Here is a 72,089-nt window from a genome sequence, read left to right on the forward strand (position 1 = left end):
GACTCCGATGGGATCGTGCCTTATGTACCTCAGCATCACTACCCTTCAGTTATCATACTTCAGGATGGAGTACAATCACCAAAGACTTTGCACTATTCAAATTGTATGCATGTATAATAAATTATTGTTAAATTCTAATAAAGTCGCTCCTGATTGAAATGCATGCCACCATACCCACCACAGCGTGTTTCTGCTCTGCTAAGCTAAAGGCAAGAGTTCGTCCTGGAGACTTTTAGCCGCACGCTGTAAGCAACATATGCTGAGGTTAGCACAACAAGCGGACTGGCCTCATCATATCAAGTGTTGACCGTAGGTTTTTGTGGTTCAGTCACACTGTGACGAGTGAAACGCAGGAACTGAAAGACCAGCCTGCCGGTTTCCTGTCAGCTTGAACAGCAACAGAGAGAGAGTTGAGTATTGATGTTAATTAAATAATTCCCTGTTAGAGTGAAAACAGCTCTAACAAAGTCATGATAATATAAATGTACTTGTTCATTTTTGTGCCATTACTGCTATGGTTGTAGAAAAGGAAGCGACATTACTGAAAGCAAAATACTAATGAGGTTTGGCATTTAATGTCAAATAAAAAATATATATTTGTAATTATTTGATCTAATGATCATGACCACCAAGTAACACAACCAGCTGTTTGTGTTACCATCAAAAATCCACTGCGCCGTCACTGGTCTGTTACATAGGCAGCAGTAGGAATCAGAACCGCAGCGCTTTGTGGGACAGTAAATGAAGCAGACGGACTGTCACTGTACCTGCTGTAAATGCCCCGAAGATACAGCCTGATTCTGAGTGCCAAACACAAAGACGAACGCTGGCACAAGATGAAAGCCCACTGCAAACACAAACCATCTGTGTGCTTCTGGTATGCAAACACAAAAATGACCTGATGAGTTAAAGAAATATACATATTTTGAATTTGCTATGAATGAATAAAATGGATCGCCCACAGCACGTTCAGCTTCACTTTTGCAACTTTGTGTGATTTCGTCCTAAAGGGCAAGTACAATACATGTTCTTTCTTCACATCAAATAGGCATTCAGGTAAGCAATATGTGTACCTTGTGTTAAAATTAAAAATAATTTAATAACTTTATAAAAAGTCAATTAGTTTAACAGTGACATTATAAGATCAAGAAATATTCATTCAAACCTTTATTTAAACTCAAAAAGTTGAGAGTGACGTCGAAGTGAAAAACAGACACAATAAGAAAATATGAAGATAAACCAGGGACCATAACACAAAACACAAGAAAATCAATAAAGCTTGAACAGCTCCACGTTGGTATACAGCGGGCTGTGATCAGGGTTTTGAACTGTGCATATGTTGGAAAGGTATCGACCTCTACGCTGTGTTGAAGGTCGCTCCATCAATCAGGAGCACTCAAGGAAAAGGCAGAAATTCTAAAATCAGAAGAAGGAATTTCTCGGCAATCTAGCCAGCCGTTGTAAGAAATCAGACCATAAGCATAGAATTTATTGAGTAGCTCTTATACTTTTTCTATTGTCAACAATATAAGCCTATAGAGATAGCAGCAGCTGTTTCTGTCAAACAACATGCTGCTCAGCGTCCCACCTGTCCTGCCAGCTCACATAATGGAAGGTCTCTGCATCCATTACCACCATTTACCTTGTGGCAGCTCTCACACTCACTGTACAATTACACCCTGTCCTGCCCAGGCTGGATATGGACCAAGACTAGTGGACACACACACACACACACTTTATAAGTAAACATTATATGGATTACTATGCATTTTAAAATCTATTTAAAGTAAACAATTGTAAAAATATGAATTATTTGAAGGGACAGCTGCACACGATGACATGATTCCATGATTTAAGGCTTCTTAAAGCCATTTCTCACCAGTGCAATATGAGAATGTTGTGGGGAAAATTATCCACATTGCTGTGTTCCATTTTAATCAATGAGGCCCAATAAGTTTCCTCCTAAAATGTGCCACTTTACACAAGCAAAACCTACCCAAACAAAGAATGTCTGAGGGGACAATGTTAACCACAAACTACATAAAGTAATCAGTAGTCGTAGTAGTCTTCACCGTGTTTGTTGTACATCAGTGGGGGATGAAATGGGGACTGCACAATGTTCCGAAACACCAATAGTTAGAAAAATGTCTCATTGGACCGAAAAAATGCCCATTTATCCGACAATCAGTCACCCCGAAAACAAACTGCCATTGTTCCTATGGTGCAGTAAACAGGAGCCCATGGCTAATCATTATGCAAAATGAAGGCAATATTTTGGAACAAAGGAATTCATTACTCAAACATGCACCAGTTCCACGGGGGCGTGCAAGCATTCACAGAAACCCACAAAATCAGTTTTTATAAACTTTCGTGCAAATGATTTGGATGAAAATCTGTCAGAGACGGTTAGGTTTAGGGTGTGGTGTGGTTGTGGTCAGTGTCTGATACAGAGGCAGCCCATATGAGACACACTGGGCTTTCAACTAACTCCAAAGTAAACCCACCTGTGTCATTATTAGACGCTCAGAGCATGGCGGCGTATAAAGTGTGCAATAGTCCACTTAGGGGAGGTGTATGGGTCAAACAAAAAGGACTTTAACCCAGGAGACCACTGTTCGTGTCGTGTTAAACTGAAAGTCACCATTGTTTTCTAATTTAGTTGTTGGTACTTCTACTTGAGTCAAAATATGGTGATGCTTACACCTGTACCACCTTTATTTTGGAGGAACGTTACAGTAGCAGCCTCACTTCCTGGCTAGGCCGCTATTCCACAGTGTAGTTTTGTGGATCAGTGTCACAAATTGCCCTTCCTCTTAGACTGTTTTCATCCTGCCTGCCTGTTTCTCTAACTCGCCTGTCGTTTCAGGTCCTACCACTCACACCCTCTCATCCCTCATTGCCCTCACCTGGTCTTCCACGCCCATCTCCCCTGCAGCCCATCCCCTCATTAGTCCCTCACTATTTAGGCCCGTTCACGTGCACTTAATCCCTGACAGATTGTCTGTGTGTTAGTGCTGAGCTCTTCAGCGTTATCCTTGTTTCTATATCTGTTTGTGACCTCGGATTCTCAGCCTGCCCCTTGTTGGATTTGTTTGCCTGAGTGACTGATCTCTACCAGTTTTGAATCTGCCTGAACACGAAGTAAATCCAACTATCCTTGTAAATCTGTCTCTGTGTCGTGCTTTTGGGTTCCAGTGCACAAGCACTCATTGCAATTAATGTCACTGGTTAAACAAAATAATCCAGATGATAAAATATTGTTTTAAATATGAACTCATAATAATATAGCATGCAGAATAAAGCTGTATCATTAATAAAGAGCATTGGAAATACTTGCAATGGAACAAGACTTTCCGTGTGTATTACAATATTTTCTTCACAATAATTAGCATTTGACTTTTAGGCATCCCATGTCAAGGTAAGGGGTGTAATCATGTTTACATTCTTTCCTTTTCTATAGTTGTTTTTTCACCATTCTTTCATCCAGCAGACATCAGCAGCGTTGTGTTCTTCCCCTCCGACAAAGCCGAGGCAGCTTTTCTCACATCCGTGCATGTGAACGAGTCGGCTGCCGGGCTGAATGAGATGTTGATTACTTACCGCCGTGTCAGTAATCTACCTCCTGAGACGTCCCGGCTCCCACCAGGTTTGCTACTTTCATCCCTTTTTTATAGGGAATTGGGGTTTAGAAGTGTGCGTTCCACATTACCATAGGCTAATCCCCTGCACTGTCAATTACACTGAAAGCACCGTCTGTGGGGGTTTGGGCTGAATGTAACAGGTGGAGATGACTGACAATCAGCCCTGAGGGAACACTTTTAATGAGGTAAATGTGTTTCTCTTGTCAGATTATGATGGCGAGAATTGTGATGCGATACATAGAGAATCAAGTACTCTTATCAAAAGCCCCTCTTCTCAGAGGACAAGTGTTGACAACACAGTCAGTGGCATTATCTGAAGACTGACACAGCTGGCTAAATCCATTTTATTTCTGTCATTGTTCACTTGTTGACTTAAATGAATGCAAGTTGAAGAAACGCAATTCGTGTGCAAGGGGAATTTTCTAAAAATACGATTTTCTTTGAAAGGATTCAGCCGTGGTTGCAGATGAACGTGGTTTATGACGGTTTAAGTGGGCTAACAACACAAAGTGTACACGGCCCTTTTTGTTTAAAAAAGAATGTGCCTAGTCCTTTTATCTATGATTATGGTTTAGTCATTGCCTAACCCAATAAAGGAATACTTAAATAGTTTGAGAAATACTTGAATGTCTTTATTTATTTCTGCTTTCTTTCAAAGAGTTGGATAGAAGATGGTTATTATTAGTCCCAGGTGAGCTGCCGGCAACCTCCGGTTCTGAAACGTGAAGCTGATGGGGAAGTGCCTCAAAGGATAGTTTGGGTGTTTTGAAGTGTTTTGTTGTTGGGTTGTTGGGAACCCCCTCAGTTTGGAGACACTGGCAGGAGTACGGACACGAGAGCACAGCAATACATGCTGTGGACAGGGCCAGGTAGGTAGGTAGGCCTTTCCGTTAGGTGGCTAAAATGTGTATTTCTGCGTATTGTGTTTCTGCCCCCCCCCCTTTTAGTAGCCTGACTATTCCACTGTGAACACGTCCATTCATTCAGTAGCAGGCTGTCACCGTGAGATACTGCTGCCACAAAAACCTATAAATCAGCTGAAGAAACATGGTTTGCACTGCATGTTTCTCACAGTGCTGGAACTCTTTTACACATTCACACCCATTCATATACTTATGCAAGGTGCAAGTCTAACATGCCCATCAAGAGTTTCTAATCATTCATTCATACACTGCAGGAACAGCCTATGGGAGCAATTGGGTGTTGAGTGTCTTGCCCAAGGACACATCGACATGGACTAGCAGAGCCAGGGATGGAACCGCCGATCCTCTGACTGAAGGACGACCCGCTCTACCACTGAGCCACATCTTGAGCTGGTGTGGTCACATGATCCTGCAGTGATCAATCTTGGTTCATACTCGCAGTGTTGAGACCAGCTTGAGGTGTGAGCTCGTTTTGATGTGCTTTAAAAACAGCACCTAAACACCCGTGAGCGAGGCCCCGCGTCTCACAGCCCAGTGCTGTTCACCACATGGAACCGAACTCATCTCAGTCACAGAAAGGAAGTAAATACATATATATATATATATATATATATATATATATATATACACAAACAAGGTTTACATCGACGATAAACATGGTGAAAGAAACCTAAAAACACAATGATATATTCTCCATGTTTTATGTAAATAACTTAGCTTTTCTTTATGGTTTTGCTATAGCGTTGTTTATTTGAGTCATCCTCTGAACCCAATTAAGGATAAGGGCTAGTTCTGTTTTAATAGAAGTGCTGCTACAGGGCCATAGCTTGTGCAATATAATTATGAGGCGGATTGATCTCTTTTCTGTCCGCTCATCCAGATTGTTAACGAGGCCCTTTGGCCCCCTGAGCTGTGTGGTTGATGAGCCGCTGCACATTAACACGACGGCTGCATATCGATCTCAATGAGCAGCTATTGCAATCATCTTCTACACACTCAAGGATTTCAGACTTGATGTCGTGCCGGGCGAAGAAAGACACAAAACTACAAAATGGAGGCAGGAGTCCTCTCAGTGCCCCCACAGTCCTGCTGGAGGGGACAGACTGCACACACCAATCACACTAACACATGAACTGCATTCATCTCAGGGTCAGGGTTAGGGCAGGCCGACCAAACGAAAACAGAAAGACAACACGGTGAAGCGGCGATGCCTGCGCAGCATCAGCAGTGGGCGGCGGCCATTAAGTCGTATTATGTCACGCTGACTGTGGGTCTGGATCTGCATCAGCCTCGGGGCTCACTGCGTGGGTCGCAGGGCTCGCATGATGGCAGAAATAGAAAAAGCAAGCTGGGCCATCAGCGTCCGGAGGATGAGATATTGCAGAAATATGTGGTGATTCATTTTTAAGAACACGTTGTGTGGTTCAGGGGAGGACAAGATGGCTGCTCACGGATTACACAATGTTCCCTCCATTCATTTCAGATGGCCTGGGGGCTCAGTGCCTATGCATAGTAACATATCGTATTATAATAATCATATCTAATTTGATTCAGCACCATAGCTCTAAAAAAAACTTTGAATAGCTAAAGATAGAGTTTTTCCTTTATCCAATGTGAGGATGTCGTATGTTAGAGAGATTGTAAAACCTTCTGAGGCAAATGAAGTGATTTGTGATATGGAACTATACAAATAGAATTTCACTGAATTATAAAATATGTATTGAAACAATGGTTATGAACAACACAATATGATAAAAACATGAACATGAAAAACAGTTTCTCACAGCTTGTTTTGTCATCAGTTATGATGTTATATGATGGAGACGCCGTGACGTTTGGACGAGACAGTCTGGTGAGTCAACAGGCAGCATGTCAGAGACGTTGTGTTTTGCTGGTCAAACTGAAAGTGGGCCTCTGTGGTCATGTTTCCGGTCACATTACTGCTCACTAAGAGCTCACGTAGAAATAACTGATAATTAGCATCATTAGTTGAAAAAATCTCTATAAGAGGTATAAATAGGTTAAATAGTATTTTATTGTAATATTTACAGGATGAAATGTGGGACATATTAGGATAAAAATCTCTGCATCCCAAGTACTGAGGAATACTAAATAATCTGCATAAATAAATCATGATGTGATGATTATGATTCCTGATGATTGAGTGATGTCACTTTGTAGCGTGACCTGATTGGTCCATGTGGGTCTATCAGCCTATTGAAGGTTGTCTTACTAAGTAACCTGATGACGGTCTATGAACCAAGGTTGTCACTAAATATCTCTGAATGCAGGTGAAGGAGTTGTTCTGTTCTCATTGTGTTGATAACGATGTTCTGTGGACAGCATACCTTTCTTCCCCAACAACACATTGCTCTTGCAGAAGAACATTAACATCATTTCAAGGCGACAGGATTGAACTGAAACATAAAAACCATATTGTCACAGTCTATGTGCCTTGCTCGACTTGGCCGCATAGAGAGAAGAAGTAGGGCATGCATGGTTAAATGCATTAATAATGTGTGTGTGTGGGTGTCAGGGACACATGCAGACACGTTCACATTCACACACATGGAGAACCTCAGGAGGCCCCTCAGCGCTGCCATACTTGGATTGACTCCATCACACTCAGCATGTCGTACAGTACCAGCATGCCTGTCTTCATCTAGGCTAATAGAACATTCATTCTCTGCCAGGTCCACGCTGTAGCCATGAAGATCTTTTTAACGACCCTTCTCTCCACCTGAGGCTCACTCCATTAGTCCATATGTGCTGCCCGAAGGCTCCGAGAAATGAGGCAAGAGAGGGAGGTACCAGCCGTGTGGTTTGTGGAGCAACCTGCTTTTTAATGGAGGTGATTGTACAGTGAGAGAGTTTCCTACAGAGTGCAGTTTAAAATGTGCAGGGTTCTGGTAATGTGTATCTTCTTCACTTTTGTTGTTTTATGTGCACAATTTCAGACCCGTGGAAATTACAAAATAACATTTTGTAGTAAAAGTAATATTGCAATGGAGGATTAAATGCTATTATTAGGTCCTAGGGCGCACCATCCGAAGAGAAATCAGTATTATTGTTACTATATTGTTTTTTTAACTAAGATTTATTGTTGTCATTATTGTTGTTATTGCATGTGCTTTATCCAAATATTTGTATTTGACTATCTTGCAACATTAGTGTGGGTGGAGCTTCAAATGAGCTGCAAATCCATGTGTCCACATGTGGGAAGGACTTCTGTAAATAGTGATGTGAGTGAGTTAGTTGAGGTTCTCTTAACATGAAGAACTGTGAAGCCAACGGAAACAGTGTGTTCCAACTCACACAGCACCGTAGCTTCCTCCTCATGGCTTCGACCGTATCTCGTTTGTTGAACAACACTGACTTCCTGCAAAGTTAAATTCAGTTCATTCAGAACAGAAAACATGTTAGCCACATATACCAGCTTCTGCAGAAAGTCCTCGTCATGACAATTGGCCAAATGAAATCAGTTGGCACAAAAGAAAAAGCTTTATTTTCGTGTCACAGTTTAAACAGCCTTGTCAACACTCAGCATGTAACAGTGTGAACAGCGTGGAGTTTAGCAAACATCACTGCATCATAGAGGACTGAAATAAGATCATCCGACATGTTTTGGGCCTCCTGGTAAACACTGCAATATACCAGAGAATAGAGCTGTCGCCCCACCAGGCTCAGTGACACGGAGCGCGGCCACTGGATTCCATTGGTCTTCATACATTCATCGTTGATTTGAGTCAGCAAGAACTTGATGACATTACGAATCATAGAAATCACAAGACCGCTTGTGCCTTTACATTTCAACTAATTACAAGCACAAGCCTCAACAGCCGGTACGCATGGAAACAACTCGTGCAAATAATTGAGCTCTGTACAAAGAAAATGATTCTCTCTCTACAGAGACCTCCATGCAGGGCACAGTGAATACAGAACCCAGCAGTCATCAACACACTTAACATCAGTGTAAACCTCTGCTGTATGTACATGTAGAAACACGTGTGTCCCCCCCCCCCCCCCCCCTCCATCTCTTTCTTTGTTGCTCGTATTCCCCGCTGCTTTAGGAACAAGCGCTTGTGGAGGGCCTAATTTTCAAGGCACTGCTTTATTCAGAGTACGCTCTTTAATATTTAATGTGATTAAGTGTGTAGGATAACCTACTTAGTGGTAGCACATGTACAGCTGCACAGTCCTCGCCAGTTATTACTTAATGCTAAAAGCTTTCTTGCCTCAATGTTTTTTTCTGAGGCAGCCAGGACTGTCACCTATTGTCAATTCAACCGATGCTTTCGGCTGCTTAACATACATGGTACATTAAGACCATGTATGTTAAGGAGCTGTACTGAGGCATTATGGTTGGAATATGATTTCACTGTTTTCTATAGGCAACTGTCACCGAAATGACATACTTTGGCTGTTATTATCCAAATGACCGATGGAATCTTGCTATTTGATTGGGGCACATGGTGGAATTGGGTCCTGATGCAAAACGAGTGGAGCGTTCATTCCATCCCAAAACCATATGATGAACGTGTTGGCCAGCGGAGATATGTCTGCAGTGGTGTAGCTGTCCATGAAGGATTGTAGGCTGAGGAGAGAAGCCAATCGGCAGGACCACACTGGCTCCTGTTGAGAAGGTCAGGATCTCCTTTAGATGATCCTTATGAATCTTTAAAAAAAAGTTGAATATTTCTGACACCTAACTGTTGAGTTTCCTCTTAGTGAAATGCTAAGAGTATTTAAGTTGTGCTTTCATGTGGAAAGGTAAAAACAAAAGGAGTGAAGCTGTAAAACTCTCAATGCTGTTGACGTAGTAAAGAGTTGTTGCCGTCTTGGTTCACGCTGGTTCAGACTACGGAGCGTCAGTGTTCTTATTGTATTATCTGCATAAGAATAAACGCACCAAGACCACACTATGTTTTGGCTAGGGGTCAGTAGCTTGCACGCAATGCATCCTGGTATGTGTAGGCGTAAATAAAGAAGGCACTGAGGAATTTATCTCTTCAATGGACTACATTTAGCATCAACACTGATTGGAATACAGCATTTGTTAAGCAGGTACGCTTGATTACACTTGAACTGAAGCTGATCCAAATCTCCATTACTCTCCTCAAATGGATGTGTTGTTAGTAATGCTTGGCTTCTCCACAATGACAAGTGTTTCACTTAACTGCTCTTCAATACGAGGAGCAACTGTTCTGCACCTGAAAAGGATAAACTACATTTTTGTGTGAAGCAAAACTCAAACCATTTTATTTATAAAAAGAAAAGGAAAAGCGAGCCTTTTCAGTTCAGCACTGGAGCGATAATCATATGTGCTCTAAAAACATTCTCCTAAAAAGACATTTCAATCCATACGCTGTCACGGAGGAGGAATAATGACGGGCAAAGTGCGGAACATAACTGCTGCCAACTGGCACAACTGTGTGCGACACTTTGACACTGGGGAAGAATATAGATAAACAACCTGCAAAAAAGCTAATGTTTTAAGCAGAGGTGTGAGTACCTTTGAGTTCGAAGAGACACTCAACAAAACACACATTACCACTGCTGCCCTTTACGCCTTTACAGTCTACAAACAGGAAGAAAACAGTTTACAGTGAGAGGCCTTGTCGGCACAAACAACCAAACATTCTGAGTTATTGTTTCATGAAGCTTTTGAGGCTCTTGTGCTCTAAGCTTTACAGGATGGAGATGTCCTCTATGTGTCACGTTCAAGGCATTTCTTCAGCAATTTTGTGAGTTTATGTTTTATTGTCCACTCTGCTGATTCCACTTCAGTACATTAATGAGAACATACAGACAAATTATCATTATTATAATTATTTTGAATAAGAGAGTTGGATCATTTACTTTGGCAAGAATCAGAATATTAGAGATGCTCACTGTGTCAGATCAGGCGATCAAAGGTTCCTGCTGTGACTTGGTTAAAACATGAACATCCGTGCGTGCAATGTAGAAAAAACAATGTGGTATAAAGACAACCATGTGAGCTCTGTGTCGGTGTTTGGACTTCATCCAGCCCTCCATGTTGCTAAATGTTATCAGGGTTTCACAATTACACCCATCCGTACGCCGACGGGAGCAATTTGGGGTTCAGTGACTTGGCGGAGGACACATGGACAGGAGGAGCGGTTTCAGGTTCACTCTTATTGGTCAACGTCACGGAACACATCGTAGAAGTTGTCAAATAAACGAGACGGTGTGCCCGAAAATCATTTCCATTCCCAACAGCCCACGTCTGTTGGATCGGACCATTGTCAGGCTGACCTCTTGTTAAAACCAATGCTGTGGTCTAACAATCTGTTCTGCTCAGGAGGTTTCCTAAATGAGTGAAATGACCCAGAAGAATCTACAGGGCAGCCGTGAGAAGAGCCGGTCCAACTCGCTAGACGCCAAGGAAAGGTGCTTTAATCCCTCCTCCCTTATCGCCTACAGTTTAGGGAACACTGGACCATCCTTCACCAAAGGAAAGGAAATGATGTCATCCCACAATTCCTTGAGGCAGCAACATTTAAAGCGACTCACCATTTGTCTGTCAATATTACCCAAGGTCAAGGAAAAGTTAAGAAAAGAGATAAGACCATTATTGGACTATCTGACTGCTGATCAAGTCTTAAAGCCGCACAGCATTCTGGTCTTTAGAGGAAAACAGTCACACAAAGGTCACTGACTAGCTTCTACCACAACTCACAGCCAGATGAAAGCGCTCGTTAGTGGAGCTCCACGGGAGATTGTTGTCAAACTATTGTTGACACTCCATTCACAGATAAGTACCTTGGAACCATCAACACCGTCTATAATGTGTTATTAACATACTTGTGTTATAATTAGCTTACAGCACTGTATGAATATACACGTAAAGGAGAATTGCTTTAGGAATTATATATCATTTGTCTCAATTAGGTCTTTAGAGAGCTTCTTGTTGAAACATTACATTCGTGAAGTGTAAATGTTCATCACTCAGTTGTTCATCACTCAGTTGTGTTAAAAGCACTTTTTTAGTCATCACAGATCTGACGATAAATTATCCTTGAATAGCATTTAAATAAACATGCTGTCACTGTCTGAATCTGTCTGAGTCTATTTTATAAGCAGGGAAACGGTGTCCCATCCCTGACTTCTCTCTATTCTTCCAATATGGTCTATAAAGTGCCGTCCTTTGGTTCCGCCCAAATCTATTTGCTACTTAGCAACTATTGCTACTATGACAAAACCAAAACAGAAGAGCATTCCTGTAGCGCATATTTGAATTTGCATCAGGAGGAATATAAATAGAATATTCTCTGGTCAATATGGCCGACATCTTCACATTAAAATTACAACACCAGGGAAACGTTGTCCATCAACTTTGCATCATTGATGTGAACAGAGTCCACCTCCTCTGGTCCCACCGAGGTCCTGGTCTCTGTCCCGCAAGTGCAGCTTGATCCGGGACACCACGATGGAGCCACTTCCTGAATTCTTATTTTAATCCATTTTATTTTCATTAGCCAGGAGCAGGCTGGGTAGTGGAATAGCCTTAGGACCTAGCTGGGTTAGCTTAGCTTCCATCGCCACTCTCTTCCCTCTCCTCCTGGGGCGGTCAAATCCACTTTCGGTGGTGTTTGGTCCTGTAGGTCTGGCTGGTGAGTCGGAAGATGCCGTGGACGGTGACCTCCTTAACGTTGTGGTTTCCTGACGTACCCCTCAGTATGCGCAGTATTTTTTTCCCACCATGTTATAAAGCCTCCAGAATCACATCAATGTTGTAAAAAAGAGCACCCAATGACCACTTAGAGCAGTGATTCTCAACTGGTTTGGGTCGCTGAACAGTTTTCAGCGGGCCTTTGTCTGAAAGAAAAAAGCAGAGTGCCGTCTATTCACACTCCTTAACAGTATTTGGCGTTAATGCCTTGTAATGCTGATAGACACCCGTTATTTCACAGCACAGAACAGGTCATTTTCATTAAATAAATTTGAGACGTTGAAAATCTTCCTCAATTTGGGTCGCGGCTTGTCATTAAGGGGTGATGGTGGGTCCCACAGCCAGACCAGTTGAGAACCACTGACTTAGAGTAACTCATAATCACATTATAATGCATTATTACAGTTATAAAAATGCATAAGAAAATGAATATAATGTAATACTTAAACTATGGGCATATAATACACTATGATCCCTGCAAAAAACAAACAGTGGTATAAGCAGTTTAATGTATTTTAGTATGTTTAATATGCATTTTATGTTGATTTTTATCTATGATTCCTCCATCTATGGTTCAAATGCATACAATTAGTGACATTACTCTGGAAATGTCAGACTCCTTCAACTAGAGTTGGCACTAGAGTTTACCACTCTTACTTTGTCAGTTGAGTACAACTTCCTGATGGAAAATTCTAATTTGTGAAGTGGAGAGGGAGACCTGGTTGCATTATTAGTTTTGGTTTCTTCAGTTCCTGTATCTACCAAAAATAATGCACAACAAAGCAGCAGAGCCACGAGCCTTCTTTTAGCTTTTGGCAATGCACTCGGTCGACTGTAAACACCAGAATGTGGATATTTGGATCGCAGTGTTGGATTTAGTGATGTACAATCATCACTGGAATGGTGGGCTGGGATGTACTTCTTTGGCCAGCCAGACAGACAGACAGACAGACAGAAAGACAGAAAGAAAGAAAGAGAGCGAGAGAGAGCGCTTGTTTCATATATGATGCATGTGAGTGAGTGGGCATTGGTTCAGAGTCTATATTTGGATGTGTTGGAGAGACAACAGAGAGTCTGCTGTGGAGACGTCTCCACACTTTAAGAGGCGTCGTCCCCGTCTCTCTGCTCGCCGGGCTCCACTCTCTGAGACAGAAGGAAGGACTCCCACACAGCCAGGCACTGGAAAAGAAGACGCATCATCATCATCAGCATCAGCATCATGACAGAGGTTTTCGTGATTTCATTTTAAATGGCCTTTACACATCAGGGGCGTGATGAGTTTACAACAGGAAAATACGGAATACTCAGCGGCATTTTTTGCATCACAGCCGCAGCGATGCGAATTCGTGACAGTTGCACTTTTTTAAATAAAAGGATCCTTTAGATTCACGCAGGCAGAGACCAACTTACCAGGATCCTGTATGAGATAAAGTGTTTTATCGCCTAAACTACTGTAAGCTGTTTTTATTAAGTTTCCTTTTAGCAAAATGTTTCGAGTGAATTTGAGTTCTCTGCTAAACAGTTACACTATATGTCTAGGGCTTTTATTGTGAAAGGTAAGAACGAAAGGAGGGGTCTGGTTCGGACTACGGGCCTCCTTGTTGTTATGTCCATTCTGCACAAAGTGATTGGTTGATGCCTTTATTGGTGGTGCAAAAGCTTAGCAACACAACCTTGTTTGGAAAAAAAATCGGAATCGAATCATGACACCAAGATTAGAAATCTATAGAGTCATTGTGAGACGGTTAAGTTGAGCCTATCATTATGAAACAACAACACAGAGGCTCCATATATATCGTATATACGAAGTGGACGTAGTCATCGTGACGTCACCCATTGGTTTGTGGACTGATGGGGTTTTTTAACCAATGAACATAAGTGACCATATTTGGAATGTGGAGGATTGACATAGAGACGCCGTATACGTCTCTGGTAGCTGTAGAGTCCTGTCAATTACTGTGTAGCCCCGCCCTAAAGCATCCCCTGCTTTATGGTCTGTTTGACTCTAAATGGACCATCATTTACTAAATGAACATCATGCTGTATTGAAGAAGACTTGAAACTAGAGATTGAGACCATAAACTCATGTTTACAATGTTTACTGAGGTAATAAATCAAGAGAGAAGTAGAGTCATTTTCTCATAGACTTCTATACAACCAGAGGAGTCGCCCCCTGCTGGTCAGTAGAGAGAAGGCAGGTTTTAAGACACTTCAGCATCGGCTTCACTCGGCAGAACCGGAGGTTACTGCCTGCTCCGTAGTCAAAACCAAGACGGTAAACTTTATAATTCCTTTCCATCTTGACAAAAGACAGCGCATACCAGATCTACAACTTCCGTTCTTACCAATCACAATAAGAGCTCTCGATATATATAATATTTTCAGGCAAGTATTTCACATTTTTGTATCATTTATTCATCGCGTCCCTGGTGTGTAAAGCCTTAAGTCAAATTAAAATGTTGTTCTTCTAGACCAGTGCCTCATAAGCATAAGATGCTTGTTGACTTTGTTCGTAGTTATTTGTTATATGTTGTCTTGCATTTACTTAACATTACATTCTAAACTTTCACAAGTGAGAACCATCATGGTTATTATCTGCGTCATAATCATCTTCTTCACTACTGTTCCACTTTAAACGTCATGGTTCTCATCAGAGCTCTAAAACGGCGGTCAGATGAAGAGCTTTTCCAAACATCTCTCCTCTTTCCCTTTTGAACTGCCTCGCTCTTCTTTCCTTCCTCGCCATCTCATCAGTGAAGCCGCGTTATTGCACTGACAGAGGCAAGAGAGCCCCATTGTGAGGATGCAAGTGTGGACGTCTGTGAGTGTGTGTGTTGCAGAGGACTTGCAAAAGAATTATATTTTTATGGCATAAAAGCAGTTATCTAGAAAGCAGAGGCAGGAAGTCATGCGGCCAGAAAGTGAAAATAACAAGCAAACACCAACAGGCACAGAGCCTCTCCAAAGCTAATCTATGAACTGGGGTTCTACTCTGTCAGCACACATCAATAAAGTACAGTCAGTTTTTTTTCAAAGGTAATAGCAGTTTGTTTTGAGGCAGTAATTAACATTTAACAGCCAAGTTATTTTAACAGCACCCACAGCACCTTGGTAGCACTGGTGCTGGAGGCAGAAATGTCATTCATTGGTCAAGTTAATCCACAATTGACCCTTTGAGTTGCGCCCCTTTAGGCACTGTGCTCCAATAACAATTGAGTAAGCTTGGAGCCCGGCAGAACCTCGGTCAAGTTTCCCTTTTCCTGTTAGATGTGTTCCGTCTGTTTAAAGTTACAACGCAAGTCACATTACATTGGTGTCACAATGTTCACAGACGATCCCTTTAGGGAAGCTCTCATTTACCAACAGCAGGGTCTGACAGTCTGCACCGCTCAGTCCTGGCTCCCCTGGGCCTCCCTTTTCTCCAGCAGGCCTTGGCCTCCCACAGCATGGTGTCGGTTTTGGCTCCCAGACAGGACTGGAGCTAACCGACTGCACTCCCTGAAGAAACCAATTTTGGTTTTCAGAGAGAAGCAGACAGAAGGGTCTACAAACGGTGTTTAAGGGATGTATCCGGGATGTGAAACTGATTCAGTGGCTAAAAGATAAAGATAGAATCTAAAGCCTACGGATCACAGTGTAAACGAGTATCACTATTACACAAAGTCTAACCATGGCTAGCTCGAAATGCATCCAAGACCTGATACAATCGCATGAGAGTCTATGGCTCAGAGCCGGATGATTGACGGACGCTGATTGGTTACTGGCCAGTTTGCACCGAGGGGCGGGACGTAACGAGGGGTTAATTGTCGTCTTTGCAGCAGAACTGGTTCTTTTGGCTTGAGAAGAAAGATCTACCATGAAGTGTTTCTAACAAAGCAGACTCAGATGTTTCAGTGGAGCACTGAATGTGTCCACTAAGTATAGCCTTCTTTAAGGAAGACTACAGAGAAAGCCAAGGGACATGGAAACTGTACAGTAGAACATTAGTGTGACAACAGAAAGTGCTGGTAGAAAAGTAAAAAGGATTCATTCATTTCCAGTTTACTCTGGCAGGTGGAGTCTCTGGATTTCAATCAGCTCTCTGGATAACCAATACGCATTTCTTTTTTTTTTACATCAAATTATATCTAATTTCTCTGTCTGTTAAGCATTTTTGATAACTCATGCTGCACTCTCGGCATATACATGCATGTATCCAATCAAATGTGATTTGAGACAACTAGCTTACCCCTCCCTTCATTTGAAACTACACTTGGCTATTAGCTCGTTGGTTGTGGTAGCTTGATTAGCTAAACTGCTTAATATTCAAGTGCAAATATCAAGCATTTTGGCGAGAGAGGACTCTTTCTTTACACCAAGTACCACTATGCAAGCCTTGGGATTGTCTCAACTTGACTATTGCCGGGCAATCTGGTTAAGCGCTGCAAATAAAGAGCTAAACAAGCTGCAGTTAGAGCAGCTCGTCTCGCACCGTCATGTAATTTGATTCAGAAACAAAAACTTTCAAAACAAAACTGCCTGTACTCAAAAATAACTGTATTTACAGAACAGACTTAACCGTGAAACAATCCAGATGTATTCAGCTACATGTTCTCTCTCACACACACACACACACACACACACACACACACACACACACACACACACACACACACACACACACACACACACACACACACACACACACACACACACACACACACACACACACACACACACACACACACACCTAATTACAGGATTCATTAGGAAAGCGGGCCTGAACAGCTGACATCTATCCTCCAGGCTCCAAACAGGTAAACACAGAGAACCAGGCCAAACACACACAGATGGCATTGCGACACACTGCCACCTCTCTTACACACACAAAGTAGAGTGGCAGAATTCAGTCACTTACTTGAAGTCAAGGCCTACTATGCGTGAGCTTTTTGTCCATTACAGACTCAAAGCGGCTACCATTACGGGGTTCAATATGCTTCAAACTGTGCAGCGTGAACTCTCTCTCTCTGATCTCTCAGTCAACTGTCTTTGTAGTATCACTGCAATGAATCGTACAAACAGGGAAAAGGCTTTTAGACAGACTCTTCTCAAAGGCATTAACGATGATGTTCTATCTTCGTTGTAATTATTTTACAAACATTGATTTCTCTGCCATGTATACGAAAAACATAACATGCTTTCAAAATATAAAAAAAAGTCGGAAATGTTTTGTACGAAAAGGAAATGAAACACAAAAAGAAGAAAAATAAAGGCGGCAGTCATCTGTGAAATTGCACTATTGTATGGACTTTTGCTTGCTTTTTGAGGTGAGGGAAGAATGCGAGGAAAGCAGAGGAGAATGCTGTGTTATGGGGAACTTTGTTCTGACGGCCCATGATTCCGAAACCCCCAAATGTCCGAAAAAAGTCTCATTGGTCCGAAAGCCCATTTATCCCACAGCGTGAAAACAAACGCTAATTTCTCAGAGAATGCACACTCTCCCTTCAACAAACAGAAATACATGGCTAATTGTTATATAATACGGGTTTATGTCTTTACCTCCACTATTGTTTTTCATACCGTGGTGAAGGTATGACCTGCCTTACTCTCCCTCTGATCGGCCAGTAGGCTACCATTTGCCTTTGTTGGTTGGGTTGGTCAAGTTATGGCATGACGAGTGAAATTGGTTAAGGTAAGAATATCAGGGAGATTCAATCAGAGGCAGAGAAAGGCGGGTCGAGAAGGTCCGATGATAATTTTCGGAGCAATGGTACATATTTCGGACTATTGGTGTTTCGGAATAACTGGCTGTGAGAACTACGGCGTGGCACTGTTTTATGCAGTTGCTTGTATTTCAGTTGTGGTCAGCAGCTTAGCTCGCTCACTCACTGACTCATGGCCACTTCCTTGCTGGTTTGGAAAAGTCGCACGTGAAATGCATTTACACTTGCGTTCAATGTGGTCGCAAAGGGACCCAGACCACCGCTGGAGATGGTCTGGCCGATCAGATCACAATCAGTCTTCAATGCTTTTTGGGTTTAATTTCACATTTGTTAATTTTAAGGTCAAATAATATAAAAGCCTATCAATAAACTGCCACATTAGAGTTAAGACAATTAGAAATACATTTTCAATTATAACCTTATCTGAAAAATTGTACAATGCGTTCAGTCTAACTAAAAAAAAAACGTGTCCAAAACAAAAAATTGAATCGAGCTATCATTTGTTTTAGTGTGCCATGCTTGTGTAAATGTTGAAGGGAGGGATTTTTCATCCCACAAGCCCACCCTTTTAAAAGATACTTCAGCATCTAAATCCTCATTCTGCAATATATGGGCACAGCTGATGACACCATCAGTCCAAAAACACAAACACTGCCCTACAACAGCAATTCCATGAAGACAGTAAAAATAATCCTGATATGTAAGCAACTTCTTTATATTTATATCAGTCTCCCCCCACAAAGCAGTCCCTGTTGCTATGAGGTAACCATGGCAATACTCTGCCTCTGCTATTCACGGTGGAGTCAGAGCACTCAGCTCATCACAAACCTGCATCTGAATGATGATCGCTGCATCCGCAATCACTGCTGGATTTGAGGAACAGTACAATGTCATGTTTAGGAAGCTAACAGTTGAGAACTTTAAGTTTGGTTAAAAAGGTTTGAATCAATCATAGATAATGTACTTAACTAATTCATGTTCTTTATTTACCTGGTTGATCTGGACTTACGTTTGAGTTTGATGCATGATAACAAGCATTGTGGCAAGTGTTTCTGATGCTAATAATAGAGTCTACTTTAGGACAATACCAATTTGCAGATTGTGTAAGAGCTGTGAAGAACTGTGAAGAACTGCATGTAGCTGTGTTAATTGAACCTCAAAATATTGATGTATCCTCATTCTGCTACGCCCACACAGCAATCACTGCATGGTTTAGAGCTAATATACTGTACAGACCGGTGTCTATCAATATATCACAGCAGCAGTTGGTCGTTCTTCCTCAAATAACAGATCAAAGTTCCCAAGCAGGCAGCAGAAGGTTTGTCACATCCATACATAACATGAAGGTAATCGCCTCTCCAGTCTGTGGTGTACCACTGAATGAATCTGTCCTCCATCGTCCATCAGTGATCAAGATCTTCTTTCAAATAATCTAATGCAGTGAATAAAGCATCTGAATGGCAACACACACGCTGGCAGAGAGGAAAAATCAGGGTTTATGCATGAGGATTCACCATTCCCCTTTCTCCCAGCACTGACTGCCCAGCAACACTCCAGACACGCTGCAATTTCATTAAAGTCTTGTCCAGATTGACGCATACCACCAACCGCACTTTTAAAGAACATTTTTGTAGCTTAGCTTAGCATAAAGATGGGAAGCAGAGGGAAACAGCTAACCGGAAGTAGGTCTGTTCGCCAATCGCCATTTGTATTCTTTATTCTACGCAGTCTAGGGCTGCAAATATCCAGTTTTCATTGTCAATCTGTTGATAATGCATTCTTTGTTATTGTGAATTTCATTATCCATTATTGTGTAAATACTGTTTTTAGTCTGCAAAATGCCAGAAAATCATCCATCTGGTCCATCAACAGAGTCCAATGTCTATTGCACTGTTTATTGTTATGCATCTATCACCAAGCCAAATTCCTTGTGTGTGTAATGTACTTGACAATAAACCATTTCTGATATGACTGAAAAGCAGCAAATCCTCACATAAGTTGATCAACACATCAATAACCAATCATCCCTTAGATAAACTAACAAATTACATTCAAGTAGTATATCTGCATTTATAAAAAAGGCTGTTTTTTGGGGAGATTTTTCAAAATGTACTCGGCTCACTTAGTATGTCAGGGTGAACATGGTTCCCTACCCTCTTATGTTCAACTTTCTCAGTTTTCCCCCCCAAAATGTGTATTGTTCATCCTTCTAAAATACTGTATGACCTTCTTCATTGGCCCCTTTTGTCTCCAGCCATCTCATCGTTATGCATCAACACTGGTAAGAAGAAGGGCAGTATACTATGTGTGTGGGTAAGCAAAGGTCTGAAGGTACTATAAGGTCAGGGGTGCAATAAATGCTAATCTGAAATAGCATCTACGCACACCCACGGGGAGTTCATACCGAGTTTCCTTTAACACTTTCTCTTGTAAATCCTGGTGCGCCCTTTGGTTTCCACTGATTCATCGGGTCTCCCTGAGACTACAGGGCAGCCATCAACCCCATGAAGCCACCACCCACTCATGCTAGGTGCAGGTACAAAACAAACTCTGACTGATCAACTGTTGCTGATTCTGAGGGGCCGATAGACCAGACAGAACGGATGAAATCTCTGTAGAAATGTGTAGAATTTTGATATTGGAAGCATTCTGTTTTCTGTTTGTAGACCGAGTAGCATTGATCAGGTAAACAGTCCGTGTGGAGAGCAAAAAAGGCGGGACACATTGGCAGAAATGTAATCTTGGAGCCCACCGGCTATCGTCTGAAGATGATTTAGCTTTTTAATGGTTTTAAATTAGCTGATAAACTGGTTACTTGTGAAATAATCTGGTCGTACACAACTCTAGTATCGCATTCAAAGTTGCTAATCGGAAACAAAAACAAACTCCAAAAGGTAACTTTTAATGTTCCATGTTGTTTTTAGGGCAAATAATATAAGAGCCAAACAATCAACTGCCACATTAGAGTGTAGAAAATCTGAAATGCTTGTTTAATCATAAACTTATCTGAAAAATGTTTCAATGTGTTGTGAGTCTAACGTTTATATTTCCTGACCAGAGACCACCAACACACCTGGCAATCTGAGAACCCTCATGTTGTCTTCTGACGATGACTGGCTACTTGTGAAACAATACGGTCATACACGTCGTCTCTCAACTCCAACTTCAGTCTCATCTGAAGTTTCTAATCGGACTGTAAACGAGCAGCACAAACAAAAGGTCTTGGCCCGGAATCTTCCTGGGAACCCAGAGGCGTTCCCAGGACAGACGAGACAAATAACCTCAATAAGAGGCTTTACATCTCTCTCTTGCATAGCTTACATTATTCGCTCTAAACCCCCGGATGGAAACGTGCCTAACTCGCATTTCCTTTTTGGGACATTTCAAAAGTTTGCTTACGATTCTCGAAACGAAAACTCAACTATTGAGACATCGGTCTGCGTGAGGGGCTTTCATGTGCACGGAGGTCGAGTTTGAAGTGATGTTATTGATGCTTCGCTGTTGATAATGGAGCAATGGGGTCAGATGGAGTGGAAGCCGTTGTCAAGGCGATGTGATTTAAAACTCTCCATGTACGAGTTTGCTACAATGAGGGGAGTGGTAATCCTATGGCTCTAATATTTCACACGTCATACGTGCTGTGGTACAGAGCAAAAGCAACGACTAGAAAAGAAAAAGAAAATGGCTGTGTAAGGTAACGGTAAGTTTGTCCTGTCACTCATTTCGCACCCGTCCTCCCCTGCCTGCTCCTGTCACTCTGTGTTCATGGAGCATGTATGTCATATGGGAATAACTGTCAGAAGGACTAAACAGTAAAAAGTGATGACTTTGTGGTGTCGAAGCATCGAGAAATGTCTACATCCCTCAAGATATCATGACAAGTTCTTTGTTGACAGAAGTGCTGCAAATAACCATTTTCATTATCCTGTAATGTCTTGATTATTTTGTTGATTCATTTTTACAAAGACGAGTCTACATAATGACAGAAAAGGGAAGAATTCTGAGTAAAATGTACTAAATCCTCACATTTCAATGTCAAGTCTACTTGACATTGGTCGCTAATCAGCTTTCCTACTTAAAGCACTCTGCCCCCCTACACTTTACCATTTTCCTCAATCACTCCATCTACCTTCATTCATCCTTGCTCTCTATCTCCTAGTCCTCCCCTACAGTACACCTAGGCGGTATCAAACCCTCCCAGGTGCAGGTGTCTTATTAGACCCTTATAGTGCTCTACTCTAATAAATCATTCACAGGCCCCATGGCTACACTAGCCCACACCTGCACCTGAATAACAATATGAGCACAGAGCAAAGAGCGATCTCATCCTTTGGCCAACTCTCAGTAGAGAGTTATTGTTTGCTCGCTGTGTGCTATAAAATCTAAGGAGAATAAAAGGGTTGAATGCATTTTAAATTGCAACTGGTTTATTGTGTGCCAAATGAGTCACTGGGATTAACTAAATTATTGTGGTTATCCGTTGTTTTCAAAAAACAGACTGAAGTCCGATCTGGACAGGAAGGGCATTCTAAATTTGAAGTGTGGGTGTAAAAATATGAACTGCTCCTTGGTAACTAGACTCATACTTTTGGATGGCACCTAAAGGATACATCATATTCCTCAGCTCACATCTTTTTAATTGGGTTACAGGAGGACAGCCTATTACTTTCAATGTCTGACACTCTAGGCCCCCCATCAGGCAATTTATTAATTCCCATGATGCTTTGGGAGATATAAAGGTAGCATAATGTTGCCACAGAGTCAGTGGGTTAGCTGTGGGCTAAAAAAAAGCATACCGAATTCCAATGGATGCTCAGGCAACTATCACTGAATTTAACTGAAACTGTCTTTTTATTTGCAATAGACATTGGAGGTACCCTCAGAAATTGTCACACTGATTTACGAAAGTTGGAGGCAATTTGTACAATAGCATGTGTAATTTGGTTGTAACTCTTGACTATCAAATTGTTCTGGCAACTACAGCTTGTTCTATTATACGGACGTTTGGAGCCTTCATTCATTTACATTGTACATTACGTTGCCTCACAGCTGGAAGGTGCAGGTTTTGAATCAACAATTCTTTCTGTGTGGCCTTTGCATCTTCTCCCCTCTGTCGGTGCAAGTTCCCTCTTGTTGAATTACTTCTAACATGGTTCCGTTTGTAATACAAACAGTGGTGACCGCAGAGACGGACATCATTCATACTGTGCGGTCGGTATGTAATGTATGTGCGGTCATATACAGTAAATAGACCCTCTTGGACATAGGCAGATGACTTCATTTCAGATATACGCACCTTTATGTCTTTGCAGACATAGAAAGTATGATTAGAGCTTTAGCCCTGTAATGGATTGGGGACTTGTCCAGGCTGTCACCCTCAACCCCCGACCAGTGGGACTCCACAGACTCTAGCCCCCCCCAATACCCTGCAGAAGCAGGATGCATAATGATTTATCATTAAATGTTACCACCTGCGACTTAGGAAACTAGGCTGTTGGAACTGGCAGTCGGATATCTTTGACCATTTACATTTCACTGGTTGGAGTTATGGAGCGTTCCGTGCAGTGGTTATATTACAATTTGATACCCGGCTTGGATGCAGCTGAGATGTGTACATTAGGGCTGCAACTAACGATTATTTTAATAATCGATTAATCTGTCGATTATTTGTTCGATTAATTGATGAATCGGATTAAAAAAAAAAAGCATTCGTTTCTAACCCTTTTTTCAAAAACAGAACTGACAAAACAACAAATTCACAGTGCAAAAAATCTTCAGAAAGTGCACAAACAGGTTGCTCGAACATCCCTGAGCTGTTAAAGTAATAATTAAAAAAAATAAATGGACTAATATCAGGAGTGGGGTTCAGCGGGTTACCCACGCCTCTCGGCGAAGGGTAGACACACGCTGATCCACTCAGTGTGGCGCGCGTGCAGCCCCGGACATCTAAGGGCATCACAGACCTGTTAATGCTTAATCTCGTGGCTGAACGCCACTCGTCCCTCTGAGAAGCTGGACACCGACCGCACGGGGCCACGTAACTAGTTAGCATGCCGGAGTCTCGTTCGTTATCGGAATTAACCAGACAAACCGCTCCACCAACTAAGAACGGCCATGAACCACCACCCACAGCATGGAGAAAGAGCATCAATCTGTCAATCCTTTCCGTGTCCGGGCCGGGTGAGGTTCCCCCGGCCGTCCCTCTTAATCATGGCCCCAGTTCAGAGAAAAAAACACAAAATAGAACCTGTAGCCACACTGGTCATAAAAGAGTCCACGCTTCTTCCTGATGTTCACGTTTATTATTGTCCTCTCATGGAACACCGGGAAAACTAGAGACACAAAACAGCTTCATGTACAAACAACAAAGAAACAAATACTCTTGTCTCTCATCACCTACAAGTATAACAGCACTTTAATGAGTGAACTGAATACACGTCACCGTGTTCTGGTAGACCAGCAGTAGAATAACACGGGGAAGAAAAAGTACCGGAGTCCTGTTCCGTTATGCCGAGCTGCTGTGAACACTCAAACATCTCCGCGACTTATTGAGTGGCGTAATAATCGCGCAACACAACGAATCGATAATGAAATTCGTTGCCAACTCTTTTGATAATCGATTTTTATCGATTTTATCGATTCGTTGTTGCAGCCCTAGTGTACATGCATGCACATCTCAGATAGGCTGGTCAAAGAGAAGCCATGTAAACAGCCCCAAGCATTTTAAAATCCATCTTGGTGTACGCAAAGGTTAGGTGAACTTAATCAAATCAAGTTAATGAGACATATTTCTCAGTTCTGCGGGCACCATTTACTCATTCCTACAAGATATATAGTATAGGCCTAGAGTGATAAGTCAAATTTTCTTTCATTACACACCACACCGACTCAAACTGATTATGGAGTTGGCGATACAGGAATTGCTGCTTTTCATATGCTAAATCTCCGAATACATTTGGAAAAAACAGGTATTATCCAGATGGAAAAAATCCCCAGAGGACCCACAAGTGTGCCAAAAAACAGCAGGTATTTGGGGCTGTAATTAATACTTGGGGAAGGAAGGCAGACACACAGACACACACACACACACAGAATTTGAAAATCATCCTACCAACCATACAGAATAGGGCTTGGAATGATAACTCAATGACAAGGTGTTCTCACCAAAGATGGGGCACAATAGCATTGATTTTAGGGGCTAAAGGATTGGCTCAATGAAAACAGCCAACCTCCCATCAAAAAAAATATATATATTCAGTGCTTTAATAGGGTATAGACCTGCTTTGGACAAGGTGTGAAATCTGCCGATACTTCGACACAATATTTGTCTTTATACATTTTGTAAGTCCAACAGAAGTCACAAAATGAATCCCTCATGTCGAAGTGATTTGATCCCCTTGTTCACAGGTGTAGACTCAGAGTGGAACATTTTCTCTTGTCTCCCACAAGTCTGGCAAGTCTTACCGATGAGTTTGTGTTCAGCATAGTCTGGAAATAAAGATGGACATTAAAGCTTTCCAATAGTGCAGCCAAAACATCTTGATCGCCCCCTGGTGGCTGGTATAAGTATAGGTCATAAACCTATACTTCTACGTTAGATGGGACATGGGTCAAAAAAAAAAAAATACACATCAAATAAACTTTACCTCAAGATGGTCTTGTGATTTGAAAGTAGTTCTTATAACGCCGATGTATGTTCAAGTTTTCATTTATCTAATTAGTTATTTGATGCTCTAAAAACGGGATGTGACGTCATGATTACCAACTGCTTTGAGTGAAGTATCTGTAAGTGTGTAAATGTACGTAATGTAGGAACATCCATCCATCCATTTTCCTTATCCGGGGTCGGGTCGCGGTGGCAGCAGGCCAAGCAGGCTGACCCAGACTTCCCTCTCGCCCGCAACATTTTCCAGCTCATACTGGGGGATCCCGAGGCGTTCCCAGGTCAGCTGGGAGATATAATCCCTCCAGCGTGTTCTGGGTCTTCCCCGGGGTCTCCTCCCAGTTGGACGTGCCCGGAAAACCTCCAGTGGGAGGCGTCCAGGAGGCATCATAATCAGATGCCCGAACCACCTCAGCTGACTCCTTTCGATGCGAAGGAGTAGCGGCTCGACTCCAAGTTCCCACCTGATGTCCGAGCTCCTTACCCTATCTCTAAGGCTGAGCCCGGCCACCCTACGGAGGAAACTCATTTCGGCCGCTTGTACCCGCAACCTTGTCCTTTCGGTCACGACCCAGAGTTCGTGACCATAGGTGAGGGTAGGAACGTAGACCGACCAGTAAATTGAGAGCTTTGCTCCCGAGATACTTAAACTCCTTCACTTGAGGTAGGCACTCCGTCCCCACCTGGAGGGAGCAATCCACCGGTTTCCGGCAGAGCACCATGGCCTCGGATTTGGAGGTGCTAACTCTCATCCCCGCCACTTCACACTCTGCTGCAAACCGCCCCAATGAATGCTGGAGGTCACGATCCGAGGAGGCCAACAGGACCACATCGTCTGCAAATAGCAGAGAGGTGATACCGAGACCCCCGAACCTGACGTTCTCCACCCCCCGGCTGCGCCTAGAAATCCTGTCCATGAAAGTCACAAACAGGACCGGTGACAAAGGGCAGCCCTGGCGGAGGCCAACACCCACCGGGAACGTGTCTGACTTATTGCCGAGAATGCGGATGTAGGAACATCAAGTTTCCATTACCTTCATAGAGCACCACACAACACACACGATGGTTCAACAGTGCTGGCTAAGTCAGTTTATATACAGTTAATTTGTATTTACAAACTAACTGTATATAAAAGGTCTTTATAAATACAATCTATGGGTCATACAGTCACTGGCTTGTGTCGCTAGCTAGCTTAACAACATTTTCACTGACTTAGCCAGCACTGTTGAACCATTGTGTGTGTTGTGTAGTGCTAATGCAGCAGCTAGCTGGCTCTCAGGCTAACACACTTTTGAGTCTGGAGTCATCGCGCGTGATGCAAAGATATCTGGAGGTTGCATTCACAATGCATGGCATCCTGCCATGACTGAAGATTTTAAGTCTATACATGTGAAAGAAATCCGAGGACCAAACCATCTAAACAGACTGACGTTAGTCAAGTTTTGTTCAATGAGCTGAGCTAGCCTGAGCAGCTAATAAGCTATCTAGCCAGTATTTGAATTTCAGTTGGACTATACATACTCTGTATTTGTCCTTTACAAAGGCAATGCCAAAACAGGGGGGTTAGCATGTTACCATTAACTGCGTTTATCATCTACATGAATTATTGTAATGGAGTTTGTCTTTTCCCTGTGGCCGAGCGGTTTTCTTGCAGAGGCCACTGCTGCATTATAAATGTCTTGTTAGCACTGTGTTCTCTACAAGTGAGTGGCCGAGCTGTGTCAAACTGATGTACTGACTTGGCGGTGCAACCATCTAATAATCAATATGGACTCTGTACTTTGTGTTTTAATTTGTTGTTTTTTTCTCTCTGTGAAGGCTGGATTGATTAACAGTCTGTGCTCGTTGGCAGAAAGAAAAGGAGGGACATTATAGTCTAGTTTCCAAGAAGCTGTCAGATTATCAGGAATCATAGAGTGCTGAATTTACTCAGAGGTCAACACTAACTTGGCACCCAAAAGCTGATGCCTGGCATTACGGCGTTACCGAAACTCGAAATATGGTGGCCATTTTTAGTCACCTTATATTTAAAGTAACTGAGAAACTTTGCAGTTCTATGTATAATAAAGAAAATGTTGCATAAAAGAATAAAAGCGTGAACAAACTTAGGTTATCTTTTATCTGATACTTAGATATAATTTGAAGATGCCAATCATCAAGTCCTGCTATGCAAAATACCAGTAGAGAAGTTGTCATCCTGGTTTGGTTTTCTGGACCTTTATGGCGATTCCCACCACAGACCAGTTGGCCTTTCAGCATTGAAGTCTTGGATTGTTGGTCCAGCTGATAACGGAAACCCCTCTCACATACAGAGGAAGAGAGTGCGGTGCACTACTTGCCATTTGCTGTCCATATTTCTATATGTTAAAAAGTGGTTGCCTCTGACCAAAAGGCCAAGACTTGGTTGCCAATTGCAACCATGATGCCCTTACTGTCGAGCCATGTTGCCACCCACACACACACCCACACACAATAAATGCAGAGGAACAAATAGCAAACAGGACCAGCACAAAGGCACTGTACCATTACAGCTGGCCATGGTGAGTTCAAGCATCCTTTCATAACATCCTGTTTCTGGTGGATTCCTCAAGTCAATTGATGGCTACGGAGAGGATGAAACGCGGTACCAAGCCAGTAACTACGTAGCTACACTGGTGATGTGGCTTTCGAACGCGGTAGCAGGAGAAATGGAGGTCCACCATTATGCCCTTTAAACAATGGCGCTGACAAGTCACAGTGCAGAAATACACACCACACGAACTCGCAGTGACGGAGGATGCTGGTATACATTGCCATGTTCCGTTTGCAGTCATGGTTTCTGTCCACAGACTGTAGTTCTCCTCCATGTTGTCCTCAGGACGGATTCTGCTCAGCACTTCCGTCAGTCTGGATTTCACGTCGTCGGGGTGTGTCGTGTAAGAAGTGAGGCACAAGACAATTTTAAATCAGATTAGAATGGCCAGAGCGTCCAGCCTGAGATGCATCTGATTAGAATTAGATTTCAAACAACCTCCAACAAGGGTTTGCCTCCGATTTGCAAAAACAATGTGGTTTTTTGCTGTCCAGATTGAAATGGACAACACGGATTTGGGCTGGCAGTCTGAGCAAGGCCATAGACTCCAGCTTTGGAATAGTTTTTAGTTAATAGTTTTTCTTCCATTATTATTATGTTATTCATAAAAAAATAACTTCTTAGTGATCAAAATAACAACCTTTGAGAATCATTAACATTTCAGTTCTGGAATCTTCAGAAGTACGAGCTAAATGTGTCTGTGGTAGAACTCATAAATATGCTGAGAGCAATAGCCTCATTTGTTTGTATTGCTGTGGATGTCCATGATTGTTCAATAGATCAGGCACAGTCAATGATACAAAGCTCAGTTTCTAACAAAATACTTTTGCCTGTATTTGAAAGGCTTTCACATTCAGAAGCCAAGAGCCCTTTTGGCTGCTTCTATATTCGAATTTTCACATGCACAGTCCGACATGTGCACACCAGTTTACTTGCTGGGGCAAGGACACACACACACACACACACACACACACACACACACACACACACACACACACACACACACACACACACACACACACACACACACACACACACACACACACACACACACACACACACACACACACACACACACACACACACACACACACACACACACACACACACACACAAAATTATTATTAAGTCTACCCAAATGCCATTACCAGCACTAGAAACCCTGAAACAAGAAAGGCTGCCTGAACGAAAACGCTTCTATTTTGGCCTCTCACGGAATCAAAGTAGATACAAAACATGTCTGTTTTACACGACATGGCCAAAAGTACACGGACAGTCACACGAAGTATGTGGATACCTGAACATTCGAGACATGAAGTTCATCACAAAGGGGTTAGATATGGTTGTGGTCAGGTCACTGTGCAGGCCAGTCAATTTATTTCACAACAAAGTGGGTAAAACATTTCTTCAAGCACACTTTCATCTGAAATGTAATTTAGATTTTGCCATTTCAGATTCACATTCAGCTCTAACTGTTCATCTTAAATGTTGATGTCTGAAGAGGTGAAACACTAAGTCAATGAAACATTCCAGGATTTTTTGATAAAATTCACATCAAGTATTTTTTCTTGGCCTCAATATCTTTGGGTTTTTGACTGTTGGTCGGAAAAAAGAAGACATATAAATATGTTACTTTGGGCTCCAGGACATAGTGACACATTATCACATGTCTAATTAGCTTTTTTCATAATCAGCAGATTTGAAAAGTCCTTTAACAGCTTTCCCAGGAATTACAATGTTGTACAAAGCTGGCAACCCTTTTTTCAGGCCGGCTGTTTGAGGAGGAATAAAACGTAAAGCGCCGCTACCCTCTGCTGGTAGAGCTCCGGCCTTCACCACCAGAATACATCCAAAGCAAACAGAAGCATATTTCTGTCCTCGTTGCATTCTGAGATTCCAGCGTGACTAACAAAACCTAAGAAAGAGTAAATGATGAGTACCGTAACAGCTTCATTGTCTCATTCTCCTCCTGCTGTAATGCTCTCCATCTAGCTCCATTGTTCTTTTTCAACGTCTTAATTCCCCCACTGTCTCTGCCGGGCTGCCTGCTCCTTAATCTGGATATCGGATTGTCCCTTCGACATTTGTTTTCTGTTTCATCCATCCTCCTCTCTCAGGTAAATCCTCTCCCTCTGAGATTGAAACCAGGAAGGTTTTTGGTTCCGTTATTTTGTGCTGATTCCCAATAAATTAAGCAGTCAGTGTTCAATCAAAAACACGTTTACAGAGAAATAGCATAACTTGCTCTCAGAATTTGACAAACCTCTGCTCAAAGTCCACTTTGCAGCTTATTCTGGGGCTTTCCACTGCATCTCATGGTCTTCATCAGCAGATGGCGTTGGCTCAGCTGTCATCATGTGACCATTAATAGGTGGTCTTTCATGCCTCTGTTCAAACATGATCTTTGGTGCTGGATGTGAACTCCATGAGACCAAACTCACCAATCTCATCTCCATGACAGCAGAGCAAACCTCCCTAGTTGATGATGACCATGACATGGTGGAAAGCTAGGATGTGGACTTTGAGTTCAAATCTTGAATAAACAAAAAATATATAATGACAATCCCAAATTACATACGAGTATATTAAATTACTGAACACTATAGGGATAGTATATTAGGATTGGGCGGGTGTATGAGCGCCACTCCACTGAAAATAGGGGGAGCGGTGAACAGGGGGAAGTGATTGCCCACATGAAAGGACAACAACTCTGAACTCGAACATATCCAACCTTCCACTAGGAAATGTACAATGGAGCGCCACTGAAAGTCAGAGTTCCAACTTGTAAACTTGGGGCAAACTGACCTACCCTGACAAAGGCCTACCAATGGAAGCACACAATGTAAATGGTAAAAAAAAACTTTTGTACCAGGCGGCACCTCCAGTTCGGACGAGTGAAGCCGAGAATGCAGTGTCTTAAACCTGCATTCTCTCTAATGGCCGTCAGGGGGTGACCCCTCTGGTTGAAAAAAGGAGTGAGATTGTATAGAAGTCTATGAGAAAATGACTACCTCTGACTCGATTTATTACCTTAAACACAAGTTGCTAGTTTCAAATCTTCTTCACTACAGCATGATGTCCATTTAGTAAATTATGGTCAATTTAGAGAAAAATAAACATAAAGCAGGGTATGCTCTTAGGGCGGGGCTACCTTGTGATTGACAGGTCTCTACCAGAGCCATATACGGTTTCTCTACATCACTCCTCAGCAGTCCAAATATGGTCACTTGAGTTCACTGGTTGCAAGAAAGCCAAGATGGCGACGGCCAAATCGCCGATCGAGGCTTCACAGCAGTGCACAAACCAATGAGTGACGTACCGACGACTACTTCAACCTTTAACATACAGTCTATGTTCTGAATGTAAATTGATTCATGTGTCGTTTCTCCTCCTCCGTTTCGTTTATATATGCAAGGAGGCTGCAACCGCAGAGAGGTCACTTGTGTGTGCACTTTGTCATGGTCAGCCACGTTTTTTTGGTTTACGTTTTGTTGGTTGACCGAAGTCGGAAATTTCAACTGGGAAATTCCGAGGTCCGACTTTGACTGGAACGCAGCATTACTCATCACTGTCAACTTAAACGCTGTGTACCACACAGTCTTCCAGCACCTCTAACACGCCATGCTGATGTGTCAACTTTCTTCCTCCATTCATAAGAGACCATTCCATTGATGTGTGAAGACTGATGATGGGCTTCTATAATTAGGAATTAGCTCCAGATGGAGCCCATCCTAATAGCTCATGTGTGCCAAATCAATAGACTCTTGGCTTCAGTAACCCTGGTCTACCCTGAATTATTTCCCTTTAAGTTTTAGAGCAGAGTTTTACAGTGTGATTCCATCTATAAACTGTTTTCTCCGGTCTATCTCCAGCTCACCTGCTCGTAGCAATCCACGTTCTTCTCAGCGGTGGATAGAAAGGCTGATTTGAGGTCAGATCTCATGCCGTTCTGCCAGCGGGACCAGTCTCCCTTCAAGGCGTTGTTGGCCAGCTCCACGCGGTCCGCCAGTCCATCCACCTCATCCTGCAGCTGCCAGTGAAACCCATGAAACCAAAAAACTTCATTTAAGAACAAACAACACTTTACACACTTTAAAGAACAAACGTCACAGTTTGACAAATACATTATCTTTTCAGTAAAAATAATATTACCAGAATAAACATAGTATATTGTCAGTTATTCAGAAATGGGAAAGAAATTGATTGTTTTGCTAGTCAAACTTCAGTCTCACGTGTTAACTATTGAGTCCAAGTTTAAGGGGTTGTATAGAAGTCTATGAGAAAATGACTCTACTTCTCTCTTGATTTATTACCTCAGTAAACATTGTAAACATGAGTTTATGGTCTCAGTCTCTAGTTTCAAGTCTTCTTCAATACAGCATGATGTTCATTTAGTGAAAGATGGTCCATTTAGAGTCAAACAGACCATAAAGCAGGGTATGCTTTAGGGCGGGGCTACACAGTGATTGACAGGTTGCTACTACGGCTTTGCTACCACAGCATTGTTCAGAGTTCAGTTGTCAAAGAAGTCAGCTGTTAATTTTTTCTGGTCAGTCTTTCTTGTGTTAAGCATGTTTTCATTGGCAAAAATGTGCATCCCAATTAATATCACAGTTAACGTGACCTACGGATGCAGCTTGCTAACTGAGCAAACTAGCGCAGCTTAGCGGGCCTCGCTCCTCCCCAGCTCCACCCTCTCATCTAAATATGGTCACTTCTGGCTCCAAAAAACCAAGATGGTGACAGCCAAAATGCCGAACTCAAGGCACAAAAACGGTCCACAAACCAATGGGTGACGTGACGGTGACCACGTGCACTTCTTATATACAGTCGAAGTAGTCTTAGTCTAGTTTACAGTCCGTCAACATTGTAAGGCTTTATTATGTCAATGATGTGAATATAGCTTGTCCTAATGTGACTAAATAGTTAGACAATAACATTAATGTGAAATGAATGTGGAATGCATACAACAATTTGCAGCATGAAACAATGACCATTCTCTGATTCTAAATGTATGAAAATGTACTTTGGCAATCTTGCTAACCATTTGAATAAAAGAGTCTTTTTCATTTAGTGTAGTTTTCCTCCTCGATGGTAAAGTTGGTACACTGCAGTCAAATAAGATGGACTTTGTGTTTTATTGCACTATGTAATGGCTCATAAGTTTGTGGCCAACAGACCATTAGAGCGGAATAAGATAACCAATGGAGAATTACTGAAGACGCCGAACAAACACCCACTTTATCAAGCTGCCTTGGTTCCAGTGCCGAGTTAGCCTCACAGAAAACCAGAGTTATTAGTAGTTATTTGGTAATAACTATTAGGTGTATGTCAGCATCAATAAATGAGCAGTATGTACCCGACACTGTATGAAGACCCTAAAGTACACATCCTATTAGCTCTCCTCAGGATGTTATCATGCAGCAGGATTCACAGAGCCTCAGCAGGGATTAGCAGTCTGACATTTAGACTGACAATAGCATTTACTCAAGTTCAATAAACAATGCATGCTGAACATGGGCGCGCGCACGCACACTTGTGTAAACTGTGGAGATCTCAGTGGCCTGCCTGTTACTGCAGTGATATCCATCCAGCTATCGATCTCTGAAGAGATGGCATCTGTGTGTGTGTGTGTGTGTGTGTGTGTGTGTGTGTGTGTGTGTGTGTGTGTGTGTGTGTGTGTGTGTGTGTGTGTGTGTGTGTGTGTGTGTGTGTGTCTGAAGCAGTGCTTACAGTGTAGCGACTGTATAATCTGAATGCAGTAGAAATGACTTCAGGTTACACTAAGGGGCCAATTCACAAAAGGATTGGGTTGCCTTTGCCGACGGTGAACCTGAACGCATACGACGAAAAGAAACAGTGTTCAATAGTGTGATGTGTTCCTGTCCTATTTCCACGTATTTAAATCCGGTAATATCCACAAAATCTGCCTCTTTCTATGCAAATGAGCCTTATTGCAAATTAAAGTTTATGAGGGACTTTATTGGCTGTATCGGAATAAGGTCTCCCTCTACACAAGTCCATTTCACTTATTGTCTCCTGTTTCTAAACAAACACAACTGACTTTTCTTTTTTGGCCTATATGAACATAAAGTAGTCAGTTTACCAAGTTGATTTACTCAGCTGCAGTCACAATGACACCGGCAGAAAAAAGACCGCATTTGACTTTTGTCTTCTTACAGACACATCAGTGTCTTTAGGGAAGACCCTGCAGGTGTATAGAGTAACGGCTGTCACCAGATAGATATCACCATGAAACTTCCCCAGTTGTTTTCTGAAAGTTATGTTTAAATATGCAAATGATTCATTATCTAATGGTGACTTGTGTGAATTTAGGAGAAACCTACAGATACAAATCCACAAAGTAAAATAAACACATTTTGGTTACTTTCTTATGTTAAATAGACCAAAATCTCAAAACTGAAAAACTATAATCGTAAGTTAATATGTAATAAGTAAAAGTCCAACACTCTGAACTACACGACACAAGTGTGAATGATATTATATTATTCATTTATTATCACATTTATGTTATTTATATTATGTCACATTTGTAGTACTAGTACTGCTTTTATTATTTATTTATTATATATTTGTAATCATTCTATTATATCCACTGCTGCTGTTATTATAAAAACATTCTATAATTATTAGTGCCCCTACTGTTGTTACTACTCTCATATGTATCAGTTATGTCATATGGATTAACTATGTTGTAACTGTGTAATGTTGTTCATTCTATACACATGGCATACATCACACTTCTGTCCATCCTGATGGAGGGATCCTCCTCTGGTGCTCTCCCTGAGGTTTCCTCTTTTCTCCCCGTTAAAGGTTTTTTTGAGGGGGAAACTTTTTCATGTTCCGATGCGAGGGTCCTGGGAGAGAGGATGCCGTATGTGTACAGATTGTAAAGCCCTCTGAGGCAAATTTGTGATTTTGGGCTTTACAGATCAAATCAAATCAAATCAAATTTATTTGTAATTTATTTTAATCTAATCTAATTTAATCTAATTAATCTAAACTAGTAAAGGTAACTGAATGTGCCTTGGTGAAACACACCTGGTTCCTCAGAGTGTGCGGCTACTTCAGAGCAACACTGCCCCCTCCTGGCTGTGTTGTGTCACAGACACACTCGGTCCGTCTTTGGTTGATTCACAGAAAAGGCTCCCTATTTTATTTCTAATAAAAAGGTCAAGATAATGTTTACAGAAGGCAGGAATTCAATTCTGTGCTGTTGGGAGTTCAGAAGGATTGTCATCCTACTGGTCAGAAGAGTCTGACTACAGTCTGTAGAGCAGATCTGACAGCAGTGTTAAAGACGCACATCGCCCCACACAGTGATGATAATCAACAGGCGTCACATGACAGCTCAGTCATAGAATATGCCTCCCAGTTATGACTGAATAGATGCCACAAACCGGCTCTCTGTGCTGATAACGCTGCTTTTATGGACCACTTCTAAATATACAATCCGCTCAGTTATTTGTGGGTCACGTGAGAAAACATATGATCCGTATCACATGCGAGGGACAGAAGAGCAAGAATCGATGCTCTTTACTCCTGTGCTTCAGGACAAGGAGCACCGACCCTAACCCAACACACAGAAATACACTTTCAATCAAACACACTTGTAAATTATAACCTATTCTTTCTCTGTCTTATGTCGTGTACGACATACTTTGACCTGAAGGCAACAATAAATTAGGCTACAAGTTATGTATTAGTGTAGGTGTAGTTTAGCATTGCAGCATGAATCAATGCACATTGTAAAAAATACAAAGATTAAAGTAAATTTGACAGGGCCATTGAAAAGGTTGCTGATCAGTTTAGCTCTGCTAACTTCATCAAACAGGTATTTTATTGATGTGCTCGTGAACTAAAACAATGAAGTGACACACGGCGGTCTGCCACACCGTTGCAGCTGCAGGGGCTAAATGCTGGCAGTGCTAGTGCTAACAGTCACAAAAGGGGTAAATGTCCATACACATGCTTCATGTTCATAGAAGAAAGATGCTTTTTATGACTTCAAATAATGCCTAATAATCAACATGTATAGATTTATTGCGACCTTTCTTCACATTCATCCAAACTTTACAACAAATATAGGCTAGAAAACGTTTAAGACATTTGTTTTGGTCCAATGTCCAATATATGAATATGTTTAGAGTGTTCACATGCAGGCACATGTTCAAATGTATTTTCTTCTTTTCATAATACATGTCCTCCAACATCTATCGTATCAGTGCCACTCTCCCTGATGGAATTGATCCTGTCGATACAGCAGCAGTAATACGGCCTGCTGAGAACACATGCATCCACCACAAAGAAGACTCAACCCAGTCCTATTAAACTGCACCCCGAGCCCCGTTAATGAGAAATACCGTTTCTATCCGGTATCACAGGTGGCCTTCCGGATTCCTTTCAAATCAACATTTTCCCCACCTAACTAATACGTTAAATAAATGAAATGGAGGCCGAGCGAGAGCCGCTTTGTGTTTCCTGGCTCTCGTTCGGCCCGGCGTGTGGCCACGTCGTCTCTCTGACAAAAAAAGCCTCCCGTTGGAAGCGGTAACAAAGGCATCTCTTTGACATTTCCCTTCTCATTAGTGCAGATGTGTTAAAGGCAGAAGCAGACTGATATGCATAACAGCGCTCTCTATCTCACACACACACACACACACACACACCTAATTAAAGCAGGAATACAATACAAGTCTGTGGGGGGAAATCTCGGTCCTGCTTCTTAATTAAAACCTCACAGATGGATTTTGATATCAGCTGGGTGAGGGGGGGATACACACCTGCAAATCCACACACACACACACACACACACACACACACACACACACACACACACACACACACACACACACACACACACACACACACACACACACACACACACACACACACGCACACACGCACACACGCACACACGCACACACACACACACACACACATCCAAACACCTCAAGTAAAAGTGCCTAAAAATAGCTCTGTCCTTTGCTCGCCTAACTTTCCGTCTCCGTTCTTTGTCTCCTGACATTTTGAAGCGAGTCGCCATCCACTGAGGATGTAGGAATTTTCATTACGCCGCGATTAGCTGCCGGGCTTACGGTGTGAAATAATATTGACAGCTCTTATTCCCACAGAGCTGAGGAACCACTTCCAAGCGCCGAGCCTGGATATTTAGATAATCCCTCCCAGGAAGCCCCGTTTCTTTCCCAATATGAGCCGAGGGTGGCACCCCCCTCCGCCCCCCTGGGAGAGGTCCCACCCCATGCTTCACTTTATTACACCTAATCTCTGGAAAGGTGACTGGGACACACACAAACGCTTGGCTCAGAGGGACGCGAGGAGGGGAGGGGTGTGTGTGTGAGAGTGTGTGTGTGTGAGTGCCTGCTTTTCTGTCAGTGTGTGTGGATGCGTTATTGCACTTACAGCTTCTTGGTCTGCCCGTCTGGACGCCAGGGCCTCGTTCTTGGCTTCAAACTCGGCCTGGATGTTGTCTCTCCGTCTCATCACAGCCTAGGACAGATTTACACACAACAGATGAGTCTCTGTGAGTGTTTTGAAGAACGGTTCTGCCAATACGCTCAACGGACGATAACTCGCGTCCCTGTTGACCGAACAGTCCCGAAGGGATAAACCCAGAAATGGGAAAATCAGGAACAAACCGGTCTTTGTGCGCATATCTGTTTGTGTTCCCACCACATCTAAAGGATTAGACAAACCACACCCATAACAGACTACAAACACTGTGGCTTTGTAGGAGACGCGGTGACACAACAAGTGTTGTTAATGATGCAAAGTAGTCATGCAGAGCTGGAAAGAGGAAATACAACTCTGAGTCAATCACACAGTCTGTCTGTCTGTTTATTTAGTGTATAATCACCTAAGAACCGCTGTGTTTTCCTTTGCTTACAATGAGCCCTTCATATCTACATAGGTAGCAGGTCCTCTTCTACAGTAGCCAAGAACAGACAAAGCAAACACTGGCTCTAGACGGGGCCTTTCACATCGGTCCCTACAGTTCTCCTACACGCATGGCAAACAGGAGAAGTTTCAGTCGTTGCAATCTGCAACCTCACCGCTAGATGATACCAAACTATTACACAAGATGGATTGGCAACAATTCATTCGTGTTCCCTCTTAAAGATCATTTGGTATCACTCTGGTGACCAGCACATGTTCCATCCTCAGGTCAGAATATTTATTTGTCCAACTCTTTGGTTTGTGACTAAAAACCTGCAACACTAATGACATTCCCATCAGGCCCAGCTTTACTTTCTGTTCAGTGCTTATTAGCTACTCTAAGCATGCTAACACGCTAACTAAGATGATGATCATGGTAACATGTATAATGGCTAAACACCAACATGTTAGCATCGTCTCTGTGAGACTAAGAACGCTTCAGTCAGCATGACTGCAGACTCTCAGTCTTAAGGCCTTTACAAGCATTTGTTTTTGTGATGATTTTATTCTGTTTTTGTCACAAGTGCTTTCACAGAACATGAATATAACTTGCTGCTGGTATGAAATACTTCGCAGCAGACTATTTAGCATTTTCGTGTCATTTACCCATCAAACCTCTGGTGTGTTAAAGGCCTTCAGTCGACTACTTTGTTTTGAACATCATTGAAAATGACGAGATACAGTATGGTACATTGATTACCATATGTTAATGGCTTTGGATTTGACTAAACAAAGTCCAAAGTGCAGCACTGTTAACTTCCTGGTCAGGGTTTAGGGTGTCTGGCACTAGACACAAAAAAATACAATAATTTATTTCTTGATTATTCGAATTGTGTCTATCACTATAGATGACAATAACAAAGTAAAAGAAAACTGAGCAGTTTGGACGGTTACACTGACTTCAGGACAATTTAAATTATATAGCGCGACAGTGACATAAGAAAGTAAGTCTTGAGCCTTGAATACTAGCTGCTATGACTATGGGTGGATATGGATCATTGATGATGGGCAGAGAAAAAGCTATCCGGGCATCTCTATCTCTAAGTAGACTAGGTCTTATCTGTTTGATGAATATTTTCATCTACAGTCGCTGCCACGCATGAAGTTACAGCTGGATAACTATATTTAATAAGGTAATGTAACATACAGTAGGACTTTATGAGGTCTGGTAAATGATGATGAGTGGACTACGCCAATATAATAGTGTGAACTTGATTATTTTGTTCACTTTAACACAGGCTCTTTCACTAAAGAGATGTTCATGATCCACAGTGGCATGCATTAATACTCCTAGCTCCACTGGATACATGGAGGCTGTGCTCTGTTTTGATCTGTTGATCAGAGCTTCATCGATAACGGCTTTATTGTTATCGTTTTCTCCATTCACTACGTACATTTGAGTAAACGAGCTAGAACAGGCCCCTGGTCTCACCTTCAGGGTCTCAGTGTAGAGGACGTACTCGTGCAGAGCGGGGACGAGGACTTCAGACAGATGGTGGATCTGCTCTTCTGATTCCTTACTGCACCGCTCCACGCAGCTGGCCACGCCATTCAGGGGCGCCGCCAGCTCCCCCTCTGACTCCGCCCACTGGGCGTAGGTGGGACTGTACTGCTTCAGCTCATCAAAATATTCTGGAGGGAACAGAGGAGACGTTGAAACATAAACCAGCTGGATGGATTCAACGGTTAAAAAACACAACTTGGAATTTGTTTATTCAATATCAGAGGGAACTGACCAGGGGTGGTATGTAACTAAAAACGTTTACTTGAGTAGTGTTCTTAATGCTACGACAAGGAACTTTAATGTTGATTTTGGCGGCTGCTGTGGACTACAGTGGTTGTGTTTCCGAGCACCAGAGTCCCTACGGAAAACCTCTCATTTTACTGCAGCAGGGTCTGACGAGTCTATTTATCAGTAAATGTCAGATTTGAAATTGTTTTTGTACAATCTTTCATTTTATATCTTAATTTTTAATTGTTATTCCTTTCTTTCCCCGACCTCAAGACATTCGGCCCTGTTTGGTTCCGACACAGTATTTCTGAGTCTCTACGGAGCAGAAATAGTGTAGATGAACTCCTCGGTGTGTCTGTTGGAGTACCTCTCTGTTCCTTGATGATCCTCTGGGTGACTTTGTCCACGGAGCAGATCTTGCTACTGAAGTCCTCCACGTAGTCCTGCATCACAGTGAACTCCTCCGGCCGGCTCCTAAGGCCTCGTACCGAGTTGGCCACAGCCCTCACCGTCTCCCCCATCCTGCTCAGGAAGCCTGGGCCCTGTTTCTTGTGTGACAACAAGTCCTGCCAGGGGGGGTCAAACACACCAGGGCTTTAATTAAGCTGTGCATCAATGCTGAGTTCACAAAGGTTCACACTGGTCTAAATGCATTTCATACAAGGCGATCTATAGAGGCCATGAATAAGATGCCTGATTCGGGGAATAAAGCTGAATGAAGAGAGAATTTCTGTTGAGCAGCAACTATTTGGCTCCAAGAATTCAAACGGCTAATATTTATGTAGCTTAGTGGGAAATAATACCTTTAGCTCAAACGTTCTGCAAGCTTGGTTACTTATTGATACACTTGTTTTCTTTCTGAGAGAGAGATGAGAAGGTCGATATCATCAGTTCAGAGTTGTACAAAGCTGGACGTGGTTAGCCTAGCTTAGCATAAAGACTGGAAGCAAGGGGAAAACAGCGAGTCTGGCTCCGTCCAAAGATCAGAAATACACCTACCAACATCTCTAATGCTCACTGACAAACACATTGAGTATTTTACACTCAAAGTAAAGCTTTATCAGTAAAACCAACTTCTTGATCCTTGGGAAATGGAGTTCTAGTGTGTGTGTGTGTGTGTGTGTGTGTGTGTGTGTGTGTGTGTGTGTGAGAAAGAGTGAATGAGTGAGAGAGACAGACCGGTGCTGTGAGGAAGACTTTGAAGTGCTGGCTGTTAGACAGAATGGGATGCACAGAGATCTTGTTGAGGAAGCGGTGCAGGGCTTTCCTTCTGGTCTCGATGAAGTCGTTGTTGAAGCGCTCCACCATGCCCTTCATCACAAACTTCTCCGGCAGCGGCTGAGGACACAGCGAGACAAGGATTCAGGCGTTATTGTGTGTGATAGGTCGTACGTGTGGCATGTATATGGCGTAGCATTAATCTCAAAACTTGCGTACATAGAAACCAGGCATGTGCATGGGATACCAACGCACAGAGCAGTAGCCGGGAGCGGAAAGCTATCCTCCTGGGGAAGCATTTCTGCTGCGCATGCACAAATTAGTCTTTAATCATGAAATTGAAATGTTTTCTGAGGTGCCTATTTTCAAAAGACGATTTATTAATGTGTTAAAAATGCATATGCAGGTGTGTGAATATATACTGTATGTTTATGCAGGTGTGTTAATATATACTGTATGTTTATGCAGGTGTGTGAATATATGTGTTCATGCAGGTGTGTGAATATATGTTTATGCAGGTGTGTGACTATATGTGTTCATGCAGGTGTGTGAATATATGTTTATGCAGGTGTGTGACTATATGTGTTCATGCAGGTGTGTGAATGTATACTGTATGTTTATGCAGGTGTGTGAATATATGTTCATGCAGGTGTGTGAATATATGTGTTCATGCAGGTGTGTGAATGTATACTGTATGTTCATGCAGGTGTGTGAATATATGTTTATGCAGGTGTGTGACTATATGTGTTCATGCAGGTGTGTGAATATATGTTCATGCAGGTGTGTGAATATATGTGTTCATGCAGGTGTGTGAATATATGTTTATGCAGGTGTGTGACTATATGTGTTCATGCAGGTGTGTGAATATATGTTCATGCAGGTGTGTGAATATATGTGTTCATGCAGGTGTGTGAATATATGTTCATGCAGGTGTGTGAATATATGTTTATGCAGGTGTGTGACTATATGTGTTCATGCAGGTGTGTGAATATATGTTCATGCAGGTGTGTGAATATATGTTTATGCAGGTGTGTGACTATATGTGTTCATGCAGGTGTGTGAATATATGTTCATGCAGGTGTGTGAATATATGTTTATGCAGGTGTGTGACTATATGTGTTCATGCAGGTGTGTGAATATATACTGTATGTTTATGCAGGTGTGTGAATATATGTGTTCATGCAGGTGTGTGAATATATGTTTATGCAGGTGTGTGACTATATGTGTTCATGCAGGTGTGTGAATATATGTTTATGCAGGTGTGTGACTATATGTGTTCATGCAGGTGTGTGAATGTATACTGTATGTTCATGCAGGTGTGTGAATATATGTTTATGCAGGTGTGTGACTATATGTGTTCATGCAGGTGTGTGAATATATGTTTATGCAGGTGTGTGAATATATGTGTTCATGCAGGTGTGTGAATATATGTTTATGCAGGTGTGTGAATATATGTGTTCATGCAGGTGTGTGAATATATACTGTATGTTCATGCAGGTGTGTGAATATATGTTTATGCAGGTGTGTGAATATATGTGTTCATGCAGGTGTGTGAATATATGTTTATGCAGGTGTGTGACTATATGTGTTCATGCAGGTGTGTGAATATATACTGTATGTTTATGCAGGTGTGTGAATATATGTTTATGCAGGTGTGTGAATATATATGTTGATGCAGGTGTGTGAATATATACTGTATGTTTATGCAGGTGTGTGAATATATATGTTGATGCAGGTTTATGGATATTGTCAATATGTTTATGCAGGTGTGTCAGATGAATGCCAAATGGGTCTGAAGTGTCTATTTTAGAATATTATTTCAAAAATGAAATATGTAAGTTTCTGGAAAAACCAGAGGAATCCTAGATGGAAAGATAAATACCCTCAAAACCCCCAAACTCTACTGAGTGCTTTGGAAAATGGCTGGCGGTGATGTCAATGTGTGACTTGGTAAATGAGCTGAAACATCTCAGCCTGCAGATGTGTCGAGCAGCTGGTGTGGTCTGCTGATACATACATGAACAATTAGTGTCGGGTGGTTTTCTTCCAGTTTGCTTCGGAGCCACAGGAAGTCCTGGTAGCGCCGGCGTACCTCGTACTCACTGGAGTCAAACTCGCCCCGCGTAGTCTAGAGAGAGAGGATACAAATCAGTACCAAGACAGCATGAAGCTTTATTCCTTGTATCCCTTACTTACTTGCAGTTTTGAACAATTAACGTTTAACAGTTTAAGGGGTGTAACAACACATTATGTAACAGCACTGCATTATGTAATAACTAAAGAATAAGTTATAAAAACCAGCATCTTGTAATAGTCTACCCCATTTTGTAAAAACACTCTGAATGCAATATGCAAAACAGTTTTTAATACATTATTATGGATTGCCTTGACAACATGTATGCAATATTACATAATTATCTGTTAAATCACAATTTGTCTAGTTATTATAAAATGTAGCGTTATGACACAATAGGCACTTCTGTTAATTTGGTTACCTCGGTTACTCAATAATATAATCTAAATATTCATGAACAGCTTAATAATGATGATGCCATGAGTAGTGTAGTAGACTTTGATTATTGGTCAACCATTTGGTGGCTCACAAAAATGAATGTATGCATTTATGTACAAATTTGGAAATTGGACTTAAACTCGCTCATTGTTTTACCAAACCTACTGTGTGACAGGTTTGTGTGAGAAAATGAATGCGTATCTGACGCTAATCAAAGAGTGATTCATTACTGCCAAAAAAATCCTCTTCCTTGTTGCCAAAAGCCATGAGATGGAGACGAAAACCCAAAACATCTCTGGTCCCAAAGGAACGTTTCCCTTCCTAAGACCAGCAGAGACGGGGCACAGGCTAAATAAGGACCTGCTCACCTTGGTCGCAACCCTGTACATGATGAAGGTTTCGATGGCAGTGACGTGGCTCTCTGGGTTATCGACGGTGATGAAGATGTCTTGGGCGTCGGCATCCTGCTGCTGCTGCTGCTGCTGCTCCTCCTCCTCCTCCTCCTCCTCCTCCTCCTCCTCCTCCTCCTCCTCCAGTCTGTACTGGTTGACCATGGAGCTGGGAGAGTTGGGCATGGGACTTCCATCTGCCAGCGATGTGTTCTGGACCAATGAGAGGATGCCACTGCGAGTCATGTTATTAGCAAATGCGAGTTCTACAAACTCGGTCACGCTGTTCTTAAAAAGTGCAATGTGTAATGTCAAGCCATGTGCTCCGAGCTAGCTAACCTAGCTGGTTAGCATGCTCGTTCAATGCGACACCACACATCTCTGACATCACGTCTAAACCTCTTCACAGTCTGGTGATAATGTTTGTTCATGTATTAATGTTTAAAACAAACATTCTGGTCAGAGCTCACATGTGGCACCTTTAAACTAGATTGAGAGATGTTGTGCACTCTGTCAGGACATCGTTCGCAAAATATGTTTGTAGAAAAAATATTTTATTACACGTTGAACAAAGCTTTAAATAGAAGAAACGCTGAGGAATCATAGACTGATTTACATCTTACAAACTTTCAAAAACTGTTAGTTCCTGGGCCTCATTAATGTCTTTGTGTGCATTTTAATTCTCGAGTTATGGCCAAAAAACGGTCGGTATTATCAGTTCTCACCAGCGCAAGTGTACGTTTGTGCCAAATTTGAAGAAAGTCATCCATTCCTGAGATACCGTGCACACAAGAATGGACCGGTTGTACGGACGGACAACCCGAAAACATAAAGTCTTTCAGCAACGGCTGTCGTCAGCTCCAACCAAGTGGTTTGGTGAAGAGATGCAAAAGCAGGAAATCAATGCAAGTGAAGCTTTTTCCTTTTTTTGGAGCAGTCGAGTGACATTCTTTCCACAGTGCTTTGATAAGTAGGCTTCCCCTCCTCAGTCATGGTAAACACCATCAGAGCAAGAACCGTAAGAGTTCTAAATCCTTTTGGCTGCAGTGTCTAAATAATAAGTCTGTCCTCTGCTGGCTGATCCATTAGTTGATTTCATTAACACATCTGTGAAACGGAGTCTCTCCGCTAAGAATCACACAAAAGCGCTGCTTTCATTCTCATGTTTACCAGAGATGTGCTCTTTTCTTTCTTCTTGAACACGAGTCATTTACATAGACTGTATATAAAAAGTGGACGTAGTCATCGACGTCAGCTATTGGATTGTGGACTGCTGTTTTTAAGCCTCGAGTTCGCCGATTTTGCCGTCAATATCTTGGATTATAGCCGACAATATGTTGTTTTTTTCACAACAAATAAACGGGAGTTACCATATTTGGAATGTGGCGGAGTGACGTAGAGACAACGTAGCAGCAGCAACCTGTCAATCACAGAAGCCATGCTCTATTGAAGTAGACTTGAAACTAGAGCCTGAGACCATAAACACTTTACAATGTTTACTGAGGTAATAAATCAAGAGAGAAGAGTCATTTTCTCATAGACTTCTATACAATTTCACTTCTTTTTCCAACTTCAGAAATCATAGTCGCCCGAGATCAAAATGACTGATTGGTAGAGTAATCGACCAGGAGGGGGCAGCTCTCGCTTAATCTGTGCAAAAACACAAGTGTAAACGAGACAACTTTCTTGGCTGAGATAAAAAACTTTGCATGTCTTTATTGATTCTCTAAATTCTTCCCCAAAGAGTAGTGCTATGATGTTGGATGTTACTCAGACTTTCAGGTTCAGGTGTGTTCTTTATACTATGACAGTTTTCTAGATGTCAGATATTAAAATTGTAATTGATTACAGCATTGGAATATATTGATTTGTAAACCCCAAAGTGCTTTTCGCCCTCTTTGAGAAACTTCAGTCTGTAGTTACTTTTGTTTGGGCTTTTGACTGTCATCATCTTCTGTCAATGCGTTTCCACGCAGTAGAATGCATTACGGTACGTGTCTTCCTCACCGCTTTCTGGACGCTTACTTACTGTCGAGCAAGTACGCCTCAGCTACTTGCCCGATAGCAAAACGTACATGTCCGAAATGGAAAATATAGGCCTATTAATAAATAAATACAATCAACAGAGATTTGGAAATGGAACAAAAAAAACGTAACAAAACCTAAATGTTCTATAGTGGTTATTTATATACAAACACACAATTCAAAGGGTTAGGAAATAAATGATTGTATTTGGATTTATTTGGAGCTTGAAAGCACCATAATGGAACTGATTGGAACCTCCGTTAATGTTAGCTCGTTTATAAGCAGGACTGTGCTTATGGAAAGACCCCATATTTACTGAGTATCGGCCCCTGATAACGATCACATGGATCAAACACACTGGAGTTTACTTGCTCCCGGCAAACGTTAATGTTGAGCTCTGCCTAATGGTTCTATCCCAAATGTGCTTTCATTGCATGGAAACAGACAATAGGACAACGCCCACATTTCAAGGAGCATATTGTCATTGTAGAAGACTGTGGCTGGAAGTTTATCTTTGACTGCTAACTGAGGGAGCCATCTGGATCCTGTGGGCGCATTCTGAAATTCACAAATCTATCCAGATGGTGTGTGGGGAAAGAATATGATTGAGTTTGAATATGCTCCGGGTAAAAAGGAAAAAGAAAGAAGTATATTAATACCCATTTAGTCCATCCCCTACACACACAGTGTACTGTAGAGTCAGTGATATGGAGGGAAACTGGGAAGATTAGGAACATTCCAAGCAACCGATACTACGGAGCAACATCTCCAGCGGAACATCGATGCTCCTCCTCTGACATTGTCTATTTTAGGAAAAGGTCACTATTTTGGCAACATTTTTGTGTATTACAGAAACCCCTCCACATCTTATCTTTTAAATTATTGATATAATATAGATGAACGTTTAACTAGATGATGTGGAATTGGTGCGATGCAATTCGCTAGATTTATTGCTCAAGTTGTTTGCACGACAAAAACAAGAAGTCCACAAACATTTAAACAGAGTGAAGCTCCCGTTAGCTCATAAACAATCTTTGGCTGAGTGCAGACACCATCCTGCAGAGAGCACACAGACCAGCCATCCAGTTACAACCTGACTTCATGTTCACAGTGACAGCTGATGTGACCTACCACTGCCCACGCTTGTCATTTTAACAGTATAATTATTATGAATGTATTTATTTCTTTAATAATATATCGTCCTCTGGGAAAAACATCCTTAGCTTTTTATTCCGTCCAGCACTTTCCAAACAGGTACTGCAGGAAAAGAAAAAAGCTTTCCTGAATGCAACACTCCAAAATTTAAAAAAAAAGGCGTGACAAGGCAGTTTGAGGCACGTCGTAAAGCGTAGTTTATACTCGCCGCAGGTTTTTTCATGCTTTAAAAACAGGAAGTTTTAAAAATCTTCATTCGAGTATATTCTGCAGCCAAATCAGATAGTCTACAGGATATTCAGCCTTCGTTTCTTTATAAAGCTTTTAATACGTGTATTGTTTCTTTACAGGACTTGTATAAAGGTAATACAGTAGTCCATGAATATGAGATATGAGTTTACAGACAATTAAAATCCTTCCTCAGCATTGTAGAGGTTGGTTTATGGCTGATTGTCAGTTACACCTAAAGTCTGTACTATTGTGACTGTACTGTTTTAACTGTTTGTTGTACGTCATGTATTGTGTGTATTATTATTTTCTATGGACCTCAGGAAGATTAACGGGGATCCAGCTAATATACAATAATTATAAACAGTCTATGGGCATAACTATGAGTTACACTCGTCGTTTTGATTCTTCACAGTTCGTTTTGTTTGGATGCCCTCTGCTCATCTTATGCCGTACTGCTTTAGTGTTATGTTTAGTATTATTCTTTAAAACAGTTTGTTGAGCTGAGAGCAGTATTAAACTGCTATTTCAACCTTAAAAATAAAAAAATGTGTTTGATGGTACTTTGATTGGAATAAGATGGTCATATGTAAGATTCACTTTTTATTATTTTCTTCCACAGTACTGTACTGTGGCTCAGAAGGTAGAGCGGGTCGTCCCTCAATCAGAAGATCGGCGGTTCTAGTCCATGTCGATGTGTCCTTGGGCAAGACACTGTCCCGGCTGTGCCATGGGGGTGTGAATGTTAGATAGTCTGATGGTAGCCCCTCCCATCAGTGTATGAATGAGTGAATGATGACAGGTAGTGTTAAAGAGCTTATACTGAGCAGGGCGTTACATTGAGTATGTAGAAGGAATGGATCATGATTGTCAATATTTCAAATAGTTATCTCAGGTTTTGGTAGTAACGCTACTACCATGCATGCGTGTGTACATACAAACACACACTCCCTGCAGCTCTCACTTTGTACAGGAACAAAGTGTGTGTTAATGAGAACGTGGCAGCACACTGCTGAAAACACTACAGGCTATTTAACCCAAACCACATGCAGAGAGGGGCCACAATAAGCTGCCTCTATGGTGAACTATCTGACATTCAGACAACATTCACACACCGCAGGCACAGCTACGGGAGCCGCTTGGGGTTAAGTGTCTTGCTCAAGGACACATGGACTAGAGGAGCCGGGGATCGAAATACCGATCCTCTGATTGAAGGACAAGCTGCTCTACCACTGAGCCACAGACGCCCACAATAGATTGCAACTATTTCAACTATTAACTGACAAATATTGTGATCATTGATTAATAGGTTGGAGTAAATAGGAATAAATACATCCTCAGCTCCTTGGATGTGAGTATGTTCGGGTTCATTCAGTCCTCCATCTTTGAGTTGTGGACGAGACGTTTGAGGACATCATGTTGGGCTTCACCATCTCCTCACATTGTCATGACCAAACAACTAATCAATTCATTGACATTGAAAGTAATCCTCAGTCCTACATGATCTGATTTCGGTCAGAAAGCAACATATACGACAGGGCTCAAAAGCAACAGTTGCCAGGTTGCCATAGGTAACCATTTTGAGAAATTGGCAACACATTATTGGTCTTTCTGATGGCGACCACTTTTCGACATATAAAAAATGTGGAGACTCCAAACAGCATGTTCGTGATATTCAAACATGGCTGGAACAGTCAGAACCAGCAACGCTGCTGTGCGCTGGGGTTTGTCATCGCCTGCACACACAAGAGATTCAGAGAACTTCTTCTACTTCTAGATTAAAGGTGGACACAAGACTCAAAGTCTGTAAACTATCTGACAAACAAACTAAGAAGAATTGTTTGGTTACAGTAATAAAGCTTTTGTTTGACATGTTACATTGTATTGTATCTTAGTTGCTCAAAATATAAGGTGACTGAACATGGCAACTGTGGAGAATTACAGTATTAAGAAGTATTGGTAGTAGAATTTATAACACCCTTAGTGGTGAATAGAAGTGTCACAATAATGAAATGTAAAATATGTTAGTCACAAAATATTTACTAAAGAATGAATTATATGTTTGTAATATGTTTACATGAAGGATGTTATATGTTACAGTATATTGACACATTGAATGTATTGAAATCATGAATGCATAATCACTGGAGGATTTAAACACTGAAGAATAGCCATCAGGGAAAGTTAGGGATTATTCAAGGCGAGGCTTTTCAGAGACAGGGGAGGAGAAGCGGAGACAACTGATGAGAAGCAGACTGCTGTAAAACAACAGAGAGGACTCCTGGGTAGGACCATGCGGCCCCAGGTCAGAGGTGATGTCAGAGGTGATGTCACAAGGAGCCCAGCCACTGAGATGAGCAGCGGATCGATGAAGGAGGGGTCAGATCAATCGGAAACCAATCACTGACCCCGGATGACGGTCTTTATGTTTTGCGACGGCTTCGGACACTTTCCGGCCATCAAAGGACATAAAAAGAATGTTTGAGAGAGAAAGCTTCAGTTCTCGGCAATATTCGTTTTTCAGCTAACCGGCCAGGTCGGACCTGTGAGTGAAATTGCACGTGGACTCTGTTCTCGAGAACATTACCATGCATGGTGTATTTCAGATTGCATTTGTAAAACATTAGGTTGCAATTGAGTGCATCAGTTTGCATTGTTTACCTTCGTGGTTGCAGTTGTATCTGCTATCTTTTTATTAAATTACTATTTTTGATTTTTAATTGGATCCAGTTCGTTTTTGATTAGTCTCCGTTGCTGGAAGTCAGCAGCGGCGAAAGTTTGCAGCCTACCTCCTCTCGTGATGTTCCAGCCTCGACACAACCAAATGTTCAGTTTTGGCAACCAAAAGCTGAGCCTGGTTGCTAATGCAACAGATATGTTTTTTGATGTTTTTTTGCTGTTTGCTGTCCACATGTTGTTTATCTTAACGAGTGGTTTACACTGATTGCCTCCAAAGCCCAACCAGTGGTTGCTAATTGCTCCAAATGGTTGCCAATGGCAACCCTTCCTGTCGAGCCCGTTAGCCGTTCAAAAACTACATTTTCCCCTGCGGTCGAAAAAGTGGTTGCACTTGCCGTACAAGTTATATTCACCTAACAAAGTTGATTTTATAAAAATAATACTCTTTTACTCACTTAATTCAAATTTGGGGATTTTGTTCGAGAACATTTTTTGCACATTAACTTCATAAAATGCGACGGCAGACGTTGAAAGCTTCTCTCTGAGCCCGATTATTAGACACACATCTGAACATAATGCAGTCCATACAACAACACCAACTATGACCTCAATGATCAACACAGACTTCAACTGACACCTGCATGATACAAGTGGACTTCATGGCAGAACGGTTGTACCGGGTGGTACATAGTGAAGTGGCCACAGAGTGTACCTGATCATGGAGCCTGACTGCTGCCGATTTGCAACTAAGTCGACTGAAGCTGCAGTTCTGTTTGAGAGCTCCCTTTGTTCAGTCTGACCTAAATCAAGCCCGACAACACAGACAACAAAGCCACGTTCACCCTGACCCTCCAATGATTGTAACGCTGCCGTACCATGTTCACACAGGCCACACATCACACTGAAGGAAATACTCTACGTGTAGATTTAGTACATCCCTGTCGCCGTTAAAATACATTATATCTTTCGTTGTCATTCGTGGACATAGTACATCGAAGTGTTTGATTATGTACATGTTGGTCTATGAACCAATAGAAAATCTGTTCAAATGTTCAAGTATCAATGAACTAAAGCACTTCTCCCTATAGCCCACCATGTCTACCTTTTCTTTCTTATTTTTTTAAAGTTGTGTGGTTCATCTTCTTCAACATTTACAATCTTTGACTCCAATGTTGAGCTCTCATTGGAGCTAGGGCAGAGTAAGTACAGTTATAGGATTCAGAAATAAGTTGTGCAAGAAATTGAAACTTTCTCGTGTGCAAAACCAATGTTGCATCAAACTGCATATGGCAATGTCACAATATTACGTGTCCTCGATATTTGTCATAATACATGACCAGCAAAACATAACTATGGTCCTTTGGCAAATCTTCAGAGGGACTTTTTTTTAAATTCGGTTTGTATAAAATCCACCAATGGCCACCAGTCAAGTCGCAGCTAAACTTTCTGTCAAGTTCAGATTCCCTTGCTTGGTCAACAGGTGAACCTATAGGCTGAGAGTTCAACAGCTCCTGGACTCAGTGTTCATTATTGTATCGGAGCAAAGGGGGCTGTACAGAAGTAAAAGCCGTTAAAAGTATTTTTTTATCTAGAGTAAAGTTTTTAAACAAGTAAATAGACACCTAATTATTCAAAAACGGAACGGACTTGGTGTTAACGTGAGTCTGAGTACAGCGGGTTGGGAGGTCAGCTCATCAGCTGATCCAGGACGTTCTGTTTCCTTCCCCTTTAAATGACAGCATGTGGTCAGTCGCTACATTCTGACCAGACTGCAGTAAAACGTACTAACTATAATTACGGTACTTTACACGTTAAAGTTAAGGTTAAAGCGGGTGTGTTGGTGCCGGGGGGTCAAATCCACGTAGGGAGAAAGGCAATGGGAGCTGGAGAGAGTCTGACGCGCCTCATTTCTCAGGCAGTTCTTTTCTTTACCTTGCTGAAAACCTCCAGGTCGTCGTCTTCGTCCAGGTCCAACATGTGTCCCGAGAAGTCCGCGGGGACCGTCTGTCCGCTCATCTCGCTCTCGAACCGTTCACAATGAACTCAGCTCATGGGACAAACCTGGAAAAGGTAAACTTCCACTAGAACTTCAGAGCAGCAGAAAGACTCCGGAGCGAACAGAGAACAGGACCTCCTCTAACTGATTTCAAAATAAAAGCCGTCACTATCGTCACTTGAGGGATAATGACTAGTTCAGTATTCACAACAAGTTTTAACAACCCATTTTATGGTTCAGAGAGCATTAAGGAGATGTCCCCTCTTCTTAGCCTTTACAAGGTTCCAGACATGAATTAGCTGAAAGAATAGGAAACATGACGGTTTCATTTCACTTTAACACATGTTTATTGTCGACTCTGTTTCCTCTGGAAGTTTGTGTACCATTGTCCAAACCGGAGCAAATTCCTTTTTCTTTTACATACACATATATTGGCCATTACAGCCGATTGATTCCGATGATTGGTCGTAAAGTGAGTCGTTTAAAAATATTTAAGGTTTTTATTTTGGCGGACAACCAGGGTACTTCCGGTACAGTCCTGTACATTTGACTGCAGCTGAAATGTTGAGCGCGCAGACGCGGAAATCACTACACGATTCAGCTGGCAGGGAGGAACATCTGAAGGCTTGTTTAGTTTTCCACAAGACTCAAACCAAAGGAAATATAACCATGATGGAGATATTATGTACTGGGACATCGCCTAAAATATAATAAAACAAACCTAATAGTTATTTTAAATAATAATTTTTGCCCAGGGGGGGGGGGGGGGGGGGGGGGTTAAACTATACTACAACTGCAGTGTGGAGGCTGTAATTGTGAGTTAAACACAGTGAGCTTTCCATTGCAGTCTGTTATCTGTCCCTGCACTAGTATATGATACTTTTTACCCGCTGACCATCTCAACCAGGGGAAGAAATATTGTATCTCAGTACGACCTTTCTGGTAAAATAAAGGATAAAAAAAGAAAAATCAGTGCTCCAAATTCAGACAGATAATGAAAGTATATATAGTAGTTAGTTTGAATAGCATACCTGGTGTTTTCTTTTCTTTTTTAATTTGATTTCTAAACTACTCTAATGCAGACGGCAACCTTCGGTTCTGTGTAGTGAAGCCTTTGCGGAAGTGTCTTAAAACCTGCATTCTCTCTAATGTCCATCAGCGGGCGACTCCTCTGGTTGTATAGAAGTCTATGAGAAAATGACTCTACTTCTCTCTTGATTTATTACCTCAGTAAACATTGTAAACATGAGTTTATGGTCTCAATCTCTAGTTTCAAGTCTTCTTCAATACAGCATGATGTTCATTTAGTAAATGATGGTCCATTTAGAGTCAAACAGACCATAAAGCAGGGTATGCTTTAGGCTACCTTGTGATTGACAGGTTGCTATCACTGCCAGTGCTGTATATGTTCCAAATATGGTAACTTCAGTTCATCTGTTGCGAAAAAAAACTACATGGCGTCGGCCGTAATACAAGATGGCGACGGATAAATCGCTGAACTCAAGGCTTCATAACGGCAGTCCACAAACCAATGGGTGACATCACCATGACTACCACCACTTCATATATACAGTCTATGGGTGATGTCACTAAAACAAAGTCTAGATTTTACACAGTCTTTGCCTAGAACCACATGGGGACTGGAGTTTCAGCAGGAAGGCCTACCAGTCGTGCTGAGAATACATCAGTTGAAACTCAATCATATATATGTTACCATCAGGGGAATGGCCCCAGTCAGAGTAGAGGGGATATAACAGGGTTAAGCAGCAGCTCTGGAGGTTAGTATAGGAAGTGTGAGGTCATGCTGTGTATGGTAGCTGTGTTTGTTTTGTATTTTAAAGCATTTGATAAAGCAGGGTAAAAATATTGCAATTGTAATGTATTGCAATTAGACGTGATGTATTTAATGACTGTATGTGTAATGATATATTGTCTTCACACCAACATCCACTTTGGAAATAAGTGTCACTTCACTCTTTCATGTGCTAAGCATAGACTGTATACAAGAAGTAGACGTCAGGTGGAGGGGTGACATAGTGACGCCATAAAGATATGACAGAGTAATAACGTAGTCTTTAATCAGTGGCGGGCGTGCATTTTATACCTGGGCCTTCACTGCTGTCCTGCAGCTGAAACATAGCTACGGTTATTATTTGTTTCGTGTGAAAATGAAGCAAACACCTATAGATACACTAACTGCAGAGAATACGCCGAGACTGCGTCTCCTCTCTGCTCTGACTGCAGCTGGGACTGCTGCGCGAGGCTTCTGTGAGAGTCCGGCTGTGTGTGCTTTGGGGAGGCAGAGAGGCTCATGGCAGCACCCGCTGCTCGTTCACGACAGTGCAGAACGTACGTCCTTTAACAGGCCGTACTTGTTACTTGTTTAAGTCACCCCATGTTGCAGAAGGACAATAAATGATCCTTAAATGTCCAAATCCGGGCTTTTACTTTGGGCTCACCTGTGTGAGCTCATTTCATGCTCAGCCAGCGCACCGCACCTGAAACAAAGTAATGTATTCCTGCATTTGTCAGAGCAAGACTTCCCATCACCTTCAGCCGCGTCAACACTTGGCTGCGCAGTCAAACTCTCCGTCGCCTCGAGGACTTAAATAACTGTCATAACACAGAAGCGAGAGCGCGGGCAAACACAAGGGAGCCGTGTACAAACGGAGCAACCATTTGCATGTGATCATAATCTTTATTTACTGCAACGGCACACAGCCTCGGCTCCACCGGCAGAGGAGGAACCATAAGATGTCACTGTTGCACAAGCCGAGCTACGCGTCACGCCTCGGTCCGTCCCCGATCAGCGAGTGTTGGTCATCGATCACCTCTCTCTCTCTCTCTCTCTCTCTCTCTCTCTCTCTCTCTCTCTCTCTCACCCAGTGTTCATCGCCACAGCTGCTGCCTCACACATCCACCATTCTGTGAGTCCACAGCAAGCAAGGAGAAAACAGTCAAACATATTCGTTGAATAACAATTGCTTTTCCAGGCCAAAAAGAGGCAGACATTCTTCACTTATTCACTTATTCCCTCGAGGAAAATAAGTCATTTTGGTATCTCCTTTTCTACGTACTTTAAACGTGCACACTGACGTTATACCACATAGCTGTATGTAAACATTTCTCTCATCTTGTCCTCGTCCCTGCCATATAACTTCATAGAAAAATAAATCTAAGAGATTATAGAGGGTAAAAAATTTAAATAAAAGCAAAAAAATGATGTACCAACGCCTCTGAAATCATTTCCTCCTATTGCATGCACACCCTTATAAGGACAATAAAAACTAAAAAAACAACAACCAATCAAATCTGTTTTGCAAAAGACATTTCACCATCAGCTCCAGATGTCCACACATCCATGTGTTGTTTAGGTTTGTGCATTCTGGAGTATTTCATAGGACAGCCATACATTATTTGCTCTATGTACAAAGCATTCTGGCTATTATATGCTTGATTTAGCATTATAGGCCCATGTGGATATGACATACGTTCTCACTCCCAACTCCTCAAATACAGATGTGTCACGTGTCACATGTCAATGTGTCTTTTTAAAATAAACTTCCAATGTAGGTGCGCTTAGTTTCTGCAAACCAAACCACTTGGTTTGGCTCAGTTTGGTTTAAAATCAGAAAGTCTGTTACATAAAATAACTACGCTTGTTACACAACTGATGTTAGTAAAGTACGGAAGTAACGTCACAAAACTATGTAAAATAAGTCAGTGTTTGTTTGACACAGGGCACAAACAGTGGTCTCCTGGGTGGGAGCTGCTCTGAGCGTCTAATAATGATGTGGATGTTAGTTAAAAGCCCTGTGTGTCTCATCCAGACACTAAAGCAGGGGTCACTAATAGGCGGACCGCGGTCCGGATCCGGACCAAGACGCCGTTGTATCTGGACCCTGAACCTAAAACCGATAGATAATTGAGAATTATTAAATTTTCTAGCCTTTACGGCACTCGTTCAGCGGCCCAGGAAACACACCGACCAATTACATGCGTTGTAAATCACAACACGTGATGCTGCTCAGCCAATCAAATACGTGTATTCTGATAAACTTCCTGACTCAAGTGAGATTTACACACACTGGAGACGGGGAGAGAGAAAAGTGGTGAGAGTGAGGTATGAGAGACCAGAGCCTTTAACCAAGAACGGACAGACTCTTATATGTTGATTGTTCCCACGTCAGTTTAAAACCAGTACATCTCACATGTTCAGAGACCGTGACGATTATTAAAAGCAGTAATGTGAAGCGTCACTACGAGACAAAGCACAACTCTTTTGAGCGAACATACCCACTCACATCTGATGTGAAGTCACATAAAATAAACCTAAGAGTCCAATATGATCAGAATCCTAACACATTAGTTCACTGTCCAACAATGATGTAAACAGAGAGAATAGAGCTGAAACAAGTGGTTTAATAACCACAGATAAAGTGCCTGCACATACATTTTTCTTATTAGATACAACAAATACAACTGTAGGCTACTTCAGTATATACGGGGCTAAATCAGTTAGACACTGCTGTGATGTTCTGGACCTTTGCATCAGGAAATTCTCTCTAAATGGACCTCGTTGAATTTTAATTGAATAATGCTGCACTAATGTGTCGGTTTCAGACACCGAGGTGCATCAAGCGTCGGTGTTTAACGAGTTGGGACTGAGTTGGACATGTGAATGTTGCGCATTGGCTTCATGGTATGTGCTTGTAAATTGCCTTCTGTGTCTTATGTAGTTCTTATTTGGCTGGCCATCGGGGTGGGGGTGACGTGACATTAGGTAAGAGTGGATAAAGGACGAGGGGACTATGTCGTGTGCTACTTTTTCTGTTGAATTATAGAGAAAATATCAGTAAAAGCTATTTTAAAATGTTCGAGTGAATGCAGGGGTTTCCATAACACAGCTAACCGTTTCTTAATTTACTGTGAAGTCAGTGAATGAGATGTGCTATTGTTGGTTAGTCAAGCAATAGTAAGATATTTCCATATTAAGTACATTATATAGAGTGAAAGACACTTTCTGTAAAAGTAACATGAAAGCTTTCTAACTCTATGTTTGAAGTGTGTCAATTTATGATTAATGTTTTTACAATTGTTGTTCAGGTGGTTCCAAACGGTATGTTGGTCAGTTCCCTTTTTTGGCAGAGAAAAAAAATAGAGCAATTTGGATGCAAGCAGATTGGCTATTTCTATATAGTCATTCTTAAATCAAATAAATCCAATTTTAGAGTATCACCAGAAACTCCTTCAGCTCAGACTCCAGCAGGGCCTCCAGCAATCTGCCGTGGACCTACCCAGATCCAGCTTAACCTCACTGCTCCGCCGGTGCTCGGTGGGAGCCAACACCGGCACCACGCTGCTGGAGGCCCAGGCTGTATTGCTGCGGAAGGGAGGCACAGGAGAACCAGAACCAGGAATAAGCCAAGAAGACTGTGAGATGCCTGCTGCAGTAAAGTAAGAGGTTTTCTTGATGGATTATGGTGCTTGGAAACAGAGGGACCACCATTATTATCACCAAATTAAAGTTCTTCATAGTAGCTTTAAATATGTTAAAATTGCAGCAGTTTCAGTTCTTACCGAAACAGTCTGAGGGATTTATTGAGAGAAATGGAATATAATATTCACAACAATGTTTGTATTAGTGTATAATAGACACATCGCTCTTTTAAGCAATTATCCTCGAATAATTTTAAATTTCAGAAAAAGCTTCTTGTCTCAAGAAAACAAAAAACGATAATAGGAAGAAAATCCTTGGTTCTTTAATTCCTATGGGGTAAAATTCCCAACAATGAGTCTCCACTTGTACCCATTGATCGCAGTGAAGCAAAGCTGTGGATGATCAAGTCGTGACGCATCAACTAAACTGTCAAATTGTGCATTTTCCCCGGAATCGACGATGTTTTACTCCCAGCTCACTTGCGTCGATGTGTCATCATGTCACTGGCTCAAAACATCACCAATTATTCCTAATGGACAGAAGGTAATCAATACTTATCGACCCATTCTCTCCTCTACAGTAACAATTACCGCTGGTCTTCTACTTGCCTGGGTCAAATTGTTCAGTCTGCACTCAGTGCACGTACACACTCGCATATGCACGCACGCACAGCGCCGCACATAATTATCTATTCAAACACTCCACGGGATATTTTTTCTGTATTTTCTCTAAATGCACAGCGGCAATGGCATTACAAACAATGTGTCGTTCCACTTTTGGCATTTTGAAATTCAAAGCGATGTGAGCGCCGCCTGAGCGGAATACTGAGGAGCAAGGGAGAGGCGTTCCAGCCGGCAGCATTAACATACAGGAAGCCATTATCACATCTGGCCTTTGCAGCCAACAGGATGGCTGCTGTGTGAGTGTGTGTGTGTGTGTGTGTGTGTGTGTGTGTGTGTGTTTGCACTCACGATTCAGCTTTATTGCATGTTTCTACCTTGCGCATGTTAATTGTTTTCATGCATGCATGCACGCGTGCGTACCTGTGAATATATTCATCTACATGAGTGCGCGCCATGTGCGTGTCCGGTACATGTGCATGACGCGGATGCAAAACATGCTTGTATTTGGTGTGTGTGCCTGTGCAAATTACATATGTATGTGTGTGTGTGTGTGTGTGTGTGTCTTCCCGTCCCCCACCTTTCAGATTAGAGGCTTCTGTAATGGTTCCACAAAGGTCAGGGTTTTTCAGTGGTTGGGATGTAGCGTCAGGGCCGTGTTTAAAGGTCACCATGCCACACCATTGCATTATCTCTCTGCCATTTCATACCAGTTTGTCTGTCTGATTGATTTAAAAAAATAAAGCTTTGCCTTCTCCAAGGCTGAGTGTGGCTGCTTTTTTTTCTCTCCCGGTGAAAGCAGGGAGAAAGGAGGAGGGGGAGGAGGCGTGTTGTCAGAGCTTTGTGAGTGTTAGACCGGTAGAGAGATGTCTAGTTTTCGTGCCTCTGATGGTGATGATGACTAGAGCTCGTTGCCGTGCTGGGCTGCTGGGTTTTGTCCCGGGTTCACCGTGACGCTGTGCGCTCTATCTGAGCTGGAGTGGAAATCTAACATCATGCCGGTCACTGCTCTGGCTTTAGCATGGCCGTGATAAAAAGTGAGGAAGTATTTGTGGCAGTGCAGCTTATTTGCTGCTAATTGTTAGACAGTTTTCAAATATTTCATATTTAGATTTCAGCACATACTGGTGATTTTTATTTTACATTGAATCTTGACGTTTGTTTATTTCATTCACATCTTGTTTGACTGTTATTTTGCATTATGAAACACTTCAACTTGTCTTGAACAATTTTTCCCTGTCACCATGGAAAAATGTTGTTGTACATTTCTACATGTTTAATGTCAATGTTTCTGTATTTGGTCAGAGCAAGTAATGTAGTACAATGAGCATTGCGCAGACCAAGTGACGTCAAATATTGAAAATTACGTGGGATGAAAGTTATGTGGAATAATAACAAGTATAAGAAGCAAGAAAGTTGTTTTACGTATCGTTGTTTTACTTAGCGCTATGTAAGAAAGTAAGCTATGGGCTATTGTTGTTTATTTACTGTAATTATGTTGTTACATTACATTGTCAAGTTATTATTTAGCACAAACCCTGATATTTTTTCTAACCTTAGTTAGACTTAGTGAACACATTTTTTTTTGTTGCCAAAACCGAACATTTCCCAACTTTAACCCGATATGTTTTTTTCTGCAAGCCTAAAATGAGTTTCATATGAAGGTAATCATTTCATCTTGGTTCACAAACAATGCCGGCGTTTTTTCTGGCGACTCCGAGTTGGCTTCATGGAAAAGCTTAATCTTGGCTCAGTATGTCAGGCTTTAATAATTAAAAAAAATAGTTTTTTTATCGATATATGTGTTTATCAACTAAGAATATACAAGTAAATCATATGGTCAATAGTGACATATGAGACAGGGTGAGGCAGCTTTCATTCTAGGGTTGTGTATAACGATCCTTCCTCAGCAAAGTGATGCAATGGTTTGATCTGGCATATAACAACAATAATACACATATTGACTACCTGTCGATATGATAGAGGAACCTCATTATGTGAGAGTTGGATTGGACCACAGCTGATTCTAAATAAAAGACAAGTATTGACAAATGGATGTATTGGTGTAACCCTGCTACAGACTCCCCACATCCTCCTATCACCAGATAACTGGCACAGTATCAGGATCACCAGCAGCATAATAATCAGATCAGCGACCCCCAGGCCTGCTTCAACAATGGCTCGCGTAGATCACTGCTGTCAAACTGCTTTTACACACTGTCACGGCCATTAGCCCACACAGGCCTGAGTAGCTTCTTGCAAAGGAAGAAAAATCTGAGCAAATGGAAAACATCCACTGTGACTGTTTGCCCTGTACCGCGTCTAAAATGACTAAAGTAGAAAAGCATTACAGACAATTACGCCACAACTCTTGTGTTTGTCAGTTGATTTTTCTCCCTCTCTCCTCTCCTTCCATCGTGTCTGTCTAATGCTGAATGAATTGCTATTTCTTTCACAGAAAGAGATTAAATGGGGGAACTTGGCCACCTGGATGAATGCAGGGACTGAACAATTAAAAATCAATTTACCGTCAAAAAGCTTTGCCTTCTAATTAGGACCGCATGCAGGCTAGAGGGGCTTTTCTGTTGAAGGGCAACCCTTTTTTTCCTGCTCGCACATTGTTTCATATTTGTGTTAATGTTTTCTCCCTAACTATCCCATTGTTTTTCATCCTCTGCTTACATTCCCTCATAATAATAATGCAGCGGTAAATAGGGTTTTATTCAGACATGGACTAGCACAATAGGCCTAAATGTATCTGCTAAATGGAGAGACATTTGTTTTAATTTTCAGCAGGTGTGCAGTGTTTGGACCAGTCTATATTCTGATAGGGATGACAGTGTCTCATACAGTACGAAGCTCCAGTGTCTCATACAGCATGAAGCTCCAGTGTCTCATACAGCATGAAACTTCAGTGTCTCATACAGTACGAAGCTTCAGTGTCTCATACAGTATGAAGCTTCAGTGTCTCATACAGTATGAAGCTTCAGTGTCTCATACAGCATGAAGCTTCAGTGTCTCATACAGCATGAAGCTTCAGTGTCTCATACAGTATGAAGCTTCAGTGTCTCATACAGCATGAAGCTTCAGTGTCTCATACAGTATGAAGCTTCAGTGTCTCATACAGCATGAAGCTTCAGTGTCTCATACAGCATGAAGCTTCAGTGTCTCATACAGCATGAAGCTTCAGTGTCTCATACAGCATGAAGCTTCAGTGTCTCATACAGCATGAAGCTTCAGTGTCTCATACAGCATGAAGCTTCAGTGTCTCATACAGCATGAAGCTTCAGTGTCTCATACAGCATGAAGCTTCAGTGTCTCATACAGCATGAAGCTTCAGTGTCTCATACAGTATGAAGCTTCAGTGTCTCATACAGCATGAAGCTTCAGTGTCTCATACAGTATGAAGCTTCAGTGTCTCATACAGTATGAAGCTTCAGTGTCTCATACAGCATGAAGCTTCAGTGTCTCATACAGCATGAAGCTTCAGTGTCTCATACAGTATGAAGCTTCAGTGTCTCATACAGCATGAAGCTTCAGTGTCTCATACAGCATGAAGCTTCAGTGTCTCATACAGCATGAAGCTCCAGTGTCTCATACAGCATGAAGCTTCAGTGTCTCATTCAGCATGAAGCTCCAGTGTCTCATTCAGCATGAAGCTTCAGTGTCTCATACAGCATGAAGCTCCAGTGTCTCATACAGCATGAAGCTTCAGTGTCTCATTCTCACAGTACTTGTGAGTACAGGTGTATATAACTCACCGGTTTAATTTATAGTAAGGCAAAGCTTTCCATTCTGCTCACAGAGTATTAATGAATCCACTGCAACATTTGCAGGTGCAGCCTATTGAGCTCTCAGGATAGTATATTTATGTCTACTACTTCCATGTGCAGAACAGAAAATGTGTTGGTTCGACCAATCAGATTTCTGTCTTCTGTCTGCTGAACTATCTTTGTAAAGGTTCATATTTTGTCTCGCATACCAATCAGAGCACATTGGGTTTTTTTCAGACGAGGGACAGGAGCTAAAACAGAGTTTTTCAGACAGAGGGTGAATACATGTATATTCATGCTTGTAAAAATGTTTGTAAAAAATAATGTGTTTTTAGAACATTAGAGCATGTAGAAACCCAAAAAACAAGCATAATTTGTCCCCTTTCAATTTGATATGCATGGTTCCCAGAGGGTATAGCCTAATGTTTCTGGTGACTCACTGGCCTTTCCTTTAGTGCCTTCATTAAAAAAAAAAACATCGCCATTTTTATTTTTTTTTTATTTAATTTTTAGAATTTATACAAATACCACCCAAAAGGAAAAATGCTAACTTTGCACGCAAAATATGTCGTAACCTAATTGACTTTCTCGGTAATAAAAGCTTAGCACATTAATGTTTTCCCTCTTAACCCTTTTGATGTAATGACCCCATGACCTTTCCTGCAGTATGCTTGGCTCTGCACCCGTAGAGCTCTGGAATAGCACAATTGTGAGTCTGTTGTTTGTTCCATCCTTCAACTTATATGATAAATATCGCAGCCTCTATGGGCCACTTAGCCTTGTTTATTTAATTCATGCTAATTTATGATGTGTGATGCATTCCTTTCATTATTTTTCATTCAAACAATGCGATAAGCACAGCTCTCCGGGCATCAGTGTTTTTGTTTCGCTGTACTTCTGCTCTGCCCACCACATTGACTTTGAGCAACAACCCAGCAGACAGAAGTCTATCCATCAGACAACAGAGACTTTCTGTGAGCCGCCAGTGTGGCCGCCCACTTACTGCATGTTAGAGTGTGGTCGGGGCATAGAATAGATTTGCACAAATTGAAATTATTTTTTTCACCACAGAGCATTGATCGGGGGACACTTTCTGCTCAAAAATATCTCATTAGAATGAATATTGTGTCCATCTGTATGCAATGCTCACATGCCAATAAGTCTGTGGATCCCTGAAGCTATCCCTTAACAGCATGGCTACACGTAAAAATAACAAAAACAGTGACCATAAATGTACACTGAGTGGTGCAATCTGTTTAGTGCAAAAATCCCCATTTTGTGCTTCTACGGAATATGTTTTTAAGTTGTTAGCTGCGGCGGAATGATGCATGGGGTTGATGGTGCTGTTTATTGTTATAACGTTCAAGTCCTTTTTGTAAAATAATTTGTGAACTGCTCGTGTCATACTATTGTGTTGTAATTAAATACTTTCTGACTTCCTGTCTGTGGCTCTCAGCTCAAAGCCCATTGGTTTCTACTGATAATATATATATTTAAACAGAAACAGTCAGTTTCATTAATATAAAACGCTCAGTCATTTCCTAAAACAGCTGGTCACTGTAGTTTTTACAAAACGTTACTCAAGCAGTTGGAAATATTGCATTTGTCGGGGACTATTTTCAAAAGCGGACAAATCCAGATTCGTTGCTCGAGTGATAGTTGGGGCAGCAGGATTGTGTATGTGGGGTTTAGTCAAAATAAAATACAGTGTGTGTGTCCATGAGGAACATGTCATCCAATGCAACAGTGTGGTTCATTGATGTGTTTTTAATAGTTTTAGGTACAGAGAAAGAAGATATATCAGGCTTTGACACACACAACACTTGATAGTAGCGTCACTTCACTGTTTGATTGCATCTGTACATGAGACTTATTGACAAGAAGAACAATATATTATATCTGTAAACTAAATTCTGATAATTTATTCATTACTTTTATTTTTTTCATTACATTTAATTTGATTGTTAACAGTATTTTGTCAAGTTGTCTTTTTCTACAGCCTATGCAGGTGACATAAAACCCCTAACATATACACTGTTAAGTGTAATAGCAATATATTCACATGGAAACATTATCTCTAAGTATGTATACAAAGGCATAAAGCCCATCACTCCTGAATGTAATTTAAAGGGAGTGTGGGTTTGGGAGTTGGGATGGACAGATGGTACAAGTCTCTTCAGGCTTCTTTTCTTTTACCATTACTCCCTAGAATGTCCCCAATGTCTCTGCTGCCACACACAGTCCAACAAATGTGACTGTAGTTGTCCACTCCTTCAAACGTAATAATTCTTAACCTGCTGGTTAGTGGGTGTAATTATCAACACCTCTCAGACAGTTGCCCTGTAACCTGTGAAATCTAACTGAGTCCAAGACTTTGTTTGGCAGCAACAAACAAAAAATTGGGCATTACTAATCAATCAGTTCGAAATAAGATACATGAGAATGCAGATACAGGGCTAAAGTGCTGAGATAACGACTTGAGAAACAGAAGACACGGCAGCGTGCTGAGTCCACATCCAGCTGCTCTCAGCGGAGGCTCTGCTGCCGCAGAAAACACACTCCTCAGAGGTCACCATCTCTTATACATCATGTAAGCTAGTGATGACCCATTCTGTGGAAGTCCTCGTAGCCTCCTTCAGAATCATTTTGGTCATTGAAAACCCACTTCTTGCAGTTTTATAAGAGATTTGCATGGTTCACGTCCAAAGTAAATTGTAGTTGAGCTGGAGGGGCGGGGACAGTCGATTCTCGTCTGGAGCTACCTGGAGCTCTCAGGCATCATCGCGCATTTTTGGGTTGGTTCGGTCCCATGTCTCTTACCATATTTTGATGAATTAAGAGTTTTTTTCTCTTTCAACGTTGGCTGGGCCGTCAGCTCTGGGATTCAGTGTAAGAAAAGAGATTGAAGATATTGTTTTATTGTCTTCTCTCCAGGGGGGCCGGTGTCAGTAGCGTGAAACTGTGCAACCTGCCACCACTGAATCTCTCTCTTGTCTGAGAGAGAAAAATAGAAAATAATTTCTATGTTAAACTTCCTTGAAAAATTAATATTCTATCTATAGTATCTTAAAGTATCTTACTAACCCATGTTTCTAAGCAGGGTTCCTTCAGCTGTGGAAAGATACTAAACACCCCCAGCCCTTCCTCACTTCCTACGAAGCCCCCGCTCTGATGCATTCATGCACACAATGGTGGGACCAGCAGAGGTTTTTGTGGGTTTCTTAGAGGCATTCACAGGTCCACTTGATTTTCTTTTCTCGAACAAAGACCCAGGACCTGAGCCAGAGACCAAATCCAGAGATAGTCAGTTTAATTGCCTTGCGTATGGGTCTTCTTCTATCGTTAGAGATCCAAGCAAAAGTCTGTAAGCTCTGATCGGGTGGTGCGACATCATCATCCTAGGAAAAACTTGTTTTTCTTTTAGGCATATAATCTGAATGCTGCTCTTTTTGATCAGTGTGCTGCTACCAGTGTTGATGTTCAATCTCTGTTAGGGTGTGTGTAAACGCTGCGTGTCTAATTATCCTCTGGGCTTTAAAATTTGGTCCAACTGTCATTGGGACCCTTTAGGATTGGGTCTCTCTCTCTTTCTCTCTCTCCGGGTAGGTTTTCCACAGGATCAGGTCTGACAATTTACCCCCATTAATCCCTCTAGAGGGGCACTATATTAGGATGTGGACAGGCAGCAACCTCAGGTTCTGAAAAGTGAAGCCAATGCAGAAGTGTCGTAAGTATGTATTCTCTCTAATGTCCAGCAGGGGGCGACTCCTCTGGTTGTATAGAAGTCTATGAGAAAATGACTCTACTTCTCTCTTGATTTATTACCTCAGTAAACATTGTAAACATGAGTTTATGGTCTCAGTCTCTAGTTTCAAGTCTTCTTCAATACAGCATGATGTTCATTTAGTAAATGATGGTCCATTTAGAGTCAAACAGACCATAAAGCAGGGGATGCTTTAGGGCGGGGCTACCTTGTGATTGACAGGTCGCTACCACGGAGTTGTCCATGTTTTCATTTTACAACTTAACCCTTTCACAGTGTGTTTTCAGTTCATGGAAATTGATTGTAACATTTGGGTTGCCTAACAATTGTGTTATTCAATTCAATTCAATTCAATTCAATTTATTTTTGGATAGCCCAACATCACAAATTACAAATTTGCCTCAGAGGGCTTTACAATCTGTACACATACGATATCTTCTGTCCCAGGACCCTCACATCGGAACATGAAAAACTCCTCCAAAAAACCCTTTAACGAGGAGAAAAGAACACATTCAATGCATATGACAGAACCACAGCAGGAGGCAAGACCATGGTCCAGGTATAACCAACCAAAGAAAACGGAAACCTGCGAAGCGAGAAAGCACAAAGACTCTGGTGAAGAAGCAAAGTCAGTAATGTGCATTAATGGTATGGGTAATAGAATTAATAATGTTAATAATAAAAGATGGCAGTAGGTGTCAGCGGGGCCATGGAGGGAGGAAGGACCAGGGTCCAGACATAACCACGATCCATGAAAACCTGTGAGGTGAGAAAGCACAAAGACTCCGGGAAAGAAGCAAAATTAGTAATGTGCGTTAGTGGGACATGAATTCATACAGAAGGAGAGAGAGAAGAGGAGAGAGGAGCTCAGTGTATCCTAGGAATAACCTGACCCAGCCCGAACTATAAACCTGACCCAGCCCGATCTATAAACCTGAACCAGCCCGAACTATAAACCTGAACCAGCCCGAACTATAAACCTGAACCAGTCCTAACTATAAACCTGAACCAGTCTTAACTATAAACCTGAACCAGCCCTAACTATAAACCTGAGCCAGCCCTAACTATAAACCTGAGCCAGCCCTAACTATAAACCTGAGCCAGCCCTAAGTATAAACCTGAGCCAGCCCTAACTATAAACCTGAGCCAGCCCTAACTATAAACCTGAGCCAGCCCTAACTATAAATCTGAGCCAGCCCTAACTATAAACCTGAGCCAGCCCTAACTATAAACCTGAGCCAGCCCTAACTATAAACCTGAACCAGCCCTAACTATAAACCTGAGGCAGCCCTAACTATAAACCTGAGCCAGTCCTAACTATAAACCTGAACCAGCCCTAAGTATAAACCTGAGCCAGCCCTAACTATAAACCTGAGCCAGCCCTAACTATAAACCTGAGCCAGCCCTAACTATTAACCTGAGCCAGCCCTAACTATAAACCTGAGCCAGCCCTAACTATAAACCTGAGCCAGCCCTAACTATAAACCTGAGCCAGCCCTAACTATAAACCTGAACCAGCCCTAACTATAAACCTGAGCCAGCCCTAACTATAAACCTGAACCAGCCCTAACTATAAACCTGAGGCAGCCCTAACTATAAACCTGAGCCAGCCCTAACTATAAACCTGAGGCAGCCCTAACTATAAACCTGAGCCAGCCCTAACTATAAACCTGAACCAGCCCTAAGTATAAACCTGAGCCAGCCCTAACTATAAACCTGAGCCAGCCCTAACTATAAACCTGAACCAGCCCTAAGTATAAACCTGAACCAGCCCTAACTATAAACCTGAGGCAGCCCTAACTATAAACCTGAGCCAGCCCTAACTATAAACCTGAGGCAGCCCTAACTATAAACCTGAGCCAGCCCTAACTATAAACCTGAACCAGCCCTAAGTATAAACCTGAACCAGCCCTAACTATAAACCTGAGCCAGCCCTAACTATAAACCTGAGCCAGCCCTAACTATAAACCTGAGCCAGCCCTAAGTATAAACCTGAGCCAGCCCTAACTATAAACCTGAACCAGCCCTAACTATAAACCTGAGCCAGCCCTAACTATAAACCTGAGCCAGCCCTAACTATAAGCACTATCAATTATTCAGCATTCAGAAGTTAGTTTGTTGCTGAGCTATGATTCAACGAGGATGGTGTTATGAGCGGTAACCACTGTATGAGCACTGTTAGCTAGACAGTAGGACGTACACACACCTTCCATTCACATCATGAGTATCAAATGTAAAAAAAAAAGTGTCAGCATCACTTCAAGGGTACTGGTATTGGTACTGGCATTTTCTTTTTTTTTATTGACACCAATTCCAAATTGAGATTAAGGTGGATCATGTTCCAGATATTAACCTGCCAGAATCAGACCAAACAATGCATGTATGAAAACGCCGTTAAGGCTGACGTGGTCGGAGGCTGGTCAGTCCAGATTCACAATAATTAGGATAAAAGCCAGTTGACATGTGAGTATCACAGTAACCACAGAGACTCTGTGAACAGCTCTTGATGATGAAGCGCTTTTTGTTTTATACCACAATCAAAGTTTCTGTACATGCCGTACACGGGAGAGCATTAAAAACCACAAGAGGAAGAATTACTAAAGCAGCAGAACAGCACGGGGATCCGGAGTGCTGTCTCCCTAATGAGACTCTCCCCATCCCCGATCCTTCCATTAGCTTTGGGCTTGAAAGCATCTAAGGCCAATCCACTTGTCCACCTGCTACCTGTGTATCCAGCAATACTCCATCACATTAACATTCACACTCCTTTATTTATCGTATTTCTCAACCCCACACCCACTATCTCCATCTGTCTCTCTTTCTCTTTTAAGCTTTCTCTTTCTCTTCAGCTTAAATCTGTTTACTGGCACAATCAGGCGTGATCAGTGATGAATTCATTAAAACTACATTTCAAATACCATTTTATTTATTACAATCTTGAGTGGTCTCTTTGTAGGCTCAGATTACCAGCAGATTGTTTGAATCATCCCTTGTCATCTTTGTCCTTCTTTATTCATTTTTACTTTTACCATGCCTCTTTGTATCTTTATTCTTTTTTTCCACTAATACAGTGTATATTGTATTTGTCTCTTTACTTACCTACTGAGACTATAATGTTCAACCTAACTGAGTTTCTGGGGGCCAATACAATTATGAATATTGTATTCATAAACAATATAAATGTGTCTAAAAACTATATTAAAGCAGCCCGATGGTTGCTTGGAGAGCCCATTTCCTTGCACCTGTCTCACAGAGAGAGATTAGTTTGTTGCTGAGCTATATACTGTAGTTTAAAGAGATAATGATGTCTTGGCTGATATTGTTTTTTAACATGAACGTATAGCATAAACTCAATTAGAATTGCTTAAAATTACTCTGAGGAACTTTTAACTGTCTCAAACTGTTCAGCAGCGACTTCGACTCCGGTGGGAGGTGGAGAGCCCACACCCAGCAGCAACCGCTCCTCCTCCAGACAGGAGTCCAACACCGACACCACGCTGACGGAAACTCAGGCCGTACCGCTGCGCCCGCTGGAGAGAAGGGAGGCACGGGAGAACCAAAACTAGGACTGAGCGGAGTCAGACCTTGCTACTGTTTTCTCAAGGCTGCTTGGAAACCCTACCACTTTCGTTCAACAAAAGAAAGTTCCTCATAATAACTTTAACTTTGGTTATCAAAGTATTGAGGTATTTGTAAAACACAGGACTTACACCCGGGAGACCGGTGTTCGTGTCCTAAAGCGTTGACATTTTTGTACTTATGTCACATTGTTTACATTTGACTTGCTTTTGTACTTATTTTAAGCAAAACCATGATGTTTTTCCAAAACCTAACTAAGTGTTTCTGTTTGAATTCACAGCGTTAAACAAGTGTTTACTGCAACTGTAGTGGAGCATCATAGTTTGACGCACTGGGCTACCCAGTGAGTAAGAGAGGGACGCCAATGGCTGACAAAGCTTCAGTATGTGATGAGTTACGAGTGCCAATATGAAATTAGTTGAAATGTTGGGATGACCTCTGTCGCACATCTCTCCTGCTCTGGAACAGATTATATATACATATATATATTTATACTGTATATGACTGACTATATTATACTTGCTTTGTGTGGATCACATCACTTCAGTTCTGAGGTCTTTAAACTGGCTTCCTGTCCAACAAAGAATTGACTTTAAAGCCCTGCTGTTGGTTTATAAAGCACTGAATGGTTTCGGGCCAAAATACATCTCTGATCTGCTGCTACCGTATGAACCATCCCGACCCCTTAGGTCGTCTGGGACCGGTCTACTTCCTGTTCCCAGAGTCCGAACTAAACATGGAGAAGCAGCGTTCAGGTTTTCTGCTCCACATATCTGGAACAAAGTCCCAGAAAGCTGCAGGTCTGCTGAGACCCTCAGCTCCTTTACATCAACATGGAAGACTTTTCTGTTTGCTGCCTTTAATTGAACCATATTCAAGGTTATTAATCAATTCCCTGCATTTCTGCATTTTACTACTGTATTTTATTTCTTACACTGCTTTTTAGTGTTTTAATGACTGTTTTTAATGTTTCAATGAATGTTCTGAATTGTTTTTAAATCTCCTTTTATTTTGCCTCATGTTTTGATGCTTTTAATGGTTTTATGTGAAGAACTTTGAATTACCTTGTTGTTGAAATGTGCTGTACAAATAAACTTGCCTTGCCTTGCCTTGTGAGAAGGCTCTTTGATGTGGATATAATGGAGGAATCTGTTTAGAATATTTCCTCTATCTAGAGCCCAAAGTAAAACCTCAGCCCACTTCTAAATATACTCACACAGCAGTGGGAACTATGTGAGGTGGTGCGAGTCACTTCTTCAGGTCGGCAGGTCAGCCTGTCAATTCTTTTAGCTAACCTACGGGCCGCTTGTTCCGAATCCCCTCTGGAAATAATCAACAACAGTGAGAATTATTCATCCCCACAGCTCAGCGTCACCTCCGCATCACAGATCCTAATAACAAAGTTCTGCATGAACGCATCGAGTGTAGGCTGATAAGACTTGGCACGGCGTGGCTCAATGCACCCAGACAAAGAATTTATTTTGCTTCTGCCAAACGAACGGATGGCATTAATAAAGATGATGAGTTCAAGTGAATTTCATAAATTAATGTAATATAGATATCTCCATTCCAAAACATGGCCAAGTGGGCCTAATATTGAACATAAAATATCCAAGTGTCCCTTCCCTCTTCATCCACTCTTTCTGTGGGACTCTCTGGCTAGACTGCTGCCTGCCAAAAGATTGTAGGACCTTAATTATATGACTTTCTAATACATGCACATTTTCCAAGTTGAGACGTAAGAGAAATAGAAACAAGAGTTGGTCACATAGAAAATGAAACAGCTTTTGGAACTTTGGATTTCATTTCTCAGTAGGTGGGGTCCCTCAAACCCCACTGATATATCTGTAATAATTGTAATAATAATTCCCCCAAAAATATTCACCAGTATTTTACCTTTAAAGGGCGAGTCCATCTGAGTTCTCTTCCAGGTTTCTTGAATGGAATCATCTACCGAACCGTACCACAGTAAGCTAATCAATAAGGTTATGAGTAATGTGAATGCTAGTTAGCCGTGCGAAGTTTGGAGATAACTGAAAGGGTTTGTTCGGATGTGGTCATCTTTCCCGTTGGCACAAATTGAGTTTAAACTGAGTTCAAACTTCAATTTGATGAAGGTGAGAAACTATAGATATGTAAGTACTTATACTTGTACAGACTGAAATAACATAAATCAAAGTAAAATGTTCCTGTCAACAACAATCACACAACACATTTCTTTGTGAAATGTGTTTTTGCTGTGTCACAACTTCAGCCTGATCATTCTGTTGCACTCCTCTCTTACTAACTCTCAAGCACTTTCCCTGTCTTTGGAATAAATCCAACATGAACTTAGACCTAACTCTGACTGTCTCTGTGTGGTGCGTTTGGGTGTGTTCTGTGGTACAACCATTGCAGTCCGAGACCTCCGTGTTGGTTTTATTAGCTGCTTGTGTTCAGTGTTTATTGCGTCCAAAAAAATGACTACATTTGACTAAATAAAAAAAATCCAAACATGGTGTGAATGATGCATCAGGTGCAGCAGATTAGAAGTCACCCAACAACAGGATAGGACTGCAAAGAGAACCTGTCTCTCTCCTCCCTACTCCTTCCCTCCCTCCCCCCCTCAAGAGAAGGAAACTGCTGTTCCTCCTTTAATTGTCTTCTTTTCATCCATTACGCTCATGCCTTCTGTTCCCATCCACGTTCCTCTCTATTCTGCATTAGCCTCTTCCCTCCCTTAGTCTTAACTCTCTCCTCCTTCCTTCCTTCCCTCTCCCTCTCCCTCTCCTCCATCCTTTCTGTCACATCCCTACCTCCTTTAACCAT

The 72,089-nt window shown here is 41.8% G+C and overlaps 1 protein-coding gene across 2 annotated transcripts; it reads right to left on the bottom strand.

Moving 5' to 3' along the window:
• Positions 1-9,880: 9,880 nt before the first annotated feature.
• snx7 (sorting nexin 7) lies at positions 9,881-52,197 on the bottom strand. Of its 2 annotated transcripts, none has more exons than XM_079180987.1 (9): positions 52,043-52,197; positions 44,003-44,236; positions 43,140-43,250; positions 41,084-41,242; positions 40,272-40,470; positions 39,605-39,804; positions 37,639-37,725; positions 32,072-32,224; positions 9,881-13,436 (listed from the first exon to the last, which is right to left on the bottom strand). In XM_079180987.1, exons 1-9 carry the CDS (start codon positions 52,124-52,126, stop codon positions 13,356-13,358), a joined length of 1,308 nt encoding a protein of 435 aa, XP_079037113.1. In that variant the 5' UTR covers positions 52,127-52,197; the 3' UTR covers positions 9,881-13,355. The 2 variants fall into 2 exon arrangements, with proteins under 2 accessions (XP_079037113.1, XP_079037114.1); XM_079180988.1 differs by having other exon boundaries at positions 44,003-44,258; positions 52,043-52,100.
• Between the last annotated feature and the right edge of the window lie 19,892 nt (positions 52,198-72,089).

This window comes from Pholis gunnellus (genome assembly GCF_910591455.1).
Source record: "Pholis gunnellus genome assembly, chromosome: 20".
NCBI lineage: Eukaryota > Metazoa > Chordata > Actinopteri > Perciformes > Pholidae > Pholis > Pholis gunnellus.

Excerpts from the sequence above, each read along its gene's own strand:
- snx7 (XM_079180987.1), bottom strand. The coding sequence starts at position 52,126 with ATGAGCGGACAGACGGTCCCCGCGGACTTCTCGGGACACATGTTGGAC. Across the intron at positions 44,237-52,042 it reads ACCTGGAGGTTTTCAGCAAG|AACACATCGCTGGCAGATGG; the intron begins GTAAAGAAAAGA and ends TCATTGGTCCAG. Across the intron at positions 39,805-40,271 it reads GATCATCAAGGAACAGAGAG|AATATTTTGATGAGCTGAAG; the intron begins GTACTCCAACAG and ends TGTTCCCTCCAG.